General features: G+C 45.5%; 1 protein-coding gene across 3 annotated transcripts; it reads right to left on the bottom strand.

Moving 5' to 3' along the window:
* Positions 1-10,701: 10,701 nt before the first annotated feature.
* Positions 10,702-54,943, bottom strand: LOC132389203 (NACHT, LRR and PYD domains-containing protein 3-like). 3 transcript variants are annotated; one of them, XM_059961662.1, is made up of 23 exons: positions 54,882-54,943; positions 51,359-51,585; positions 34,476-34,568; positions 33,446-33,606; positions 32,366-32,537; positions 32,204-32,269; positions 25,259-26,996; positions 21,586-21,672; positions 21,263-21,433; positions 20,937-21,107; positions 20,609-20,779; positions 20,283-20,453; positions 19,670-19,840; positions 19,421-19,591; positions 19,098-19,268; positions 18,772-18,942; positions 14,735-14,905; positions 14,409-14,579; positions 14,081-14,251; positions 13,750-13,920; positions 13,450-13,620; positions 13,124-13,294; positions 10,702-11,381 (listed from the first exon to the last, which is right to left on the bottom strand). In XM_059961662.1, exons 3-23 carry the CDS (start codon positions 34,534-34,536, stop codon positions 11,369-11,371), a joined length of 4,692 nt encoding a protein of 1,563 aa, XP_059817645.1. In that variant the 5' UTR covers positions 34,537-34,568; positions 51,359-51,585; positions 54,882-54,943; the 3' UTR covers positions 10,702-11,368. The 3 variants fall into 3 exon arrangements, with proteins under 3 accessions (XP_059817645.1, XP_059817646.1, XP_059817647.1); XM_059961663.1 differs by lacking the exon at positions 21,586-21,672; XM_059961664.1 differs by lacking the exons at positions 10,702-11,381; positions 13,124-13,294 and having other exon boundaries at positions 13,524-13,620; positions 13,736-13,920.
* Positions 54,944-67,667: the final 12,724 nt, after the last annotated feature.

Genomic DNA, 67,667 nt, shown 5'->3' with positions numbered 1-67,667 from the left:
GAATGTGACCTATTGGGGTTGTAATTCCTTTCCGAACATTATTCTGTGCTCATACTTCACACTGTGACAAGACAAAGTCCACTGAAGCCTGTAAATAAGGTGACCAAAAACCATCCTTCTTTATTTTCTTTATCACTTCCCCCCTTGCACAACAGTCAATCCCATGCACTTCTGAAATCAGAATCATCAGTAGAGGGTTGGGCGCTACCAACAAACCATCTTTCATGCTCCACAAGCCTTCCGGGTTCTGCTTGACCCCCCTTTTTCTCCACATTGTCTGTTCTGCCAAAGTTGCCTTACCTTGTATTTCAATTAGGTCCTCTACCTCAGGTTCTGGAGTTAGGCTTACCTGGAGGGCAATGACAGTTGAAGTACATCCAGACGCTTTTCTGGCTACATCGTCCATTTGTTATTGCATCATTTCCCTTTTTATATGCCTGGCATTTTACTATAGCCAATGCTTCAGGTTTTATTGTGGCTTTTATTAAGTCTAGAATTTGCTGACAATGTTGTATGGGATCTCCATTACTTTTCTTAAAACCTCTCTGCTACCACACTGCCCCGAACAAATGGCATACTCCATGGGCATATGCCGAATCAGTATAGATGTCTACATTTTCACCTTCCATCATTTCACACGCAGCTGTCAGGGCTTTGATTTCCGCTAGTTAGGCGGAACACGGTTTGGGACAGGACTCTATCCTAATAATGTTATAGCTCGACTGATCATGCTGCACTTCTGAGAACCCTGCATGATATCCATCATAGTCCCTATAACAAGAGCCATCTACGAGCAGAACCTTTTAATCTGCATCCTCTAGTGGTTCTGACCGTAAATCTGCTCTCAATTTGGCAAATGTCATCATCTTCCCTACACAATCATGGGGTTCTCCTTCATAGCCCAAAGGGACAAAATCAGCTGTATTACTGGCAGTGCATCTCTGTATAGTTATATCTGGAAATGTCAATAGCATCTAATATGCTGCTATCCTGGCTGGTGTCAACCCAAATTTCCCTCTTTCCAGCAATTCTGCTACTTTGTGGTGTGTGTACAGAGTCACAGGATAGCCCAGGGTTACAGATGATGCCTTTCCATATGCGTAGTACAGCGCCTCGAATCCCTGATAACAGGGTGGATACCCCTGAACCACCTCATCTAGTCTCGTACTGTAGTATGCTATCGGCTGCTTTGCTTTTCCTGTGCCTATCTCTTGTGTTAGAACCGCTGTGACATAACCCTCCTTTTGGTTGGATACATACAAATGAAAAACCTTCTCGTAGTCAGGCAAAGCTAACGCTGGTGCTGACTGCAATTCCCGCTAAATAGTATTGAAAGCTATCTCCGCCTCTCCATTCAACTGTAAGCCGTTCTTCTATTTTGTATGTCCTGCTTCTTTCATTATCTTTCTCAAAGGTGCCACAATCTCAGCATATTCTCCTATCCAATCTGAGCTGTAACTTGCCATTCTCAAAAACGTCATCATCTGCCCTACAGTCTGGGGTTTTAGGGCCTTAGTTATTGCCTCAATCTGATCTGGTGCTATTGCCTTCTCTCCCTTAGATATTACCCTGCCTAAATATTCCACTTGCTGCGTGCAAAATTACAGTTTCTTTTTGGATACTTTATGTCCTCCGTGCAGCAGCTTCTCTAACAGAGATATAGTGTCCTGCTCACACTGTTCCTTGCTGTGGGAGCAAATGAACAGGTCATCCACATACTGTAACAATGTACTTTCCAATGGCATGCCCTCTAGGTCTGCCTTCAATACCTGATTAAAAACATGTGGTGAATGTTTAAACCCTTGTGGCATTCTGGTATAGGTATACTGAGTACCTCTGTAAGTAAGTGCAAACAGATCCTGACGCTGGTCGGCCAGAGGAATGCTGAAGAACACCGAACATGAATCAATTAGTCAAAAGCGTGTGTGGGTTGGGGACTACCGCTGGCCAGTCCTCTACCACATCATTTACCGCTTGCAAATCATACACCAATCTCCACTTAGATTTATCTGCGTTTAAGACCGGCAGCAACGGGGTATTGCATGGACTGTTTGTTCTTTTAAGCACTCCTATTTTAAGCAACCGCTGCACTGTCGATGCTATTCCCTCTTCTGCTTCTGGTCTTAGAGGGTATCGTGGAATTGCTCCCATATTCAGCCTTATTTCCACCGGACTAGCTGTTTTTATTTTCCCTACGTCCGTGTCATGCTGTGACCACAGAATAGATGGCAACTCATCTAACCTTCTATCTTTCTGCTGGCCTCTTTCCTTTCCCAGTAAGGGCAGGTGTGGTTGGGGAGTTATTTCGACCTCTCTCACTGTCCCTACCATATCTACACTTACCATTATTTTAATGCAATTGTTGTCTTCTGATATCCACACCTCTGGCGTGATTTTCCTCCACACTGTAACAGTTTCAGCACTCTTAACTAAGGGTCCTAAGTCTTTAGACTGATATCCCATGTTTACCAACAACGTTACGTGGGGCTCAGCCTCCAGTATCCTGTAAAAAGGTGTTCCACTTAACTTGTAAAGCTGCCCCTTGCTTTCCAAATATCACAGCTTCCCGTTCCAGGTGCTGTTGGGTACATGCCTCCAGGTGCCATCTCCTCTAATTCCCTGTTCTGAGTCTCGTCAAAAATCACTGTACAATGTAGCTCAGATTTGGGCATTACAGCCCTAGGTAATGTAGCCTGCACACCCTTTTTCCATTTTTCCCAGGTTTCCTGAATCTGATCTGCGACGTCTCCTATCCAAAAGACATTAGCCTTCTTGTCTTCTCGCACTATCAATTGAGCCCCTGCTCTTTCCACACTCAGCCCATTTCTGGTGCATTCTAATTTTAATTCCAGTTTCAATAAGGCATTTCTGCCTAACAAATTAATCGGAGTTCCTTTAAATACTATAACCAGCAAAACAATTCCTTTATTTCCCATTCTCAAACGCACTGGAGCCGTGCCCTGTGTCAACAGTGTTTTCCCCGAGAACCGTACCATCTTAATAAACTTTCCTGACACGGGAAGGTGAAGGGCATACTGTGGCTGTACACAAGTGTACGTGGCTCCAGTATCTATCATCATTGGTGTCAGTTGCCCTTCTAACATAACCTTAATGAGGAAGAGTGAACAGTAAATGGTTAATCTTACTGCAATCTTGTTTTCATTGACTGCGGTTTACCGATTTTAGTTTTACCCCCGAGCCCGGACTGTGGGCGGGGTTGCAGTGCCGAAGCTGTATGAAGGTGATTGATAAGTCCGTGACCTAAGGTTTTACAGCTCTTGTTAACTGCACATGCAGTTCAACTCTTTGAGTGATTATGCAGAAAGTTTGAAGTTAATAACTTTTGTGGCAATTCTATTTCAGATAATTGAAAATTGCTAGTTTTTCTAAAATTGACTCCTTCCATTTTAGGCCACAAACTTATCAATCACCCCGTGTAGGTGACCCCTAATTAGTGTACCTGCTGATTTCATGTACTGGGCAACTTCCTTGCCCCATTCATGTCATGAGCAGGTACACAAATTGGGTGTGCCATATATGAACAGGGCTTCTTATAATGTCAAAACACTAACACAAGATGAAAGAAATTCTGTATATGAATTCCAGAGCTCCACAGGACTATAGTGATAGTTAAGACATTAAAAAGATTCTAGCCTATCAGTTATCCGAACAGGGACACAAGCCTGACTTTCAGAACTGCGTTTGGACCCGGTTAGAAAATTTGACTTAGAGGCAGGCGAAACACAGCTTTTGTCACTTTCACCATGATCAGTCTCTTGTATGTTATTCTTGTTACACTCCTCATCTTAATTACAAACGAAAGAAGTTAACATTGTTTGGTTGTAGCCATAAGGTTGTTAGTGAGCAAATTTACTTATGTATTAGCGAGTCCTCCACGGACTACCACAGATGTGGCCTTACTAATCACAGCTGAGTCAGAGCAGACAGCAGTGCTTAGCAGTGTTCCTAAGCAGGTATAAATATATCAGAAATAAAACAAATAAGTTTTTTATACTTCTGGCCACCTAAACTGGAACCCGTTGGAATCAAGTATGAGAAAAGAATGTCTAATGAACTACTGCTAAAGCGACGAATATTGCTGAATATTAGTCTCAAAAGCGGAAGTTTGCCAAATCTCACATGCCGAGTATTACATGGTTAGACCTATACAGATCCTGTTTAGTCTTTAAATATATTAACAGTTAAAGGAACTTGAATCTTTACATAACTAATTATTGTATCGATACGAATAAAAAATATCGTATTTTGGAAGTGGCAAATGTTAACGGGAGGAGAGCAACCATTCAGGAGGTTTGGAAATGCGTTTTGTCTCGTTCATTGCCTCACTAAGTTACTCCTTTTCCTATCAACACAAAGCCTCTTTCCAATCAATTACAGTTGGTGGAACTAGGGCAAGGGATTGATCCGCTATTAATGATAGTTGAAATGACATAAAACTAGCCTAGAAATGCTTTTTTTTTCCATTTGGCTTGTAAAAAAAAATTCTCTTCATGTAGGTGTAGAAGAGGATTTTGGATAATTGCCTTGAATATTACATCAAAGTCAGGCCGAAGATAAGTGAGCAGTGAATTTTTCTTTCATTATTTTCGACTTTTAACCTTGGGTTTCAATGTTCCTTCCTTGCTTAATATAGCTCCAACCTGGAATCCAGTGGTACCCATTGGAAAGAGTGGAAAAATGCTCTCACTTGTGTACAGTCATTCCTCGGCTGGAGAGAGACTGAGGATCTGTGAAATGGCGGGAGGCTACAGCAGGGTATGCTGCGAAAACAACGGGTCGAGCAAGACGAATTTCACAAATAACTAAATAAAAAACACACAGCTCCAGGACTTCACCAAAACCAATCAAACATCCTATCCTAATGTTTTCCCCACCAGTCACCGAACCCTGCTTCCGTAATATGCAGCCGCTGTTAAATTCCCCGCTTGTTTATTTTGATTTTTTTTACACATTAGTGCTGGAGTGGTGCTCCGGTGAGCTCCGGAGGTGCTCTGCACCCCTGTTTAGATCCAAGTAAAATGGACCCGGGGATCAAGATGCCCCGGTTTATGAGCTGTTGAGCGAGTATTTCTGGTCTGGGATCTAGTGTTTTTTTACAGAGGTGCTGGAGTGGTGCTCCGGTGAGCTCCGGACCCCTGTTTAGATCCAAGTAAAATGGACCCGGGGATCAAGCGGCCCAGGTTTATGAGGTGTTGAGCGAGTATTTCTGGTCTGAGATATAATGTTTGTTTCTGGAGTTCCTTTAAAACAATGCTGCTAATCAGAGGAGAGAATGAGTTTGTATGACATCCCTCACAAGGGTAGGCTGGGAATAAATCGGCAGTTCTGTGTTTGCACCAGTTGAAGTAGACCTGGGTGGGTTCAGAGTTCGAACTGTGTCTGGAAATTTCTCCTTGCTGTCACCTGTCTGTCAGACAATGGAAATCAAACAGAAACTCAAGGTGCTGGAGATCTGCACTAAAAATGAAAAATTCTCAATCCATTCTGACAAAAGATTGTGAACCTGAATCGTTAAATTTGTTGCTCTCCCCACAGCAGTTCCTTACCTTTTGAACGATTCTGGTGATTCCAGTTTCTTTTTATTCCATTCACTCTGGAATGGTTTAAATTTCCTGATTGTCTGTTATACTTTGGAATGTGTTCAGTGCAGTTGTTACTAACAAGGTCCACATGAATAATCGCAGGAATGATCAGCTTTATGTACGAAGGGCATTTGATGGTTATGGTACTGTGCTCAATAGAGTTCAGACAGAGGTGAAAGGGGAGGGGGTGGTTAAGTAAACCTACCGAATGCTGAAAAAGCCTGGATACAGTGGACATGGAGAGGATGTTTCCATTAGACGGAGGGAGTGTGATCTGACAGCACAGTCTCAGAATAAAGATGTTTCCCTTGAAAACTGAAACAAGAAAAAATTTCTAAAGCCAAAGGATGTCTGATCTGTGGAATTTGTTGCCACAGATGTTGGTCGAGGCTGCCATTTGGGTATATTTATGACAGAGATTAATATACTCATGATTGCTAAGTAGTTTCAGGGTTACAAGAGGAAGGCAGGAATATGGCGTTGGAATAAATCTCAGCCATGGTGCAGTGGTGGAGCAGACTGGACGGATCAAATCACCTAATTCTGTCCCTGCATCTTATATCTGACCGTGACTGAATGATGACTCCTTCCTATACTATATTAGGATTTGTGACGTGCGAGGACAATTACAGATTTGTTCACTGAGATTGTTATATTTGTCTTCACTGTTTAGATTTCAGTGAGCAGGAATATTTTGTTATTTTGTTCTGCTTTGTAGTGTTAACATGCTTCATCATCTCTCATGGTAAAGTTAGACCTGTGGTAAGAGATTTATCTGAATAAAAGCCCACAACTGGAAGCAAACCGTGACTGAAGATGAGGGAACAGCAGCAAGTGAACCAGCCCAAGGTCTGAGAGCACCGACTGGAGAGAAACCCTTTTGACTCAGGATTTCCATTGATTTAGTCAGGAGCAAGTTTGGTGAGTCTCATTTACTCAAACACTGGTCCTTTAGACATTATATACTGTACAAAATAAAGTAGGGAATAGTTGAGGTGAGAATGCATGGATCAGTTAAGTCTGTCAGACCCAGTTGCAATCACTCCAGGCCTGTAATGTACTGTCAATATTCCAGCTCTTTAAAGTCACTCACATTCCCTTGGTGTTTGCTCATTTGAAGATCTTGCATCTTCTGAAGTAGCTTTTGGTCGGTTCAGAGTTTGGAGATGGAAAGAGGGGTGTTTATAACCATATAACAATCACAGCACAGAAACAGGCCATCTCGGCCCTCCTAGTCCATTCCAAACTCTTACCCTCACCTAGTCCCACCTACCCACACTCAGCCCATAACCCTCCACTCCTTTCCTGTCTATATACCTATCCAATTTTACCTTAAATGACACAACTGAACTGACCTCTACTACTTCTACAGGAAGCTCATTCCACACAGCTATCACTCTCTGAGTAAAGAAATACCCCCTCGTGTTTCCCTTAAACTTCTGCCCACTAACTCTCAAATAATGACCTCTCGTTTGAATCTCCCCTACTCTCAATGGAAACAGCCTATTCACGTCAACTCTATCTATCCCTCTCAAAATTTGAAATACCTCAATCAAATCCCCCCTCAACGTTCTACGCTCCAATGAATAGAGACCTAAATTGTTCAACCTTTCTCTGTAACTTAAGTGCTGAAACCCAGGTAACATCCTAGTAAATCGTCTCTGCACACTCTCTAATTTATTGATATCTTTCCTATAATTCGGTGACCAGAATTGTACACAATTTACTATCTTGCAAAAAGAAGTAATTACTTGCTGCAGACTCACGACCCATACCCTGTACATTATCAACCATATTATTGACATAGATGACGTAGCAATGGGTGTCACCCTGGGGAGCTCCAGGAGGCACGGGCCTTGACTCCAATAAACAGCCTCCCATCATCACCATCTGCTTCCTACCATCGAGCTGTTCCCAGACTCTGGGCTCTGTGACAATCACGATGTCAGCAGCAAAATTAGACTGATTAATATAAAGAAAGATTTGTTGTTTCATCAAAGCTGACTGAAGCAATGGACCAGATCCTCCTCTGCGTACAACTAAATCTGCCCTAGGACCCATCCTCCTGGGTCACACTGTGTCTGATAACCTACATCCCCAACCTCCTTCCACCCCGTCAGTATCCCCACAACTTTCCCACCATTTATCCCACACCGATACATGTAGACAGATCCTCATCACCGACATCCACTCTCACCGCTTGGGGAACCAGAACTAACTGATCCTACATTCCTGTCCCAGACTGTCCAGCCGTCTGGCTCGGTCCCGGCCCTTTCCCACTGAAGCCAACCTTCGACTTACACAAACCTGAAATCAGATCCTTCCTCATCGCTGCCCAACCAGGCTCAGTTAAGAAGCCTCGTGCGTGGCACCTTGTCAAAGGTCTGAAAATCCAAGTACACAACATCAACCAATTCTCCTTTGTCTACCCTGCTTATTATTTCTCAAAGCATTCCAACAAATTGATCAGGCAAGGTTTTCCCTTGAGGAAACAATGCTGACTCTGGCCTATTTTATCTTGTGCCTCCAAGTGTCCCAGATTCACATCCTTAACAATCGACTCCAACATCTTTCAAATCACTGTCAGACCTAGTGGCCTATAGTTTCCCTTCTTCTGCCTCTCTCCCTTCTTGAAGAGTGGAGTGACTTTTGTAATTTTCCAGTCTTCCAGAACCATTTCTGAATTGAGTGATTCTTGAAGGATAATTATTAATGCCTCCACAATCTCTCCGGCCATCTCATTCAGAACTGTGGGTGCAAACCATTTGGTCCAGGTGACTTATCTGCCTTCAGATTCCCAAGAACCTCCTCTTCTTGTGGTCCCTTCACTGGAAGAGAGCCATGGAACCAAAAACCCTATTCCCTCCCCCCTCCACAAACATGATGTCATGCATGGGTTTGCTACACCGGGGTCTGACATCACATGTGCGGTTCCTTACGTCTGCAGGTTTGTTTCTCGTGGTTGTGCAGTTTAATCTTTCTTCCGTTCGGACAAGGGAGTGAGATCCAGATCTGTCACGTCATCTCATTGTGGGTGGTCATCTTTTTCATTGACTCCATTCCACTGTTACAAATTGCCGAAGTGCAGCCAATGTTTCGAGGTATATACCCCGATTAATGCAAGAAGGAAGCCTTTTCTGTTTTTCCGGGCTTCTCAAACATTTGTACACTTCAGTGAAATCTCCCTCCAGAAATTCCAGTGGGGAAGCTCAGTCTGTCTAATATTTCCACACAGTTAAAGTGGGGAATTGTTTATTATTGTCATGTACTGAGGTTCAGTGAAAATCTTCTCTTGCATACCATCCTCTCAGATCAACACATTACAACAGTAGATGATGGTAAAACATTAACAGAGTGTAACAAAGCATTATGGTTACAGAGAAAATGCATTGCAGGTGGACATATGGTGCAAGGTCCCATCAAGTTACATTGTGAAGTCAAGAGTCCATCTTATAATGCTGAGGAATATTCAGTTTGCTTATAACAGTAGAATGGAAAATGTCCCTAGGCCTGGTGGTACATTTTCTGTTTATTGTTTTCTTTTATCTTGCACCCGATGGGTGATTGAGAATTGAGAATGTCCGGTCTGGATTTCCGGGAATCTTTCACTATGTTGCCTGATTTACTGAGGCAGCAGGAAGTATAAAGCGAGTCCATGGAGGGGAGGCTTGTTTCCATGATGTGCTCAGCGAAGTCCACAGTTCTCTGCTATTTCTTGAAGTCAACAAAAGAGAGTAGCCATACAAAGGTGTGATGTATCCGGATGGGATACTTTTTAATGGTGTAAACTTAAATTCACCGGACCAATAACCACATCACAAGCAGTTCTTTACTTTATCCTTACGACCAGTTTATTTGTTCGAACTCAGCCGGTGAGAAGCTCGGAGCCAAGCATCAGAGAGACAGAATTCCTCTCCCTCTGGCGGCTCGTGATGAACCTCTGTGTAACATGCAGAAGTGTTACAGTTTATAGAACTAGGAAACAAAGAGCACTTTAGTTCAACCGGTACTCCCAGCAAGTCTGTCGGAGCAAAACTTAATTTCTTAGATTAGAGAGTCCACTAAATCAGGGTTTTAATTAGAAGTGAATGTTCTGTCCAATCCTTAACAGATATTCTGCTTCGTTAGAGAAAGAAGTGAACTCAGTTCAATTCGTGTCTCATGAGAACTCAACTCCACATCACGTTCCCAAGAGACATCTCTGAGTCGTTAATCTAAACATGCTGCCTGTAGATTCCTCAGTAAGGGACAAATTTGCACACTATCCAGAACAGAGCACACATAATTTTGCACTTAATTTTAACCCATTATTTACAAGTCCAAGAATCATTTCCTATGTCCTCCAATACCCTTAAAACTTCATCATTCCTCCTTTTTATTATTACATGATAACCTTTCAGAACAGATTGTTGCTTCTACAACATGATACAAAACATGTCCAAGGGCTCAGTAGGATACAGACAATAATGAAAATTAATGTAATCAGACTTCTGAAATGCAAAAGCAATCACCAGAAGTCCCCGAATATATTGAAGGGCCAGGGCCACCCTCTCTGCCTTACTGGTCCCAAAATTGTGCAGCTTACTGCCAACATCTTGTATTTTCTGAATCTCTTGGATTATGTGTTTAGACAAGTCAGTAATATTGGAAGATCCATCAGGGAGATAAGTACAGCATTCCTTACCTTTGATAGCACAGGTCCCTCCTATTTCTGCTAACATAAAGTCTTGGGCATCCGATTCTGTTGCACCATTTGGCGAATTGCAATCATCTCAGTTACCTGTGCTTGAGTGACAGTCAGTGCTCCAACTGTATTATTGGCCAATTCTCCTAGAGCGGCTGCTAAATTAATTATTTCCCTGGAATTTCTGGCTACCCTATAGGAGGGAAAGGCAATCATCCAAAATCTCTCAGATTCCGTTATACCCCTTCATTGCCTATTGCAATGGGTGATCCTGAGGCTGAGCCAGGATCCTCAAGTGTGGCACAAGGTTGGCCAAGTAGCAACAACCACTCCGACCCTCATCCTTCCCTCGAAAACCCATCTGGTAGGGTGTGGTTCCATGCCACTGTCCTGTTCTTTCTCCCGGCAGCCAGGGATAGGACCTATTTCCACAAACCCTATAAGTTCCATTTAGTGATCCAGGGGTATCATAAGTTTGATTCTTGGTACAGATACTACATCCCACTTGATAGAGTGCACTCTCATTAAGTATTAATCAACAAGTATAGTCGGCCCTCCTTATCTGTGGATTCTGCATGCACAAATTCAACCAACCGCGCTCCGCGAAAACTGGTCAGTGCTCTTCCTGCACTTGTTGTTCGAGCATGTACAGACTTTTTTTCTTGTCATGATTCCCTAAACAATGCAGTATAACAACTATTTTACATAGCATTTACATTGTATTTGGTATTATAAGTAATCTAGAGATGATTTAAAGTATACATGTGCATGAGTTATTGTGCATCGGGATTGAAAAAAATCATAAGTTCTCTTACTAAGTAAGTCAGAACAGGTTCATACTTTATTATTTAGTGTCAATTAGTCAAACGTTTGTCTTAGTATATACTGTATATTTTCCTTTTCTATGCATATAAAACACTTAAGAACGTATGTTTCGGCACCGGGCTCGGGAAGTTCCCGAGTTCGATCTGGTGACAGATCGTTGTGGAGTGTGTTCTCCACCGTGCTGGGTTGATGTGGAGGATCAAATATTGGGGTCCCGTTTTTGCAAAATTATCGTCATCTTCGATTTCATCCTGGTCTACTTCTCGACCCTAGAAATCAAATGTGACTGTTAACCGCTAGGGTTCTAATAACCACCTGTACTCCCCTGCCCATTTGTGACCCCTTCCACGCTCGCCCACTCCCTGGACCCTGTATACGTCGCGGTCTCTTTGAACTCTTCTACAGACATTCAACTTTGTGTGTATGTGTCGGGGGGTGGGTCCTTGTGCTACAGCTTCAACCTGAGAATGTTCACTCTAATCCACTTCAACTCGAGTATTTAGCTGATATATCTTACCAGAGACTGTTTCTCCATGTCCGGGCACGAGAGGGCGTGATTGGATAGCGCATAGGAGGCTTCATTCTGTGCCTGGCCCTGTGTGTGTGTGATGGGATGGTATGAAGGAAGCTTCTCTCTGTGTCTCACTCTGGGAGTGTGTGATGGGACGATATCGAGGGAGTTTCAGTCTGTGTCTGACGTCAGGAGTGTTTGATGGGACAGTGTGGAGGGAACTTCACTCCGTGTTTAACGCCGGTATACCATCCCCAATCCCCTTTCGTAGTCGGGACCTTAGTGGACTCAGGTCAGATATTATAGTTGATTTTAACAGTCTGCGGGGTCGCAGGAGGGGGTCAGTTAGGCAGGATGTTAGTTGGGTTGGGCACCCAGACTCTGCCAGTCCGACCTCCCTCAACCTGGAGCTGAGACGCTGCTGACACTGTGAGGAGCTCCGTCCGACACCAAAATAGGAAGTTACTGCCATTTATTGATTTCATCAGGACATAAAAAATTAAACAATGTGTGAGATGCTGACGTGCGGGAATAAATAAGTTGCTTCTGGCTCACTCACAGTCACGCGCATTAGATTTCGGATGAGACAAGGTTGGACAGAGCAGAGCTGAAAAATGAGAAAAAGTCCACCACTGAGGAAGAGTTGTTAGTGCATAAATGTCGATGGGAGATAGTGGACGAGAACCACCTGAAGAAAAGGAAGAATCGCTGGAAGTCAGAAATGAAGGGGGGTCGGGGATGGAGATCCCACAGGAGGAAGTGGGATGGGAAAGAAAAATCCCACAGAAAGAAGGTGGATGGGGAAGAGAGATCATACAGGAGGAAGTGGGATGGGAAAGAAAAATCCCACAGGAAGAAGTTGGATGGGGAAGAGAGATCACACAGGAGGAAGTGGGATGGGAAAGAAAAATCCCACAGGAAGAAGGTGGGTGGGGAAGAGAGATCACACAGGAGGAAGGGGGATGGGTAGGGAATCCCATAGGAGGAAGGGGGTCGGGGATGGAGATCCCACAGGAGGAAGGGGGATGGGAAAGAAAAATCCCACAGGAAGAAGGTGGATGGGGAAGAGAGATCCCACAGATGGAAGGGGGATAGGGAAGAGAGATCCCACAGGAAGAAGGGGGATGGGGAAGAGAAATCACACAGGAGGAAGGGGGATGGGGAAGAGAGATCCCACAGGAGGAAGGGGGACAGGGAAGAGAGATCCCACAGGAGGAAGGGAGATGGGGAAGAGAGATCCCACAGGAGGAAGTGGGATGGGAAAGAAAAATCCCACAGGAAGAAGGTGGATGGGGAAGAGAGATCCCACAGGAGGAAGGGGACGGGGAAGAGTGATCCCACAGGAGGAAGGGGAATGCGAAAGAGAGATCACACAGGAGGAAGGGGGATGGGGAAGAGAAATCCCCAGTGTTGATCAGTAAGACAATTACTGATCACATTAATGTTCAGTGTCAGACACCCAGTAATTGTAAACACAATCTCCCACAGTCTGGTACTTACCACAGTTTCTGTATTTTACACTCCTGGTTCCTAAGAGCCGCAGACACCAGTTCTACTCCTGAATCTCCCAGTTTATTATTACTCAGGTCCAGCTCCGTCAGTGATGGGTTTGCACTGAGAGCGGAGACGAGCTCCTCGGCCCCAGAATCTGTGAGACCGACATCATACAGCCTGGATATGAGAAAGAGTGAGGGTGAAGGACACAGAGAGACGGGAGACGGTACAAATCCCCAGTGTTAAACAGTAACACAAATACTGATCATATTAATGTTCATTGTCAGACACCCAGTGACTGTCAACTCCATTTTCCACAGTCTGGTACTAACCACAGCTTCTGTATTTTACACCCCGAGTTCCTCAGAGCCGCAGACACCAGTTTCACTCCTGAATCTCCCAGTTTATTACCACCCAGGTTCAGTTCCATCAGTGATGGGTTTCTACGGAGAGTGGTGGCAAGATCCTTGGCACCAGAACTTGTGAGACCAACATTCCTCAGCCTGGAGATGAGAGTGAGTGAGGGTGAAGGACACAGAGAGACAGGAGATAGGACAATTACTGATTATATTAATGTTCATTGTCAGACACTCAGTGACTGTAAACACAATCTCTCACCGTCTGATACTGACCACAGTTTCTGTATTTTACACTTTGAGTTCTTTAGAGCCGCAGACACCAGTTTCACTCCTGAATCTCCCAGTTTATTATCATTCAGGTTCAGCTCTGTCAGTGATGGGTTCATGCTGAGAGCGGAGGCAAGATCCTTGGCACCAGAATCTGTGAGACCGACGTTCCACAGCCTGAAGTTAAGAGTGAGTGTGGTTGAAGGGCACAAAGAGACAGGAGACAATACATTTCCTATTTGTTTATCAGTAGCAGAATTACGGTACTGATCATATTAATATTCAGTTTCAGGCACCCAGTGAGTGTAAACACAATCTCCCAGAGTCTGGTACCTACCCCAATTCCTGTAATTTACACCCTGATTTCAACAGAGCCGCAGACACCAGTTTTACTCCTGCATCTCCCAACTTATTATCATTCAGACTGAGCACCATTAGTGAAGGGTTTCTACTGAGAGCAGAGGCAAGATCTCCGGCAGCAGAATCTGTGAGGCCGACATTCCATAGCCTGGCGATAAGAGAGAGTGAGGGTGAAGGACACAGAGAGACAGGAGACGGTACAAATCTCCAGCGTTTATCGGTCGCACAATTACTGATCACATTAATGTTCAGTGTGCCAGACACCCAATCACTGTAAACATAATCTCACGCAGTCTGGTACTTACCACAGTTTCTGTATTTTACACTCTGGGTTCCTCAGAGCCGCAGACACCAGTTTTACTCCTGAATCTCCCAGTTTATTACCTCCCAGGTTCAGCTCCGTCAGTGATGGGTTTGTATTGAGAGCGGAGGCGAGATCCTCGGCACCAGAATCTGTGAGACCGACATCCCTGAGCCTGGAGACGAGAGAGAGTAAGTTTGAAGGACACAGAGAGGCAGGAGATGGTACAAATCCCCAGTGTTTATCAGTAATGCAATTACTGATCACATTAATGTTCAGTGTCAGACACCCAGTGACTGTAAACACAATCTCCCACAGTCTAGTACTTACCACAGTTTCTGTATTTTACGCTTCGGGTTCCTTAGAGCCGCAGACACCAGCTTCACTCCTAAATCTCCCAGTTTATTATCATTCAGGTTCAGCTCCGTCAGTGATTTGTTTGTACTGAGAGCGGAGACAAGATCCTTCGCACCAGAATCTGTGAGACCAACATCCCTCAACCTGGAGATTAGATAGAGTGAGGGTGAAAGGCACAGAGAGACAGGAGATGGTACAAATGCACAGTGTTCAAATGCACAAATGCACTGCAATAAAGCGAAATGATATTGGCTCAAAAGATCAGGATAACGAAATAATTTGGGTAGAAATAAGAAATAGTAAAGGGAAAAAAGCAGTGGTGGGGGTAGTCTATAGGCCTCCAAACATCTGTAACTCAGTTGGTCAGAGCATAAATAAGGAAATAGTTGGGGCTTCTAATAAGGGAACAGCTATAATTATGGGGGATTTTAACTTTCATATTGACTGGACTAATCAAGTTGGCAGTCTTGAAGAAGTGTTTATTGAGTGTATTCGGGATGGGTTCCTTGAACAATACGTTACTGAGCCGACAAGGGGGCAAGCAGTCTTAGATCTGGTCCTGTGTAATGAGACAGGACTAATAAAAAATGTCCTAGTAAAGGATCCCCTTGGAATGAGTGACCATAACATGGTCGAATTCCATATTCAATTAGAGGATGAGAGGGTTGGATCTCAAACAAGCGTACTGAGCTTAAATAAAGGAGACTATGATGGTATGAGAGTGGAATTGCTTAAGATGGATTGGGAAAATAGATTAAAGGGTAGATCGGTACTTGATCAGTGGTGTATATTTAAGGAGTTATTTTACAATTATCAAGAAAAATATATTCCACTGAAGTGTAAAGGGGGTTTCTTTTTTTTTCTTTGTTACTGTTGGGAAAGGGTTTCTTCTTTTTGTTAACTAGCAAGAATGCTAATTTACCGATAATGAGAATGGTATTCCTTTGTAAACCAAATGGGGATTAATGTTCTTTCTTCTGAGTCTGTAAGCATTTGTTGACGGGCTTTTGGGCAGATCGGCGCGAGGGGGTCGAGAGAGAGGACACAATGCTGTAAATTCGGCAACGATCGGACCCCAAGCGGGGCTCTGAGGCCGGGAGGTATTCCAAGGAGGGGGGATGAAGCTAGATGTGCTTGGTTGACCACTTGGAGGGTCCTGAGCTGTTTGGAGAGTCGAGGAGTTCAGAGGGTCCTGAGCTGCAAGTCAAGGAGTTCAGAGGGTCCTGTGCTGCGAGTCGAGGAGTTCGGAGGGTCCTGAGCTGCGAGTCGAGGAGTTCGGAGGGTCCTGTGCTGCGAGTCGAGGAGTTCGGAGGGGATCGAATGGTGGCCAGAATACTTCAGAAATTGAGATCCAATGGTTGTGCACGAAGTGGTTTGGACTTTGATAATTTGGCGCCTTTTCTTTATTTTTTCTTCTTCATATATACTGTATCGTTATTAATCACTTAGTTATAGTAACCTTTATAAATTGTACTCATTTAATCGCATATGGTGTACTGTCTGTTTTTGGGCGTGGCAGGGACATCACACAGCATCCACACCAGCTGATTACCCAGTTTGGCAGGGGCGAAGGCTGCTCCCCCTAGATGAGAATAAGCTGAGCGAGCCTCAGGCGACCCAGGGGGTTACAGAAAAAAAAGGGTGTAAAAGAAAAAATAGTTATCCGTGGCTAAGTAAAGAAATAAAGCAAAGTATACGACTAAAAAGAAAGTTATATAAGGTAGCTAAATCTAGTGGGAAGATTGAAGATTGAGAAGCTTTTAAAGATCAGCAGCAAATAACAAAAAGATTGATTAAGAAGGGACAGATAGATTATGAAAGTAAATTGGCGAAAAACATAAAAGCAGATAGTAAGAGTTTTTATAGTTACATAAAAAGAAAAAGGGTGACTAAAGTAAATGTTGGTCCCCCAGAAGATGAGACCGGGAAATTAATGGTAGGGGACAAGGAGATGGCGGAAACGCTGAACAAATATTTTGTATCAGTTTTTACAGTAGAGGACACTCAAAATATCCCAACACTGGATAAACGGGGGTTCTAGGGGGAGAGAAGCTAACTACGATTCAAATCACCAAGGAAATGGTACTTGATAAATTAATGGGACTGAAGGTGGATAAATCCCCTGGACCGGATGGCTTGCATCCTAGGGTCTTAAGGGAAGTGGCGGTCGGGATTGTGGATGCATTAGTGATAATTTTTCAAAACTCGCTGGACTCGGCAATGGTCCCGGCAGATTGGAGAAATGCTAATGTAACTCCTTTATTTGAAAAGGGCAATAGACAGTAGGCTGGGAATTATAGGCCAGTTAGCCTAACATCTGTGGTTGGCAAAATGTTGGAGACGATAATTAAGGAAACAGTAACAGGGCATTTGGATAAACATAGCTTAATAGGACAAAGTCAGCGTGGCTTTACAAAAGGGAAGTCATGTTTGACAAATTTGTTGGAGTTCTTTGAGGACATAACATATAGGGGAGATAAAGGGGAACCAGTGGATGTGGTGTATTTGGACTTCCAAAAGGCATTTGACAAGGTGCCACATCAAAGATAATTACTTAAAGTAAAAAATCATGGGATTGGGGATAATATTCTGGCATGAATGGAGGATTGGCTTTCTAACAGAAAACAGAGAGTTGGGATAAATGGTTTATTCTCAGACTGACAATTGGTGACTAGTGGTATTCCGCAGGGGTCGGTGTTGGGACCCCAACTCTTTACAATCTATATTAATGATTTGGAGAAAGGGACTAAGTGCAACGTATCGAAGTTTGCTGATGACACAAAGATGGGAGGGAGTGTAACGAGTGCGGAGGACATTGAAACCCTGCAGGGGGACATAGATAAGCTGAGTAATTGGGCAGACATTTGGCAGATGAAGTATAATACTGACAAGTGTGAGGTCTTGCACTTTGGCAGGAAAAATAATAGAGCAAGTTATTATCTAAATGGAGAGAAACTGGAATGTGTTTCTGTGCAAAGGGATCTGGGGGTCCTGGTGCAGGAAACACAAAATGTTAGTATGCAAGTGCAGCAGGTGGTCAAGAAGGCCAATGGAATGCTGACTTTTATTGCTAGGGGGATGGAGTATAAGAACAGGGAGGTCTTACTGCAGTTGTACTGGGTATTGGTGAGACCACACCTGGAGTACTGCATGCAGTTCTGGTATCCATATTTAAGAAAGGACATACTGGCTCTCGAGGCAGTGCAGAGAAGGTTCACTCAGTTAATTCTGGGGATAGGTGGGTTGATGTATGATGAGAGGTTGAGTAGATTGGGACTCTACGCATTGGAGTTCCGAAGAATGAGATGCGATCTTATTGAAACATATAAGATTGTGAAGGGGCTTGATCGGATGGATGCGGGGATAATGTTCCCAATCATGGGTGAAACTAGGACTAGGGGGCATAATCTTAAAATAATGGGATGCTGTTCCAGGACTGAGATGCGGTGAAATTTCTTCACTCAGAGGGCAGTGGGGCTGTGGAATTTACTGCCCCAGAGAGCTGTGGAAGCTGCTACACTCAATAAATTCAAAACGGAGATAGACATTTTCCTGGATAAAAATGGCATTAGGGGATACGTTGAGCGAGTAGGTAAGTGGACATGAGGCTAGGTTTAGATCAGCCATGTGATCTCCTGGACCAGTTTTCAATAGACTGGATGGGTCGGAGAGGAATTTTCCAGATATTTTCTCCTTAATTGGCAAATCATTTTTTTTTCCCCCGGGTGATCACATGGGTTTGGGCGGGATGAATAATAAAATAAAATGGGCGGCATGGTGCCCTGTTGGTTGGCACTGTTGCCTTGTGGGATTCGGTGAAAACTAGAGTTAAGATTGGTTCAGCCACAATCTTGCTGAATGGCGGAGCAGGCTTGAGGGGCCGATTGGCCTACTCCTGCTCCTATCTCTTATGTTCTTATGTTCACCAGTAACACAATTACTGATCATTTTAATGTTCAGTGTCAGACACCCAGTGATGTAAACACAATCTCCCAGAGTCTGGTACTTACCCCAATTCCTGTAATTTACATCCTGATTTCATCAGAGCCGCAGACACCAGTTTCACTCCTGCATCTCCCAGCTTATTATTATTCAGACTGAGCACCATTAGTGAAGCGTTTCTACCGAAGACGGAGGCAAGATCTCCGGCAGCTGAATCTGTGAGGCCGACATTCCACATCCTGATGATGAGAAAGAGTGAAGGTGAAGGACAGAGAGAGTCAGCAGACAGTACAAATCCCCAGTGTTTATGAGTAACATAATTACTGATCACATTAATGTTCAGAGTCAGACACCCAGTAACTGTAAACACAATCTCACACAGTCTGGTACTTACCACAGTTTCTGTATTTTACACTCCGGGTTCCTCAGAGCCGCAGACACCAGTTTTACTCCTGAATCTCCCAGTTTATTACCTCCCAGGTTCAGCTCCGTCAGTGATGGGTTTCTACGGAGAGTGCTGGCGAGATCCTCGGCACCAGAATCTGTGAGACCGACATCCCTGAGCCTGGTGATGAGAGAGAGTGAGGGTGAAGGACACAGAGAGACATGAGGCAATACAAATCCCCAGTGTTTACCAGTAACACAATTAATCATAACCTTAATGCTCAATGTCAGACACCCAGTGTCTGTAAACATAATCAACAATCTGGTACTTACCACAGTTTCTGTATTTTACACTTTGAGTTCTTTAGAGCCACAGACACTAGTTTCACTCCTGAATCTCCCAGTTTATTATCATTCAAACTCAGCTCTGTCAGTGATGGTTTTGTACTGAGAGCAGAGCCGAGATCCTTCGCACCAGAATCTGTGAGACCAACATCCCTCAACCTGGAGACGAGAGAGAGTGATGTTCAGTGTCAGACATCCAGTGACTGTAAACACAATGTTCCACAATCTGGTTCTTACCACAGTTTCTGTATTTTACACTCCGAATTCCTTATAGCCCCAGATACCAGATTCACTCCTGGATCTCCCAGTGTATTAGCACCTAGGTTCAGCTCCATCAGTGATCGGTTTTTACCAAGAGCAAAGGCGAGATCCTCGGCACCACGATCTGTGAGACCGACATCCCTCAGCCTGGAAATGAGAGAGCGTGAGGGTGAAGGATACAGAGAGACACGAGTCTGTACATACCCATAGTGTTAATCAGTAGCATAATTACTCATCACTTTATTGTTCAGTCTCAGACACCCAGTGACAATTTCTCAGAGTCTGGTATTTACTACAGCTTCTGTATTTTACACTCTGAGTTCCTCAGAGTTTCACTCCTGAATCTCCTAGCTTAGTATCATTCATGTTCAGCTCCGTCAGTTAACTGTTTGTACTGAGAGCAGAGGCAAGATCGTCGGCACCTGAATGTGTAAGACCAACGTTACAGAGCCTTGAGGTGAGAGAGATTAAGGATCAGAAGATGGTGCAAATTCCCAGTGTTTGTCAGTAACACAATTACTGATCACATTAATGTTCAGTGTCAGACACCCAGTGATGTAAAAACAATCTCCCACAGTCAGGTACTTACCCCAGTTCCTGTAATTTACATCCTGATTTCATCAGAGCCGCAGACACCAGTTTCACTCCTGCATCTCCCAGCTTATTATTATTCAGACTGAGTACCATTAGCGAAGGTTTTCTACCAAGTGCGGAAGCAAGATCTCCGGCAGCTGAATCTGTGAGGCCGACATTCCACAGCCTGGCAATGAGAGAGAGTGAGGGTGAAGGACAGAGAGAGTCAGGAGACAGTACAAATCCTCAGTGTTTATCAGTTACACAATTTCCGATCACGTTAATGTTCAGTATCAGACACCCAGTGACTATAAAGACAATCTACCACAGTCTGATACTTACCACAGTTTCTGTATTTTACACTCTGAGACCCGAAGCGCAGCCGACACCAGTTTTATTCCTGAATCTCCCAGTTTATTGTCATTCAAACTCAGCTCTGTCAGTGATTGGTTTACATTTAGAATGGAGCTGAGGTCCTTGGCACCATTAGCAGTGAGACCGACATCCCTGAGCCTGGAGATGAGAGAGAGAGTGAGTGTGAAGGACACAGGGAGACAGGAGATGGTACAAATCCCCAGTGTTCATCAGTAACACAGTTACTGATCACATTAATGTTCAGTGTCCAACATCCAGTGACTGTAAACACAATATCCGACAGTTTGGTACTTGCCACAGTTTCTGTATTTTACACTTTGCGTTCCGTAAAGCCGCAGACAACAGTTTTACTCCTGAATCTCTTAATTTATTACCACCCAAGTCCAGCTCTGTCAGTGCTGGGTTTGTACTGAGAGTGGAGGCGAGATCCTCGGCACCAGAATCTGTGAGACCGACATCCCTCAGCCTGGTGATGAGAGAGAGTGAGGGGGAAGAACATAGAGAGTCATGAGACAATGCAAATCCCCCTTTTTAATCAGAAACACAATTAGTGATCACATTAGTGTTCTGTGTCAGACACTCAGTGACTGTAAAGACAATTTCTCACAGTCTGGTACTTACCACAGTTTCTGTAATTTACACTCCGAGACCCTCAGAGCGGCCGACACCAGTTTTACTCCCGAATCTCCCAGTTTATTGTCATTCAAACTCAGCTCTGTCAGTAATTGGTTCGTACCTAGAGTGGAGATGAGGTCCTTGGCACCATTAGCAGTGAGACCGACACCGAAGAGCCTGGAGTTGAGAGAGAATGTGGGAGTTAAAGACACAGAGAGACAGGAGATGCTATAAATCCCTGGTGTTCATCAGTAATACTATAACTGATCACATTAATGTTCAGTGTCATCAGTGACTGTAAACACAATCTCCCACAGTCTGGTACTTACCACAGTTTCTGTATTTTACACTCCGGGTTCCTCAGACCCGCAGACACCAGTTTCACTCCTGAATCTCCCAGGTCATTCAACCCAAGGCTAAACACAAACAGACAAATTGATGAACAAATTGATTCAAACAGGTGATCTCAACAAATTTCTCTCTCTTCGAATATTTCAGGAAACCTTAAACCGTACAGTAAATCACTGATCGGAGTTCCCATCACTGTCAATGTCCCTCACTGACCAACTCCAAGGTATTCACCGAATGTCAGTAATTTAATCTGCCGTTGTGATCCTGTAACCTCCCCATTTTTTGTTCTTTCCACAATGGTCAGAAAAGTATTTTGGATGAGACAAGGTATGACGGAGCAGAGCTGAAAAATGAGAAAAAGTCCACCACTGAGGAAGAGTTGTTAGTGCATAAATTTCGATGGGAGATAGTGGACGTGAACCACCTGAAGAAAAGGAAGAATCGCTGGAAGTCAGAAATGAAGGGGAGTCGGGGATGGAGATCCCACAGGAGGAAGTGGGATGGGAAAGAAAAATCCCACAGGAAGAAGGTGGATGGGGAAGAGAGATCACACAGGAGGAAGGGGGATGGGTAGGGAATCCCACAAGAGGAAGGGGGTCGGGGATGGAGATCCCACAGGAGGAAGTGGGATGGGAAAGAAAAATCCCACAGGAAGAAGGTGGTTGGAGAAGAGAGATCCCACAGGAGGAAGGGGGATGGGGAAGAGAGATCACACAGGAGGAAGGGGGACGGGGAAGAGAGATCACACAGGAGGAAGGGGGATGGGGAAGAGAGATCACACAGGAGGAAGTGGGATGGGGAAGAGAGATCACACAGGAGGAAGGGGGATTGGGAACAGAGATCCCACAGGAGGAAGGGGATGGGGAAGAGTGATCCCACAGGAGGAAGAGGAAAGGGGAAAAGAGATCCCACAGGAGGAAGTGGGATGGGGAAGAGAAATCACACAGGAGGAAGGGGGATGTGGAAGAGAGATCCCACAGGAGGAAGTGGGATGGGGAAGAAAAATTCCACAGGAGGAAGGGGGATGTGGAAGGGAGATCCCACAGGAGGAAGGGGGATGGGGAAGAGAGATCCCACAGGAGGAAGGGGGTGGGGAAGAGAGATCCCACAGGAGGAAGGGGAATGGGGAAGAGAGATCCCACAGGAAGAAGGGGGATGGGGAAGAGAGATCCCACAGGAGGAAGGGGACGGGGAAGAGAGATCCCACAGGAGGAAGGGGAATGGGGAAGAGAGATCCCACAGGAGGAAGGGGATGGGGAAGAGAGATCCCAGAGGAGGAAGGGATATGGGTAAGAGAGATCCCACAAAAGGAAGGGGGTTGGGTTGGGAATCCCACAGGAGGAAGCGGGATGGGGAAGAGAGATCCCACAGGAGGAAGGGGATGGGGAAGAGTGATCCCACAGGAAGAAGGTTGATGGGGAAGAGAGATCCCACAGGAGAAAGGGGGATGGGGAAGAGAGATCCCACAGGAGGAAGAGGAAAGGGGAAAAGAGATCCCACAGGAGGAAGTGGGATGGGGAAGAGAAATCACTCAGGAGGAAGGGGGATGTGGAAGAGAGATCCCACAGGAGGAAGTGGGATGGGGAAGAGAAATCCCACAGGAGGAAGGGGGATGTGGAAGAGAGATCCCACAGGAGGAAGGGGGATGGGGAAGAGAGATCCCACAGGAGGAAGGGGGATGGGGAAGAGAGATCCCACAGGAGGAAGGGGGTGGGGAAGAGAGATCCCACAGGAGGAAGGGGGTGGGGAAGAGAGATCCCACAGGAGGAAGTGGGATGGGGAAGAGAAATCCCACAGGAGGAAGGGGGATGTGGAAGAGAGATCCCACAGGAGGAAGGGGGTGGGGAAGAGAGATCCCACAGGAGGAAGGGGGTGGGGAAGAGAGATCCCACAGGAGGAAGGGGAATGGGGAAGAGAGATCCCACAGGAAGAAGGGGGATGGGGAAGAGAGATCCCACGGGAGGAAGGGGACGGGGAAGAGAGATCCCACAGGAGGAAGGGGAATGGGGAAGAGAGATCCCACAGGAGGAAGGGGATGGGGAAGAGAGATCCCAGAGGAGGAAGGGATATGGGTAAGAGAGATCCCACAAAAGGAAGGGGGTTGGGTTGGGAATCCCACAGGAGGAAGCAGGATGGGGAAGAGAGATCCAACAGGAAGAACGGGGATGGGGAAGAGAGATCCCACAGGAGGAAGGGGGTGGGGAAGAGAGATCCCACAGGAGGAAGGGGGTGGGGAAGAGAGATTCCACAGGAGGAAGTGGGATGGAGAAGAGAGATCCCACAGGAGGAAGGTGGATGTGGAAGAGAGATCCCACAGGAGGAAGGGGGATGGGGAAGAGAGATCCAACAGGAAGAACGGGGATGGGGAAGAGAGATCCCACAGGAGGAAGGGGACGGGGAAGAGAGATCCCACAGGAATAAGGGGGATGGGGAAGAGAGATCCCACAGAAGGAATGGGGCGGGGAAGAGAGATCCCACAGGAGGAAGGGGAATGGGGAAGAGAGATCCCACAGGAGGAAGGGATATGGATAAGAGAGATCCCACAGGAGGAAGGGGATGGGGAAGAGTGGTTCCACAGGAGGAAGGGAGATGGGGAAGAGAGATCCCAGAGGAGGAAGGGATATGGGTAAGAGAGATCCCACAAAAGGAAGGGGGTTGGGTTGGGAATCCCACAGGAGGAAGCGGGATGGGGAAGAGAGATCCCACAGGAAGAATGGGGATGGGGAAGAGAGATCCCACAGGAGGATGGGGGATGAGGTAGGGCGACCTTCAAGGGGAAGGGGGATGGGGAATGGAGATCCCACAGTAGGAAGGGGAATTGAGAAGAAAGATCCAACAGGAGGAAGGTGGATGGGGAAGAGAGTTTGGACAGGAGGAACGGAGATGGGGAACAGAGATCCACAAGGCGAAAGGGCGATGAAGAGAGAACCCCAAGAAAGGAATGGATAAGTTTATTAGAGAGGCCACAGGAGGAATGCGGAAGGGGAAGAGATCCCCAAGAAAGGAAAGGCAATGTGGAGGAGAGGACCTACAGCAAGGTCCGAGGGGAAACGATAATCCTACAAGATGAGATGATGCAGTATTAGATTGTACTGGAGGAGTGGTTCTAAACTGAGGATCATATTCGAGAGCAGACATTTGCCCATAGGGTCTGGGTATCTGGTAGTGAGCACAGTCACACAGGTGGACTGATGGTGATTGTCACACACGAGGAAGGGCAGAGAGGACAATCTCAAAATGGTATTTATTTCATTTTCACTCAGACCGCCTTCTGACTGTCTCTTGTCCCTCACCGAAAAGTGGGTGTGAGGCTCTGACCCACCTGCTGCAGTCAGGGTTGGTCTGGTTGTCAGTAACAGTGAGAAGGAACATTGTCAATGGACGTGTCACAGGCAGCGAGAAACACGGCCATTCCTGTGATTTATTACCAATAAACCAATCGCCATTGTTCACTGAACTGATGAAGTCTCCAATATCCCTTCACAAGGAATCATGCAACCCTCCCAGCCATGGGGAATTATTGACGATTCCCTGAGCATTTGTCACAATTTTTCACAATTTGATTTAATACAGATTTACCCTAATTCCTTTGCATTGAAACAAGACAATGGAACGGTTTCACAGTTCAGAGTGAGAAATAAATCGAGTTACCTCAACTCTTGGCACTTATGTAGCCCGGGTTCCAGCCTCTGGATTCCTTCACACTGAATGTGGCAGTTGTCCAGGTCGAGGTGTTTTATTGTTTCACAGTGTCTGATGACATGAGACAGGACCGCGCAGTCAATCGGGGTCAGTGTCATTCCACTGAATGAAAGTTTTTTCACTGACTGCAGTGTGGCCTGAGCCAGTTCATGATTCTGAGACTCAAACAGGTAGTGCAATGTGATCAGGAGGCTCCTTTTACCAGCTTCACTCCTCATGTTTCCACTCTTACGTTTAACCTCCTCCTTCACCCAGTTAATCACCCGGCAGGTTGTTTGACGAGGAAATGGACGGAGGAACTCCTCCAGGCCCCGAGCTGTCATTGGGTTGGAAAGACCAGCAACAAAACGGAGAAGTAGCTCAAATCGTCCATCTGTTTTGTTGTGGGCTTCAGTGAGGAATTTCTGGATATCCCCGGGATGTGGATTCAGGAATTGTGCGACTGCAGCTACAAACTCTTGGATAGTGAGGTGTGGGAATGTGTACACCACACACCGGCCAGAATCCTCCCTCTCCAAAAGCTCCATCAGGAACCCGGACAGGAACTGGGAAGGCTGCAGATTGTAGTTGATCAAATCCCCATCTGTAAAAACAATCTTCTTCTCGGACACTCCTCTGAAGGCCATCTGACCAATTCTGAATAACACATCACGAGGGTTCTCAACTTCACGGCCGTGGCTTTTCAAGATGTTATAAATATAATAGGAATAGAGTTGGGTGATGGTCTTGGGAATTCGCTGAGGGTCCCTGTCTCTTCTTGTGAAGAAGGGGCCCAGTGCCAGAGCGAGAATACAGCAGTAGGAGGGGTTGTAGCTCATGGTGTACAGGATCTCGTTCTCCTTCACATGTTTGAAAACAGCTTCCGCCACCGTCTGATCTTCAAAATGTCTGATGAAATATTCCTTCCGTTCCTCACTAGAAAATCCCAGGATTTCAGCCCAGACACTGATCTTAGCCTTTTCCAATATATGTAGCCCAGCGGGACGTGTGGTCACCAACACTGAACACCCTGGGAGCAGCTTGTGCTGGATTAAACTGTACACAATGTCGGACACCTTGCACTTGGAGCCAGGATCTGTGCATGTGTACTGAGGTTCTGTGTCTCTCTGACTGTCATCAAAATCAATTTTCTCATTGAATTCATCCAAACCATCGAATATAAACAGCAATCCCTCTGGCTTCTTCCAGACCTCTCCCAGAATATTCCCAAAATTAGGATACTGATCCAGAATCAGTTCTGTCAGGCTTATTTGACAGTTAATGGTGCTTAATTTGCGGAATTGGAAGCTGAACACAAACTGGAACTGTTGGTATATTTTTCCCATGGCCCAGTCCTGAACGATCTTGTGTATCATTGTTGTTTTCCCGATCCCTGAGACTCCAGCCACTGCTGCCGAGCTGCCAGATTTGGATTTACACCCTGAAAAGTTGCCCTGGAACAACTGATCAGACTGGATTTTTTCCAGCTCTCCGTGGAGATGCTTCTCTCTCCACTCCTCGTGGTCTCTGCCTCTTGACAGCAGCTCATGTTCCACCAGTCTCTGATCTCGAACAGTAGAAATGACCATGAGCTCAGCGTATCGATCAACCAGTTGGAAAACCTTCACCTTCTCCCTCATCAGGATCGTGTTCACTCTCAGTGTTTCAGTTTGTGCCCGCAGAGTCTCCTTGTGTTTCTGTTGAACTTCTTCCATGGGAACATACAGTGAACAAACTGTTAGATGCTTCAACTCAGAATTCAGTATTTAAGTAAACAATAGATAGCTCAAGGCTATTGCATTAATTGAATTTCTCAAATGATGTACGTACAGTGAAGTAAATTCGACTACCAAACCCTCAAACTGGATAGAGAGGCTCGGGCAAGGTAAACCCCGGATCATCAGAATTTCCGTATTAATATGTGCTGTGAAGGTGAGAATTTTCCTGGCAGTTTACTGACCCCGACTGTCCTGTACTGGACACCCTCCGACTGCTAGCACAGCTATCATTGTTTCTGTGGAAGAACTTTCAAAGCAGTGTTCATATGACATATGGAGACAGAGAAAAGGGTAAAGGGCATTCTGTCAAAGGAACTGGTCGGAGAATCACAGCTCCCCTCTCTCCTTTCACCATCACTGATTTAAAATGTCTTGCTCAGGAGATTGAGACAGTCAGCATTTTGACACACAACACAGACAATCCCCGCCCCCTTCCATCATCACAGATGAGGCTCAGCTCTCTGAGTTCCTCCGGAAAATGATCTGAGACGGCAGATCTACAGTTCCTTGTCTCTTGAAGAGTATGTGCTGCAAATACTCAACAGATGCAAGATAAACAAATGTAAAGGAGAAGGAAATAATTGTTATTCCGTTTCTGATGTAGCACAAAAAAAAACTCAGATAAAGAACGCAATGAAAAACACAATAAATATTAATATATACAATACAGGAGTCACTCTGACCTCAGGTGGTTGTGACAGACTGCTTGAGGAAATAACTGATTATTAGTCTAGTGGGCCTGCTGCGGCTGCTATGTAGCTTCCTCCCTCATGAGAGAGGGAGACCCTTTCCGGAACCTTTCTGTACATATGACCCTGATGGAAGGTAGGCTGGGTGTGCCGGTGATGTGTTGGGAAGTTTTGACAAACCGCACTATCTTCTAGTCTGCCACAGTTATGCACCATGTTAGCATACCCTCTGCAACGCAGCTGTAGAAGGACAGGAGTGTAGATGTGAGTACAGGTCAGCCAACATCTGTGGAAAGTGGAGAAAGGGTAGTTACTTCTGGTCTATAATTTGATACAAGTTTGAAACCATGCTGATTACAGGTCGGGTGCTGAAGAAGAGAGCAGAGATTGAGGAATTTCGGTAGCAGCTGGTGCAGAATTGTATCGCTCACTGGACCTACATCGAATATAGAACAGCACAGGAATAGGCCCTTCGGCCCACAACGTTGGTGCCAGCATAATGCCACATTATACTCGGATGTTTAAACATTCTGCCCATTTAGATAACAGTCTGCACTATTGTCCCTTTTACCACAATTCATTACCATACATTTTCCAACACTGTGTTCCATCTGCCATATTTTGCCCACTCTTCCAATTTGACTAAGTCCTGCTGCAATCGCATTACTTCTGTAGCAATAACTACTCCTTCACCTATCTTTGTATCATCCGTAAACTTTGTCACAATGCCATCAATTCAATTATCTAAATCATTGACGAACAATGTGAAAACTCGTCCCAATAATGACCCCTGGAAAAAAAAACACCAGTCACCGGCAGTCAAACAGAACATGTTCCTTTTATTTCCACACCCTGACTCCCGATTGTCGGCCATTCCGCTATTCAGGCCAGTATCTTTCCTGTAACACCATCAGATTTTATCTTGTTAAGCAGCCTTGTGTCTGGCAACATACCAAACGCCTTCTGAAAATCCAAGTAAGTGACATCCACTACCTCTCCTTTTTCAGGCTGCTTGGTACTTACTCAATGAACTCTAGCAAATTTGTTAAGCAAGATTTCCCTTCATGCAAACTAGGCTGACTCTGACTTATTTTATCATTAGGCTCCAAATGCCTCGAAACCTGAACATTACTAATTGAATTGAGTTTATTTTTTACATCCTTCACGTAAACGAGGAGGAAAAATCTTTACATTATATCTGCATCTAAAAGTGCAATGTGAAATCCCAGTAATTTAAAATAATTTATAGACTCCAACAGCTTCCCAATCACTTAGGTTAGGCTAATTAGCGTATAATTTCACAAACATGAGAAAATCTGCAGATGCTGGAAATCCAAGCAACACACACAAAATACTGGAGGAACTCAGCAGGCCAGGCAGCATCTATGGATCAGTTGACGCTTCGGTCCGAGATCCTTTGGCAGGACTGGAGGCAAAAGGCTGATGAGTAGATTTGAAAGGTGGGGTGGGGGGGGGGGGGGGCGGAGAGAAATGCCAGGCGACAGGTGAAACTTGGAGGAGAAGGGATGAAACAAAGAGCTAGGAAGTTGATTCTTGATAGATACAGAAGGCCCTGGAAGAAAGAAAAAGGTTAGGGGTGGGGAGGAGGGTTGCACCAGAAGGAGGCAATAGACAGGCAAGGAGACAACATGAGAGAAGTAAGAGGGTATTAGGAAGGGTGAAGGGGGAGCGGAAGCTTTACTGGAAGATTCAGAAATCGATATTCATCTCATCAGGTTTGGAGGCTACTCAGACGCAACATAAGGAATTGTTCCTCCAACCTGAGAGTGGCCTTACCCCGACAGTGGAGGATGTCATGGACTGAAGTATCAGAATGGGAATGGTAAGTGGCAATAAAATGGGTGGTCACTGGGAGATCCCGCTTGTTCTGGCGGACACAGTGCAGATGCTTGGTGAAACGTCGTGTCTCACCGATGAACAAGTGATCATACAGAGATCATCTACGCCTCCCTCTGGTGCTCTCTCAATCCCCTTTTTGCTTTCGTACATGGCCTTCTGTGTCTTTCACTAACCAGCTTCCTAGCTCTTTGCTCATCCCTCCCCCTCCAAGTTTCACCTATCACCTGGCGTTTCTCCCTTCTCTCCCGGTCCCGCCCTCCACCTTTCAAACCTACTCTTCAGTGTTTTTGCTCCAGTCCCACCGAATGTTGTCGGCCTGAAAAGTTGACTGTACTTTCTCCATAGATGCCGCCTGGTCTGCCGAGTTTCTCCATCATTTTCTGTTTGTTAACCTATAATTCCAATTCTTTTGCCTTCATCCCTTCTTTATGTTTGTTTTTTGCCTTTTGTTAGATTTTAAAAGCTTACCAATCAAATAACTTCCCACTCACTTTTGCTACATCATATTGCGTTTCCTTTTCTTTTATGCAATCCCCAGCTGCCTCCAAGGATTTGTTTACATTAATTTCCCTGATAAGATCTGATCTCACAGTGTGTCAGGACCCTGTCAGTCTTCATTCAATGTGTTTGGCTGTGATAGGGAGCGTAGGAAAACATTAATAGTGGACATATTTACTTTGGAGAACATGACGGTGGTAGAAATGATGTTTTTCAATAATCAGGGAGTGTATCTGTTGCATATTCAGAAATGGGTGTGGGAATTCCACTGTAGTGTCTGTTCCCCTCAGCAAACAAATGAGGAATAGTGAAGAACAAGCTTGTAGTGATTTACCAAATCCATGGTTTAGGGGAAGTGAAGGGGTTTCATTGACCAGATGTGGACTGGAACAGCATTAACAGAGGTGACAGAGCCGTGAGTAGTTTCTAAATGTCCTGATTCATTTATCTCTGGTCCATTGTTTAAATTATCATCTTTGGGAATTGTTCTTGTAAATGAGAGAGACTGAACCAGGGTTCCGGCCAAGATTCCTTATATTTCTGTTAGGAGCTTCGAATAATCAGATAAAACGTGCTGATGCAATATTAATAAGTTTTCTGATATTTGTCTTTCCTATGCTCTTTCCTCTGTTAAATGTGCAGTCAGAGATCCAACTCAGTCTGCGATGATGAAGCCTCACAATCACTTGAGCCCATGCACTGCCCCGGGCTCCATTTCCACAGACATGATGGACATATGGATGTTGTAAGCTTCCCATCCAGACGGTCATAATTTAACTGATTGCAATATTGTTTATATATATTTTCAGTCCTTTGAACCTTCCTTACCGCGGTCCCACGACCCTCGGTTTCCCTGTCCTAATTCCCATCTCTCACCCTTCCACACAACACCGGCAGACAGGAATTTCAGCTTCCGTGGACTGTGCTTATGAAAATGTCCCCCAATCTCACCCTCACTAACACTGTAGCAGTGTTTGCACTAGCGAGTGCAGATGTGAACACAGTGTTATTGATATGCTGCTCTGTGGTTGTACACACCAGTTGGGATGTTAACTGATTTTCTAATTAAAGTGACGCTATTATTACTATTTTGTGACTGGAACTTCAGCGGATGCCCAATTCTAAGAAAAGATAATTTGCAGAATCTGGTGGGGGGGTTTAGAAAATGGTTAAGGAGGAGGCTGTTCAGGAGGTGACAGTGGCTGGCAAAAGAAAGTTTTGACGTTTTGGTGTGAAGAAATATAAGTTGTTTTTTTTCATTCTCTGGATTGCCCCGTTCTCCACTCAGACTTTGGTGGAAGGATCTGTGGTTGCAGGCCCCAGAGCAGTGTCACCACTTTCCTCAAACTCACCAGCTCTGTGCCTTGTTCCTCAAAATGTCCTTTGAAAATTCTCCCTCTAGCAAACATGCTCCCCTGTGTCTCAGTGTGTTCTCTATCACAGTGCAAACATGTACCTGGTCAGATCCTCGTGGCTCAACTACTTAGCGGCTCTGCACAAATTACAACCGTTGCTGGAAACAGAGGTCAAGTTTCAACTTGATGAACTCTGCTTCGGCCTCATTAGGGCTATTGCGCACCGCTCCAATCGCCCCACTACTGGAGGGGTGTTGAGGCTTTAGACAGGGAGCAGAAGAGGTTTACCAGGATGCTGGCTGTTTCAGAGGGCATGTGCCATCATGACAGGCCAGATAAAATTAGTTTGTTTTCTCTGGATCATCGGAGGCCGAGGGGAGCTCTGACACAGGTTGACAAGGTTATGAGAGGGTTAGATAGAGTGGACAGAAATAATTGGTTTGTCGCGGTTAAGAAGTCTATTACCAGAGGGAACATATTGAAGGTGAGACTGTGTAGAATGAAGTGCGATGTGAGGGATAGCTTTATTTTTTTTTAATCAGAGATCCGTGGCTGCCTGGAACACACTGCCCTGTAAGGTGGTAGAGGCAAATTATTAGAAGCTTTTAGGTGTAGGAAGGAGAGAGTAGAGTTTGGGTATGTTTGATTTACTTCTCAGCTGGTTCCATAAAATATTATATGACAATGGCTTATTCCTGTATTATAATCTTCAATGTTCAATTCACTTTCACTTACCTTTCAGCTCACTGAGAACCTTTAGTAAATGTCGAGCAGGAATTGGTTGTTGGGAGGGATCACGACCTGTTTGAATTTAAATAAATTGAGGGAATGATGTGTAAAATGTTAAAGTGTACTGCATTCAATCCAAATTTGAATTAATCTCTGATATTTTCTCACCATATATCTGTATTTCCTTCAGTATTTTGTCCAACATTGGAACATCTTTCCGCATTTTCACAAAGGTTTCCCACATCACCCTCTGGGCGCAGAAGCCTTTCTCCATCACCAGGCTCAGGAGGAATTTAGAACTGTCCGCCCGCTCTCCCTTATCAGCGAGATCAGAGATTTTCTGTGAAGAGTAACAGTGAACATATTGGGGACTGACAGATTCACACAGAGAATGAGAAGTAAATGATGTGCTGTGTAACGGGATCACACTGAGCAGTCACCCGGACGGGTGCTGAACCTGTCTGGACATGGACTGTACATTCTGAGTACAGAGCACACGGAAGGACATTCACCGTGAACTTGGTCCACCAGTCAATGAGATCCTGGCTGGTCTGTGACCGCTTCATTGACGTGGCTCCAAATCCATAAATAATTCCTCACTGGATTTGACAAACTAAAACAGAACTCAGAAAATAATAATCACAGAGGAAGAAATAAAACAGGAGGGTTTTTTTGTATATAACAGACTGAACAGTCTAAGAGAAGTTGCAGAAAAGATGATATGATTCATCTCAGTCCGCCAGTGTGCAACATGATAACGGATTACTCACTGACATTTGACACCTTTCCTTTGCCTTTTCCAGCGGAGGTTTATTCAGTGATTACACATTACAACATGGCAGTATTCCTCGATCCTAAACGTTTGTAGTTACGGATTGTAACAGAATCACATCCACCCAGAAGAGAGCACACTTGAGCTCCTGTGGCATTCACTTATGATGTCCCGGTTCTCAGTGACATCCTCCCATCACTCTGTACATTCTTCATAGACTGAAACTTCCTGTCATATTTGCATTTAATGCTGTAAGCCCACAGAACTTACACTGAACTTTGAGCAGCTCCCCATCAGTCCGCGGGGTCTTTTCACCTCTTTTTATCGCTGGTTCAGATTTGCATGTTTGAGATTGCATGTAGAGTATTTATTTCCCAGTTGTTATTTATCTAATTTAAAATCCGATGAGTCAAGAGTTTCAACACCCATTAGTCATGTGATGTGCAAAAATTCAACACATTCTCCCTCCGACTCACCCGATGTTCCTCTCCGCTGAACTGATTCTCGGCCGTTAACGCCAGGCTCACTCCGTGAACCCCTCCTTCCATCGCCTGCTCCAGCCTGTCCCGGTAGAAGTCCGTCAGCAGCTGGAAATCGTCCCAGCTTGCCAGGAGCTCGCTGATCACTGAGCTCGGCCCTGTGAAGGAAAATGAGGAGCGTTAAAGAAATTACTGACCTCATACTGGACAGTTACATTTTCTCTGGAACCTAAAGATTACCAATCACAGTCTGAAATACATATACTGGGACGGGTGGAGGGGTGGGGAGGAATGGTCTTGGGCCAGGAGTTGGGGGACGCCGGCGGTGTAAGAGGGGGTATAGTTCCATCTGTTGAAGGCTGCTCTTTCGTGTCTCTGGGAATACACCTCTCTGTTTGGAAAGGACTCTGCTTATTCCTGAGAATATAGTAATTCAGCACTGTCACTCTCTTGGTGCTGACCATCACCACTGGGTTTCTGTCTGCCTGCCTGGTCAAATCCTTTCCTCAGCAAATCTCTGGGATATCTCACAAAATGCTGGAGGTATTCAGCATATCAGGTAGCATCTAGGGAGAAGAATAAGCAATCAATGTGTTGGGCCAAGACCCTTCCTCAGACTGGAAATGAGGGAACCAAAATTCTAGATTTTGCCACATTACTTTCTATTCATCGTGGTCCTGATCCGAAATGTCAAATGTTTATTCCTCTCCATGGATGCTGTCTGACCGGCTGAATTCTGCTAATATTTTGTGTGTCTTTTTATTGCCCAAAACTTTCAGCATCTGCAGAATGTCTTGTCTTCTGGAGTAACCCGCTATTTTAATGGGCATCACAATCTGTTAGAGGACCAGGAGCAGATGGAAACTGTACTCCTTCCACGAGTGACTGTGTTCTCCCAGAAATGTTGATTCTCTCTCTCATCTCTCTGCTCAGTTTTCACAAACACTTTGTGAATTACCGGTATTGAGTTAAACCCAGACGTAGATTCAGCTGAGTATTTATAAATTAAAATAATTCGCTGACATACCTGCGTCCTTTCCTGATGTTGACATCACTGGAACTCCTTCACTGCTCGCACCTTCAGCCATTTTGAGGACAGCTGTGCCCAGTTTATGCTGCTCTGTAACAAAACATATAACATGAGGGTCAAACATTATTCGGGATTTAAAGGGGAACACTTGTTTTTCAACTTAGGCAAACATTTACAAATATCTTGGGCCTGTCCACTAAATCCTTGACATGGCTTGGTTCACCTGCGCCCATCCACCTACAGTCACGCAATGTCCATTTCCGATCTCTCCATGGATTGTACACTGGGCCAGGATTCTCCAGGGTATATACTGGCTATGTTGCAGGCAATTCCCTTTTAGGAACCAATCTTGTGTCCTGGACCAGGAGTGATCTGTAAACGGTAAGGCAAGACAGGTTGAGCAGACAGCGCCCAATACTTTGGCCCTCCTACCACTGGTGGCGCTATGGTGAGTAATGGACAGCTGTTACAGCAGTGTTGGTTGAACACATTTCTGCTGACCAATGGGGCATCCATTCCTCTCGTCACTGAATTATACAGATTTCAAAGTCACACCTGATTCTCACCGTCTCCTTTCAGTTTTACATCTCCTGGCGTTGACACCTATGGCAATATATGTTTTGAGTCTATATAGAATCACTCTAACATCCTGAACAATGCAATCTCACCCATAGCATCACCACACCTTGTCCTGAACCACTACAATTTCTCCGCCAGGACGTTAAGACCATTATTATCCACTAAACTCGGTCAATATTTCTTTGGACATATCACCTGTCTATTATCAGATAGTTACATGGTACCTTGTTAAGCACAACGTAGACCCGCCATACATCCGAAACAGCAAGTTGGGAAAATAATCTCTGACATAAATAAAACAAAATGCTGGAATTATTCAACAAGACAAAGAGTATGTTATTATATCAGTTGGAAGAACCTGTATCAGAGCTGAGCCTGTGTGTAAGGGTCATGTATCTGTTCTTTAAATGCACTGTTTTCTCTGTTGCGTATTAATGATGATGTTTTGTTCCTCAATTTGTTCCACAACACTCCGTACCCTGCTATTCACTATCCTATCCATGTCTGACTGTCCAAATGCACCAACTCTCACTTATTCAAGTTGAAAACCATTCACCATTTCTCAGTTCATTTTCATAACTAACCAAGATGTCTTTGAAATTCATTGTAACCTGTTGCAATATCAATCACAGTCCCGAATTTAGTATCAAACTTTCTAACCTTGCCACATACATTCATATACAGATAATTGGCATGAATAACGAATTAACGAGTTCTCGACACTGACATGCAGGCTGGGATACAGGCTGGACAGAGGTTGAACAAGATGTTTGATATATATCATTGTGGTGATTGGATGCAGGCTGGACAAAAATTGAACATCATGGTTAAGATATATAATTCAGGTGGTGGGATACAGGCTGGCCAGAGATTGTACAGGACGATTGATATATATAGGAATCAACAGCACTGGTGGCGCTATGTAAACTCTCTGATGGTTATTCAGTAATACTCAGATATTGAAATAATAGTACGCATTACTAGATAACATATTCCAATATAACAAAGCCAAAACAAACAATAGGCATTTCAGTATGTGCCCTTTTCCACTCTACAAGCTTCAAAAATGCTCCGCACAAAGTATCCCATCCCAATACTTCATATCTTCATACGGCTACTGCTCTTCCTTTAACTGAGTGAAATAGCGGAGAACTGTGGACACAGCTGAGTACATCATAGAAACCAACCTCCTCTCCATGGACTCTGTCGATACTTCCCACTGCCTCAGTAAAGCAGCCAGCATAATGAAAGATCCCCATAATCCTAAACATTCTCACTCTAATGTTCCCATAGGGGCGAATATAAAATAAGACAGAAACATGCCCCCGGGTCAAGGACGGTGTCCATTCTGCTGTTATAAGCAAACAGCGTGATGAGTGGACTCCTGACCTCACAATCTAAATCGATGTGACTTTGCACCACATATCTACCTGCACTGGACTTTCTCTGTAACCAGAATGATTTGTTTTACCTCAGTGTATTGCTGCAATGTATTTATCTGTGTGACAAATACCGAAACACGATTTTCACTCTACCTCTGTACGTGGAAAACAAAATAATTCAATTTCAATCGTGTGGAAATATTAGACAGCCTGGGTTGCTCCTTTGGAAATTCTGGAGGGAGTGTACACATTTCCGAGAAACCCAGATAAGTGAAAAGGACTTAATTGTCGCATTTATAGGGCCAGATATCGGGAAACACTGTCAGCATTTCGGCCAGTCGTAGCAATGGAGAGAAGATGGAAATAAACTTCGCAGTCCTCCGAGAGGACGTGAGAGATCTGGATCTCACTGTCCTGTCTGAACGGGGAAAGATGAAACTACTCATACACGTGGAGCAGTCTTCCGAGGGTGTGATTACTCTGTTTAACCCTCTCTGTCTGCAAGAACACAACAGGCCGAATGGCCGCTTCCAGTGTGTTGGAAACATGTAAAACAATTATCGACCCCAGGCATCGATCCAGGTGAAGTTTGGATCCGCTACCGGGCCGGCTGATGGAGGTAAAGTTCCCCAGGTACATCTTAATGAATGGGTTCAGTCTCGGCATCACCACCTCATCCCGCTCCTGGGACCAGAACACCAGGGGCTGAGCGGCGGCTCATCTCAGGCGGTTCAGTGTGAAGGACTGACCCCGGCGGGTTGTGTCCTGGAAGTGGAATGAGGCCGACAGTTCGAGGAAGTTAATGGGACTCTCTGCCCAACATCTCCACCCCAGGATCGGCCACAGTACTCATCGATGGGAAATGGTCGGTCGTGTTCACCTCAAGTAACCGGCCTCAATTCTAACCGATCAGAACATAATCAATTTGTCACGCAGACAGCGATCGGTCCCCAGGCTCCCCACAGACAATTCACTTCAACAGAGAAAGGAAAGGAAACCACTGCCCATCGGGGCTTCGGAAGCGAAAGCCGCAGATGCAGCAGACCTGCTTTTGAAATGGGAGCGAGGAACTGGATCACGTGACTGGTGGAGGGACTCCCACCTGAACTGCTGACTCCATTCCTCACCCCACCTACCTGCCGCATTTTACACCTTATTTCGTATTTACACCAGCTACATTGTTAATTTTTCCCTCTGCATCTTCCCACCACCTGGTTCTCAGAGTTACGGGATCAATTGCCATCGCGATCTGATACACAATTCCTACTCAAACAGAAATTATGCAGGTTTCATTGAAAGGACTTCTATGTTTATAAACACTAATTTTTATACACATTCCTCCGGAGCCTCACTGGACAGGAATACTGAAACATCAAGTGAGAAACAGGAGGGGGTGGCCATTCAGCCCCTCAAACCATCAACAAGATGAAGGCAGCTCTTCAATCTCAGCCACGTTTCTGCCCAATCCCCATTTCCTGTATCCCTTTCGTCTCCACACATCTGCCGCTCTCTGTTTTTATGTAAGGATGATCACTGAAACTTCCTCGTCCTGCAGGAAATAGTCTGGTGAATCTCTAAAACAAACACTCTCTAACTTCTTAGATCATCCTCCGTGGAATTAAATTCCATTTCTGCAGCCCCCTGTTGCCCCCACCACTCACCTCCCAACCCCGTCACTATTTCCACCTTCCCACCTCCCCTCACCTGGATCCACCTCTCACTCCCCAGCTCTTGCCCCATCCCCACCCTTCACCTCTTTTCTCCGACTACTTCCCGTCCACTCTCAGTCCAGAGGGAGGGTGTCGGCCCGAAATGTTGACGGTCAATTTCCCTCCACAGATGCTGCCGGACCCACTGAGTTCCTCCAGCAGTTTGTTCTTTGGTCTGTCTAACCCGAGTTAGTATGGGGAATAGGATTTTATACCATATTCCACGTACAATCTCAACAAAGCCAAAATAATTGTTATGGTAATTACCACGCTCGAAGACGAGAAAGCTTGCAAATGCTGGAAATCCAAAGCAACACACAAAATGCTGGAATTCAGCACAACAGGCAGTATCTATGGGAAAGAATAAACAGTACACATTTTGGGCCACGAGTCTTTTTCATTACTGAGGAGGAGGGGGAAGTGATCTGAATAAAAAGGTGGGGAAGTAGAAAGAGTGGAGGTGGAAGGTGATAGCTGAAGTCAAGTGATGGGCTGTTCAGGAGCTGGAGATGAAAGAATCGGTGCGTTGTCAATGGGAGAAAGAGAAAGGGGGCACAGGAGGAAGTATTAGGCTGGTGAGCAGAAATGAAAGCTCTGGGTGGGGAGTGTGGAACAGAGAAGTGGGTGGGGGGTATTTGTTTACTGGAAGGAAAATTCAATATTCATACAATAAGGTTGGAGAGCACTCAGATAGAATATAAGGTTTTGCTCCTCCACCCTGAGGGTGGGTTTATCTTGGCACAAGAGGAGGCCATTGATCGAGAATGGGAATGGGAATCGTCAGAATGGGAATGTCTGGCCACTGCAAAGTCCCCCCCCTTGTGGCAGATGATACAGAAATGCTTGACAAAACGGTCTCAGAATTTAGGGCGGGTCTCACCAATGTAAAGGAGGCCCCATCGGGAGCACACGACCCCAGCAGATTCGCAGGTGCAGTGTTCCTGGACGGAATGTTTTACGTCTTAATGGAGATGAGGGAGGAGGTGTATGGGTAGGTGTAGCATTTACGCCACTTGTACAGATAAGTGCCTGGAGGGATATTAGTGAGGAGGGATGAAATAAACAGGGAATTATGGAGGGAGTGATCCCTGTTGAAAGAAGAGGATGACAAACGTAAAATATGTATAGTTGTAAGATCTCTTTGGCAATGGTGCAAGTTGCAGAGGCTAATGGGATGGTAGGAAAGGACAAGAGGAACTCTATCAATATTACGGTGGTAGGAAGTTGGGTGAGCTCGGACGTATGGTAAATGTGAGCATCAATAGCGGAGGGAGGACAGCCACATCCTGGGAACAGATGCAGCGGAAGCAAAGAAACTGAGAAAAGGGTAGAGCATTTTACAAGTGATAGGTTGGGAAGAGGTATGGTCGAGATTACCAAGGGTATCAGTAGGTTTGTAAAAGACACAAAGTACACTTTGAGCAGCATCAGATGCTGCCCGACCTGCTGAGCTCCTCCAGCTTGTTTGTACGTGTTGGTTTATAAAAGAAGTCGGTTGACAACCTGTCTCTGGAGATGAGGACAGAGAGAGATCTGGAAAGGACTCGAGGTTAGAATCAAACTTTCTAACCGTACCATGCTCATTCATATAAAAGCCAAAAGCATGAATAATGAATTACAGAAGTCTCGATAACTTCATGCGCGTCCCACTCGTCACAGGCCTCCATTCGCTACATCCATCTTCACTCATCTCCCTCTGCTTCTTGTCATTGAGCCCGAAGTGAATCCACTTCACATGCTTCCCGTGAATCCCATGTGACCGAGCTTTCCAGATCAGCTACAATGCAGGATCTTGTTAGAGGCTTTACCAACATCCATATGGACAGCATCACTGCACAACCTCATCTATCTCCATAGTTATCTCTTCAAAAATCTCCAGAATCCTTGACAGATATGATGTCCCACTGGGTGGTGAAGACGGAAATTTCTCCATAACCAATGTTGAACCACCGAGACTTCAGCCTTACTGCAGACAGAAAAAAATCCAATCCCTGCTGTAAAATTACCAGCCTGGATTGAAGCCCGTAAACTGTCAGTTCTATATTCTGAGAGACTCCATTTATATTATCAGCCACACACAGACAACTTGTTGCCGGCTATCTGCCGTTGTGTTCCTGCCATTTTCGATACACAGACCGAGGTGGGACGGGAACCTAACCTAAGGGTCTTCTGCCTGTGCTGTTGCTCAGGATGGTTCACCGGTCTGTAGATTGTGAGAGGATGCGGATACACTTCAGCTTGTCTCCAGCAGCTAAACTGAGCACATTTGATCACTATCTTCTTGCTGTGTGTGATCTTGCACAGCACAGTTGGCTGTGCTGTTTCCCTCAGGGTAGCAGAAACTCAATGTAAAATTAAAAAAATAGAAAATGCTGGGAACGCAGTACATCAGGGTACATCCGTGAAGGAGAAATGGTGAAGACACAGTTACAGATCTCGGGCTATCCAAGATGCTGCAGATCTGCTGTAAGTTTCCAGAATTCTCTCTTTTCTACATTAAATTACCTGTAAGAGCAGTTTTTGTTTATTTTTAATGGACAGATATTAACTGATTAGAGGTTCGCGGATGTTGCTCCCTTATTCAAGAAAGTGAATTGAGAGTGCCCAGGAAATTATACACCAACAATATTTACTTCACTGGTTGGGAAGTTGATCGGGAAGATCCTGATTTATGAGCAGTTGTGGAAGTGTAATATGATTAGGAATAGTCGGCATGGGTTTGTCAAAGGAAGATCGTGACTTACATGTAGTGTATATGGATTTTAGCAAGGCATTTGATAAGGTACCCCATGCAAGGCTTATTGAGAAATTAAGGAGGCATGGAATCCAAGGAGACCTTGTGTTGTGTATCCAGAATTGGCTTATCCACAGAAGGCAAACAGTGGTTGTAGACGGGTAATATTCTGCATGCAAGTCGAAGATTAATGCTGCGACTCAGTGATCTGTTCTGGGACCTCTTCTCTTAGCAATTTTTAGAAATGGCCTGGATGAGGAAGTGGAGGGATAGGTTAGTAAATTTGCTAATGACGCCTAGGTTGGAGGTATTGTGGATACTGTGGAGGATCTGTCAGAGGTTACAGCGGGACATCGATAGGATGCAAAGCTGGGCTGAGAAGTGACAGATGCAGTTCAGCCCAGATAAGTGTTAGGTAGTTCATTTTGCTAGGTCAAATATGATGGTAGAATATAGTATTAATGGTCAGACTCTTGGCAGTGTGGAGCATCACAGTGATCCTGGGGTCCGAGTACATAAGCCACTCAAAGCTGCTGCGTAGGTTGGCTCTGTGGTTCGGAAGGCTTACGGTGCATTGGCCTTCATTAACCATGGGATTGAGTTTAAGAGCCGAGCGCTAACGTTACAGCTATATAGGCCCCTGGTTAGATCCATCACAGTACCATTGAGTACTGTGCTCAGTTCTGGTCACCTCACTAACCGAAGGATGTGAAAACTATAGAAAGGGTGCAGAGGGGATATACAAGGGTGTTACCTGGATTGGGGAGTAAGCCTTCTGAGTATAGGTTGAGTGAACTTGGTCATTTCTCCTTGGAGAGATGGAAGAGGAGAGGTGACCTGATAGAGGGGTATAAAAAGTTTTGAAGCAATGATCTTATGGATAAGCAGTAGCTTTTTCTCAGGGCTGAAATGGCTAACACGAGAGGGCACAGATATAAGGTGCTTGGAATTAGGTGCCGAGGTGATGCAAGGGCTATGTTTTTTTCCTTTTACACAGAAGTGGTGCGTACGTGGAATGGGCTGCCGGCGACAGTGGTGGAGGCGGATAGAATAGGGTATTTCTTAGAAAAATAACGGGGAATGGGTAACCAGAGGGAATTTCTGAAGGAAGTACATGTTTCGGACAGCAGGGTTGGCGGAAGGGTTTGCAGGTTTTCTTTGTTCATTCGACACAGCCAATGCTCACAACATCCTGTCCTCCCACTATTACTCTGTTGCATTTGCTCCCGAGGTTACTGACTTTACGCTGACAGGAAGTGAACATGGAACGATAAAATTGTGCAACACTTCTTGCAGTTCTCGTGGTTTGTTACCGTGGAAACTGAGGAAGTGGCTCAACAAAAGTAACTGAAAAAGGAAATAAAAAACTCAACATCATAAACTATGAGATACATTGTGACAGAGGTTAACACTGCAGCCATTCTGAAATGATGAATCTAAAATTGTAAAGGCTGCTTTTAGCCATGCCTCATGCTGTATTGAATTAATCGTATAGTAGTTCTGGCTAACAAAACATGATTCCTACTCTATCGATCAATAATATATTGCCATTTTTATACCAAATGACAGCCTCAACCACCATCTGTTGCAACAAACTCCACAGGCCGACCACTCTTTTGCTGATGCAGTTTCACTCATCTCAGGTTTAAAGGGAAATTTCTTCATTCTGAGGCTCTCCTCTCAGATAACAGACTCTCCGTCTGAAGGAATCATCCTCTCCATGTCCACTGTTTCCAGGCTGTTCAGCATTCAGTAGGTTTAAATAAGATCCCGTCCACCTCTACAGTTCTGAACTCCATAGAGTGCAGGCCCAGAGTCACCAAATGCTTGTCAGACCTAAACCCTCTCATTCCTGAGATTACTCTTGTGAACTATGAGAGCAACAGTTGTACTGAACACATTTCCTGGAATAAAAAAGAACTCCAGAAGCAAACATCTGAGCTTAGGAAATAAATACTGGCTCAACACTTTATAAACCTGCTCAGCTTGATCCCGGGTCCATTGCACTTGCATCTAAAACTGGTGTATCCCAGGACTCTGTGATATCCCAGGCCAACAATTCTGTGCCGAAACTCTACTTCCTTTAGAAATTACTTAGGGTTACCCATAGCCGTCTATTTGTCTAAGGTCCATGTCCCTATCCAAGAGTCTCTTCGAAGACCCTATCGTATCTGCCTCCACCACCATCGCTGGCAGCCCTTTCCATGCACTCACCACTCTCTGCATAAAAAACTTACCCTTGACATCTCCTGTGTACCCACTTCCCAGCACTTTAAAACTGTGCCCTCTCATGTTAGCCATTTCAGCCCTGGGAAAAATCGTCTGACTCTCCACACAATCAATGTCTCTCATCATCTTATAAACCTCTCATCCTCTGGTGCTCCAAAGAGAAAAGGTCGAGTTCGCTTAACAAATTCCCATAAGGCATTCTCCCGAGTCCAGGCAACATCCTTGTAAGTCTCCTCTGCACCCTTTCTATGGTTTCCACGTCCTTCCTGCAGTGAGGTAACCAAAACTGAACACAGTACTCCAGGTGAGGTCTGACTGTCCTATATCGCTGCAACGCTACCTCTCAGCACCGAAACTCAATCCCACAGTTGTTGAAGGCTAATGCACAGTATGATCGCTTAACCACAGAGTAAAGCTTTGAGCATCTGTGTAGCAGCTTTAAGTGTCCTATGGACTCGGACACGAAGATCCCTCTGTTCTTCCACTCTGCCAAGAGTCTTACCATTAATTCTATATTCTGCTATCATATTTGAACTACCGAAATAACCTCTCACACTTATCTGGGTTGAACTCCATCTGCCACCTCTCAGCCCGGATTAGCATCCTATCTATGTCCCACTGTAACGTCTGAGGACCCTCCACACTATCCACAACACCCCCAACATTTGTGTCATCAGCAAATATACCAACCTATCACTCCCCTCCACTTTCTCATCCACATCGTTTATAAAAATCATGAAGGGAAAGGGTCTCAGAACAGATCACTGAGACACACAGCTGGTCACTGACCTTCGTGCAAAATATGACCCGTCTACAACCACTCTTTGCCTTTTCTGGGCAAGCTAATTCTTGGATCTACAAATCAATATCCCCTTGGATCCCATGTCTCCTTACTTTCTCAACAATCTTTGCATGAGATACGTTATCAAAAGCCTTGCTGAAATCCACACACACTACATCGACTGCTCTGCCTAAATCAATGTGTTTTGTCACATTGTGAAACAATTCATTTGGGCTCGTAAAACGCGACTTGCTTTTGACAAAGCCATGTTGACTATTCATAATCATATTATGCCTCGCCAAATGTTTATAAATCCTGCCTCTCAGGATGTTTTTAATCAACTTACCAATCACTGGTCTATATTTTCCTGGGCTATTTCTACTTCCTTTCTTGAATAAGGGAACGACATCCGCAACACTCCCATCCTCAGGAAACTCTTCCGTCCCCACTGATCATACAAGTTTCATCGCCAGAGGCTCCGCAATCACCTTCCTCGCCTCCCACAGTAGCCTTGGTACATCTCGTCCGATCCCGATGTTTTATCCAACTTGGTGCTTCCCTAAAGTTCCAGCAGATCTTCTATCTTAATAGCCACAGTTGAAGTCAGAAGTTTATATACACCTTAGCCAAATACATTTAAACTCAGTTTTTCACAATTCCTGACAACTAAAAAAGCTGGTGTGAGCAAGGAGACCTACAAACCTGACTCAGTTACATAAGTTCTGTCTGGAGGAATGGAACAAAATTCCAGCAACGTACTGTGAGAAGCTTGTGGAAGGCTACCCAAAACATTTGACCCAAGTTAACAATTTAAATGCAATGTTACCAAATACTAACAAAGTGTTTGTAAACTTCTGACCCATTGGGAAAGTGATGAAAGAAATAAAAGCTGAAATAAATCATTCTCTCTATTATTATTCTGACATTTCACATTCTTAAAATAAAGTAGTGATCCTCGCTGACCTAAGACAGGGAATGTTTTCTAGGATTAAATGACAGGATTTTTGAAATACTGAGTTTAAATGGATTTGACTAATGTGTATGTAAACTTATGACTTCAACTGTAATTTTAAAGTAAGGAAATGTTTAGTACAGCATTGTGGGCCTAAGGGCCTGTATTGTGCTGTAGGTTTTCTATGTCTAATACTATAACACCTTCAGTTCTATATTCACCAATGTCGATTATTTTCCAAATTTTTTATTGCAAATCACCCTGTTGACTGCAAATTTGATCTGTATGTGTAGTTAGCGGTTATGGGTGGACGTGTGGGTGGGTGTAGGGTGAGTGGTGGGAAGGATGTGGGTCCGCAGACGGTGGGGACTACACCTAAACTTGCTCTTAACTTGCTCTTAACATTGCCCCAGGGTCTGGGGACAGCTGTTAGCAGCATGGACGGCGAGTGTAGAATGGAAAGTGCAGCTTCGAAGAATGAACGACAGCGGCGATATTTCATTAGAAGTCTGATGAGATTTGAAATGTCACCAAAGACTTGCAGATTTCTATATATGTATTGTGCACAGCATTCTACATGGCTGCATTATCTTCTACTATGGTTGGTGACTACATGGTAGGAGTGACTGCACCTGCTGGATAAAGACTGCAGAAAGCTGAGAATTCTGTCAGCTCCATCATGGGCAGCAGCCTTTGTAGCAGCCAGGACATCTACATGTAGTGATGACTCAAAAAGGTGGCATCAATCATTAAAGACCACATTAGCAGAATATGCCCTCTCCCATTTGATACCATCAGGAAGGAGGCACAGGAGTTTGAAGTTACACATCCAACGATCCAGGAACAGCTCTGTTCCTTCTGCCATCCGATTTCTGTATGGACATGGAAACCATAAACCTACCTCATTAAGTTCATTTTTCACAATGCTTATTACATTTAAATTTTAGTAATATATGCTTACTGTAATACAGTTTTTTTTCTTGGTTATTATGTTTTTCATTACGGTGCTGCCGCAAAGTCAACAATATTTATGACATTTTTTCTGTAATATGACACCTAGTACACTGGCTCTTCAGGATGACTTTTGATTTTGTCCATCGTGCGAAGAGCCACTTCCTGTGTTTTTCTTTGTGTTCCCCAATAAGAAACTGCGTAGATAGGCAGACAAAGATCAATCCCCATCCCCGGACCCAATAACAGCTGTCGTGGTGCAGTAATGCCACGGTTATGCTCGTCAGTGATGGGGACCACCTCTTTTGTTGCACTTTCCACGGAGCCGGACTTTGGGCACTGCCGACTTGTGTCTCTGCTCACAGGGACATCCGAGCCTTTTGGAAACAGTCTCGATCCCAGTGCACTCAGAGGACACTTGCGGTTTGGACGGTGCTCCAGCAGCCCCAGGGTCATCAGCTCCCGGACTCCGACACTGGGCATTGTGCAGCAGCAATTTCTTCCCCCATTCCATAACTTTCATGGATAGTTTCTCCCCAGAGCAGTGAAAGTAAAACATTCCTTGCTGGTCTACTTCTTTTCCAAATATTTTTCCATATAATTTAAGATGTTAGCAACCTGCTCGCAGATCAGACGGAGAAGCTCCGGAGATTACCCTCACAGCAACTTCCAAGAGCAACTGGGACATAAACAAGCTGAATTCATCGAACTACATCCCTTACCCACATCCCGGGAATTCCTTGACCACTGGCAGTGCCCAGCCTCTAGCCAGTGCCCCAGTGCTTAAACACCCACACTGAGAGGAATGCTGTCCGATCTCAGGTGTGGGGCTTTATAATGGACTCTTCCCCTTTAGTGCCCATGGACCAGAGGTATCCAACTAAGCTGAGGGACCTCCCGCACCCAACAGCATACAGGCATTCACAATATTTCACAGAAATTCTTCTTTGTTACACAGAAAGAAGCACACGCAAACAACGTTTTTCCTGGTAGGTTTGTCATAGACAGCTTAATAGGTAATGTTCCAGAGTCTATAACTTTGTGATAGCTTTTGCAATTGCTCATCTGCCAATATGAAGATGCACACCTACAAATGCTATTTACCTTTGTCCGATCGACACTGTTTCCATAACAACCACAAAATGCTGGAGCAAATTAGGAAGTTAGGCAGTATCTATGGAGAGGAATAAACATTCGATGTTTCGCGTCGAGATATTCTTCTCCATAGACGGTGTCTGACCTTTTGGGTTTTTCCAACAAATAGTTCTGCCGCCTCTCTTGCATTTACTATTCCCATTGTCAGATTTAAAAATCACACACATTCTGCATTACTGCTACATCTGTATCAACAATGAAGAATATTCGGGTTTCTCACTTAACATCTTCGCTGCCTCTTGTCCTTTGACCTGCTGTAATAATGAGCACCCAACCCGGTCACCTTTCAGCCATATCTCTGTAACCACTATCACGCCGGACTCGAAGAGGATGCTTTCAGAATAGTAAAGTAAACTATTAAGGCTACCATTTGCCTAGGTAAGACCTCATTAAATTGATTAGAATCTTGCAGTAGTCACAGCTTTTCTAGTAAACATACCGGGAAAAAATTTGCCTCTCGCCCACCAAGTTTTCTGCCCTAAACAGTGAAATCATGGCTTTCGTTCCACTATGCCGTTTGCCGCTTTCAGTAACTGGTCACCCCAACCATTTGCGATGTATCGAAGCCATGAACAGAATCAAACTCTTTGCTTCAACAAGACTTTCAGGAGATCAGCCCAGAAAAACCCACAATAAACACAGTCTCAAAGAGAAAACAACATACGTTCATCTGAAACAGTAAATTTCTAAAAGGGAACTCATGTTGCCAAAACAGCTCTTTACACGCTTGCTTTGCAATTGTAACACTGGGTTAGAGAAATGTTCCTAATCTCAACCATCTTTTGCAGACTCTCTAGAGTTCATTCTTTTCGTAGCATGATTTCCCTGCTAACATTGATTTACAATCGCGCCCACTTCGCATCACTTCTATCTTTATATCAACATTGAAAACACTCGGAAACCTCACTTAACGTCAATGTCGCCTCTTTGCTTTTGAGCTGCTGTTCTTTCAGAGCATTCGTGTGATCTGCAACAATGACCACCCAGACCCAGGCATTTTACAGCTATATCTCCATAATGCTAGGAGCATTGTAAGAAAGGTGGATGAGCTTAGAGCATGGATGGATACCTGGAAATATGATGTAGTAGCTATGAGTGAAACATGGTTGCAGGAGGGCTGTGATTGGCAACTAAATATTCCTGGATTTCATTGCTTCAGATGTGATAGAATCGGAGGGACAAGAGGAGGAGACGTTGCATTACTTGTCCGAGAAAATATTACAGCAGTTCTATCTGGCAGGATAGATTAGAGGGCTCGTCTAGTGAGACTATTTGGGTGGAATTGAGGAATGGGAAAGGTGTAGTAACACTTATAGAGGTGTATTATAGACCACCTAATGAGGAGCGAGAAATGAAGGAGCAAATTAGTAACGAGACAGCATATATTTGTCGTAAGCACAGGGTTGTGATTATGGAAGATTTTAATTTTCCACACATGGAAACCTATAATGTAAAAGGGCTGGATGGTTTGAAGTTGGTAAAATGTGTGCAGGATAGTTTTAGATAGCAATAGATAGAGGTAACAACTGGAGAATGGGCCGTGTTGGATCTCTTGTTAGGGAATGAGATAGATCAGGTGATGGGGGTACGTGCTGGGGAGCACTTCGGGTCCAGTGATCACAATACCATTAGTTTCAATATAATTATGGAGAAGGATAGGACTGGACACAGTGTTGAGATTTTTGATTGGAGAAAGGCTAATTTTGAGGAGATGTGAAAGGATTTAAAAGGAGTGGATTGGGACAATTTGCTTTATGGGAAGGATGTAATAGAAAAATGGAGGTAATTTAAAGGAGAAATTTTAAGAGTACAGAATCTTTATGTTTCTGTTAGATTGAAAGGAAAGGTTAAAAGTTTGAGAGAGCCATCGTTTTCAAGGGATATTGAAAACTTCGTTCGGATAAAGAGGGATATCTACAATAAATATAGACAGCACCAAGTAAATGAGGTGCTCGAGGAATATAAAGAACGTAAAAAGAATCTGAAGAAAGAAATTAGGAAATCTAAAAGAAGATACGAAGTTGTTTTGGTAAGGAAGGTGAAAATGAATCCAAAGGGTTTCCATAGTTAAATTAATAGCAAAAGGATAGTGAGGGATAGTGAGGTCCCTCAGAGAATCAGAGTGGACCATTATGTCTGGAGCCAAAAAGAGAGGGGGGAGATTTTGAACAATTTCTTTTCTTCAGTATTCACTAAGGAGAAGGATATTGAATTGTGTAAGGTAAGGGAAACAAGTAGGGAAGTTATGGAAAAAAAGATGATTGCAGAAGAGGAAGTACTGGCACTTTTATGGAATATAAAAGTGGATAAGTCTCCAGGCTCTGACTGGATTTTCCCTAGGACCTTGAAGGAAGTTAGTGTAGAAACAGCAGGGGCGGTGACAGAAATATTTCAAATGTCATTAGAAACAGGGATGGTGCCGGAGTATTGACATATCGCTCATGTGGTTCTATTGTTTAAAAATGGTTCTAAGAGTAAACCTTGCAATTATCAACCTGCAGGTTTGATGTCAGTGGTGGGTAAATTAATGGAAAGTATACTTAGAGATGATATATATAATTATCTGGATAGACAGGGTCTGATTAGGAACAGTCAACATGGATTTGTGCGTGTCAGGTCATGTTTGACAAATCATTGAATGTTTTAAGACGTTACTAGGACAGTTGACGAAGGTAAAGCAGTGAATGTTGTCTATATGAACTTCAGTAAGGCCTTTGACAAATGGAAGTTTAGTTAGGAAGGATCAATCGTTAAGAGATAATATGGAAATAGTAGAATGGATTCAACAGTGGCTGGATGGGAGATGCCAGACAGTAGTGTTGGATAACTGTTTGTCAGGTTGGAGGCCGGTGACTAGCGGTGTGCCTCAGGGAACTGTACTGGGTCCAATGTTGTTTGTCATATACATTAATGATCTGGATGATGGGCTGGTAAATTGGATTAGTTAGTATGCAGATGATACTAAGATAGGTGGCGTTGTGGATAATAAAGTAGGTTTTTAAAGCTTGCAGAGAGATTTAGGCCAGTTAGAAGAGTGGGCTGAAAGATGGCAGATGGAGTTTAATGCTGTTAAGTGTGAGTTGCTACATTTCGGTAGGGCTAATCAAAATAGGACATACATGTTAAATGGTACGGCATTGAGGAATGCAGTAGAACAGAGTGATCTAGTAATAATGGTGCATAGTTCCCTGAAGGTAGAATTTCATGTGGATTTGGTGGTGAAGAAAGCTTATGCTGTGCTGGCCTTTATAAATCAGAGCATTGAGTTGAGGAGCTGGGATGTAATGTTAAAATTGTACAAGGCATTGGTGAGGCCAAATTTAGGAGTATTCTGAACAGTTCTGTTCACCAAATTGCAGAAAATATGTCAACAAAATAAAGAGAGTACAGAGGAGATTTACTAGAATGTTACCTGGGTTTCAGCACCTAAGTTACAGAGAAAGGTTGAACAAGTTAGGTCTTTATTCTTCGGAGTGCAGAAGATTGAGAGGGGACTTGATAGAGGTATTTAAAATTATGAGGGATATATAGAGTTGACATGGATAGGCTTTTTCCATTGAGTGTATGGGAGATTCAAACAAGAGGACGCGAGTTGAGAGTTAGACGGCAAAAGTTTAGGGGTAACACAAGGGGGAGTTTCTTTACCCAGAGAGTGGTAGCTGTGTAGAACGATTTTCCAGTAGAAGTGGTAGAGTCACGTTCGATATTGTCATTTAAAGTAAAATTGGACAAGTATATGGACAGAAAAGGAATGGAGGGATATGGGCTGAGTGCAGGTCGTGGGACGAGGTGAGATTAAGCGTTCGGCACAGACTAAAAGGGCCGAGATGGCCTGTTTCCGTGCTGTAACTGATATATGTATATATGGTTATAATGTCCGTTTTTGGTTCAGCGACGGGTAACTAACGTGTGTGATGTTCCGTAATTTTTAATTTGCTTCACAGCAACTCTGGAGCTCAGACATTTACCGTAAATATACCATGCAGAAATCGGCCACTCCGCAATGCCACCTGTCTCTTTCTGTAACCGTTCACCCCCCGACTTTTCCCACCACCGCCCACACACCCTCTGTATACTGTGTGCTGTGACTTTGAACAGAATCAAAATCTATGTTTATACAGGATGTCGAGCATATTAGTTCGAACCACCCAGAAAAAACAGTCTCAAAGAAAAACAACACACATTCAACTGAAATTACAAGTTTTGCAACGTGTTGTCTGAACAGTTTTTTTGTACACTTGTTTTTAAATCGTAACCCCTTGTTTCAGAACTGTTTTTAAATTTGACATAATCTGTGGAAGGGGATTAAAATGAAGCGAACGAGTCATTGATTACTGATCCAAAACACAGATATGGATCGATTTGAAATAAAGAACGGGAATCAAAATCGAAGCTGAATGATTCTCACCTTAGTTTACCAAGAATGTACAGTCTCCGTGTGGATATGTTTTCAAGTCGTTTTCTTCCAAATTCATCTCAGACAGTCAGACGAAGATTAGTTACCAGAAGCTGGGGAAGGGCCGGGTTGCTGTTCTGTGAGACTCACAGCGCAGTTTTCTGTGCGCAAGCTGCTGTCTGTCCACAGTGCGGATTCCAACATGCAGACATTCCTCAGAGCGGGGTGCGGCTTCACGGCTGGAAGCAAACAAACCCATTGGACATTCCGCCCTCACATACAAATGTGAACAAAGCTAATTTAATACAGTATTTAAACATTTTTGTTAACGAAGAAAACTGTCAAAGCAGGATGTTATAGGAAAAAAAATGTTCCCCAGTGTCTGCAGTCTGAAGGTTAACTTGTTAAAATTGCATTCAGGCTTTGTGAATTTCCAGTATTTTAATTTACCTCGACATCCGATCATCTGTGGCTTTAGTATTATTATTTAAATTTAATTGTATAAGCCGATCTGCGGCATTCTGAACTGAGACAATCCGAACAGTAAAAGTTCACGGATCTCTGTAATTTCAGAAATAATATAAATAACGCAAGGATCCAAAACCCGGATCCTGTACGTTATTATTCCAACCATCGTGGAGAGAGGAGAATACAGACACCAGGAATTGTGTGTGGTAATATTCCCGGTGTCGATACAGAGATCCAACACCGTGCGCGGTAATGCTCTTGGCGTGGAGACAGAGATCGGGAACCGTGCCTGGCAAAATTCCCGGTTTGGGATATGGAAACCGGGAACTGTGCCTTGTAATAACATACTGTGTGCTGTGTAGACACCCAGAACCAGGAACAATCAATCACCTGCCGTGGGGACACGGAAACATAATTCTCCCTCCCCCACCACCCTCAGGAAGGTGTGCCGAAGTTCCTTCAGTCCGGTCACATCCACCGTCTCCGCCAGCAGATGAGCATTAAAAGTTTAAAAAAGTCGTCAACATCCACACCCTGGACTTTATTTGTAACTAATTAATCCGTCGGCGTTCTCGTCAAATTTCCTAAACGCAGCCCTGAGTTCTGTCAAACGAGGAATTTAGGCGTTCCCACCAACTTACAGGATCCCAGCCCCTTTGGGATACTGGAAGAGTTCCATTGGGAAGCAGACGGTGGGAGTGAATGGGAAGAGCTGAGTCCCGTTGAAAGTGCAGAAGATGAGAGTGAAGGGAAGGGTTGGGGCCCACTGAGGTTTGGGACGAGGGAGTAAATGGGAAACGGTATGGACGGTGGGATTGAATGGGAAGGGGTGAGTTCCATTGGGAGTGCGGACGGCAGGGATGAAGGGAAAGGGTGGAGTATAATAGGGAGCGCAGCCCGTGCGATTCGACGGGATGAACTCCTGTTGGTAGGCTGGATGCTGGGACATGCCGAGAAAAGTTGGGGTCTCGTGTTTGCAAAATTGTCCTCATCTTCGATTTCTTCCTAGGCTACCTCCCAACCCTAGAAATCAAATGTGATTGTTATTCGCTAGGGTTCTAATATCCACCTATATTCCCCTGACCGTATTCACATACCCTCGTTGAGAGGTATACACCCCTTTCAACTCCCGCGGGTGAGGAACCCTAGACTGAGGTCCTTCCTCACCGGGCTCTTGCGGTGGCTGCACCAAGTTTGAGTGTGTCCCTCAGCACGTACTCCTGCAGCCGGGAATGTGCCAGTCAGCAGCATTCTCACACGTGCCGGTAGACCATCGTTTCGGGCCGACCAAAGTGCGTCTTTCACCGAACTGATGATCTGCCAACAGCACTGAATGCTGGTGTCCGTTTTCGACCCCGGGAACAGCCCGTAGATCAGACAGTCCTTTGTTACTTAGTTGCTGGGGATGAATCTTGACACTGTCCCTTCCATCCTCCTCCACACCTGCTCTGTGAACTCACAGTGTGCAATGTGGTGGGTCACCAACTCCTCCTCACGGCAGCCCTCCCCTGGGCAGCAGGGTGTGGAGACGACGTTCCGGGCATACAGGAGGGATCTGACTGGGAGGGCCCCTCCCGCCATCAGCCAGGCGGGGTCTTGGTGCCTGTTGGTGAGGTCTGGCAATGAGGCATTTTGCCAGATGAACTGGGAACCACCCCACTGTGTCCATCACGTCCTTCTCCTGCAGGACCAGCAGGACGTTACGTGCCGACCACTGTCTGATCGCCCTGTGGTCAAAGGCGTTGACCTGGAAGAACTTCTCCATGAAGGACAGGAAGCGCGGCAACGACCAACTGACTGTGGCGTTGCGGGGTAATGGGATCAGGCCCGCCCTTTGTAGCCAGGGTGACTAGTACCTGGACACTTATTAGTAGTTAGTGCCCAGGTATCTGGGATCCACACATAACCTGATGCAGCCACACACGAAGCAGGATGAGGGTGACATTGGGAATGTTTTTGCCCCCATTGTCCAGAAAATTCTGCATGGCTGCCCGCCTGATCTGCTCCATCCTTGATCCCCAAACAAATCTGAAGACATCTCGAGTGACTTCCGAGCTTTAGGAGCGGGGGATGGGGCACACTTGCGCCAAGTATAGCAGCCCTGAGAGCACCTCACACCTGATGACCAGGTTCTTGCCCATTGTCGAAAGGGAGCGCCTTCCACACAGTCCCACAGAAACCGGCATAATCACCGGCCTGATGAGCCTATATGGCTCGGGACAGACTTTAACTTTTTAACTAACTAACCAATAGTACACTGGGTACGGATGGTGATGGTAAAGAGAGGTTTCATGTCGCTGCGGAGTTCCACACACTACAACAGGGGAATAATGTAACCTGCCCTTTGAAAAGGATTCACGCTGTCGTCAAGTGTCATGAAAACACTTGTGGGTTCAGTACAAATGAGAATTGTTTATTGTCTATTCTGTCTGTGAATAATTAAGTCCTTTTTGCCATATGCATTGGTGGGACATGCATATTGCATATCAAAAGCAGGCTCGAGTCTTCCAAGGGCTGGAAACGGTGTACTCTGAAGTAAATTTTACGTGTGTCTGTATATAATGTGACCGTTCACACCTGGGTGTCCATGTGTAGTCAAACAGAATGAGTGAAGGATAGTGAATCTGAGATTAACGTCCTTGTATGAAGAGGAGGGAGACGTTGGCCAGACGGAACTACAAGAGTAAACCCTACATCAGACTGCTTTTTTGACGATTACAGCTTCACGTTCAACACAAACATTCACTCAGTTCTAATCGACAAGCTGCAAAAACCTGATCTCTTGTTCCTCTCTCTGAAACTGGATGATTGACTTCCTCACTGGGAGACCACTGTTCGTGCCGATTGGAAATAGCTTCTCCTCCTACCGGACGGTCCACACAGATCTGTCGGATCTGTGCCTCATTGCCTTGCCGAAACGGCCCAAGGCAGAAACTCCTACAAGTGGAACTGCGCCCGGAAAGTACAATTTCTCCGTTTTAAAGTGCTCTTTCCGTTCGGTGAATTGAACTGGGGACACTGCCCGATATCAGACCAGCAACACTCCGCGACAGTCGCAAATACTCACCGGTGAGCCGGGAGCCTCTCTCGACTGGTGAAAACTTTCCCCAAACTCCGGACGGAAGGAAACTCCGCCCACCGGCGATAAGCGCATGCGCAGCATGAAACCTGCGATAATCTGCTTCTCGGCGCAACAGATGCGGTTTCACTGGCTCTTCACTCAACCGTGGAGCATCTGGACAGCAAAGGTACAAACATCAGGATGCTCTTTATCGACGGCAGCTCAGCATTCAATGCTACCATCCCCTCAAACCTAATCAATAGACAATAGGTGCGGGAGTAGGCCATTCGGCTCTTCTAGCCAGCACCGCCATTCACTGCGATCATGGCTGATCATACACAATCAGTACCCCGTTCCTGCCCTCTCCCCATATCCCTTGATCCCGCTATCTATAAGAGCTCTATCTAACTCTCTCTTGAATGCCTCCAGAGACTTGTACTCCACAATACGTTTCAAACTTGGTCTCAATATCCCCTTCAGCAACTGGACACTCCGGCTGTTGCGTTGCAGACGCCAGTCAGTTTTATATCGATTGTTATTGCTATTAGTTAATCATTGCACGATTTCAGTTATCGAAAAGTAACTGATCATGTAGGGGTCCTTTAGAACATATGTTCTGAGATGGTTTCAGTAGTGAGAGAGACATTTTAAAATTAAGGGGCAAATCAGTTAAAATCGAGGTGTGCAGAAGTCTCTTCTCTCAAAGGAGTCCTGAATCTCTGGAATCCTCTGCTCCTACTTGTGGTGGGGACCCGCTCATTATGGTGCAGATCCACAAAAGTTTGTTCCCAGTCAGTTCAGATTGGCAACAACATCTCCTCCACAACCTCATCAGCACAGGTCACTATGAGACTGTGTGTTTAACCCCCTGCTTTACACCTCTAACTGTGTGGCTAAGCGGAGCTCCAATTAAATATTCAAGTTTGCTGACAACAGCACTGCTGTAGGTGACACATCTGCATTTAGGAAGGAAATTGAAAACCTGTCCAAGTGTTGCTACAATAACAACTTCTCACTCAACGTCGGCAAGACCAGGAGCTGATTATTGACTTCAGAAGGAGGAACCCAGACGTCCATGAGCCAGTCCTCATCGGGGGATCAGAGGTGGAGAGGGTCAGGCACTTTTAAATTCTTATTATTTCAGAGGACCTGGCATGGGCCCAGCAAGTGCGTGCAATTATGAAGAAGTGCACCCTGAGGTGTTTGTGAAGATTCTTCGGCATGTAAAACTTTGACAAATTTCTATAGATGTGTGGTGGAGAGTATATAGACTGGCTGAATCATGGGCTGAGAGGGAAACACCAATGCCCTTTAAGGGAAAGTCTTACAAAGAATTGTGGATACAACCCAGTCCATTACGAGTAAAACCTTCCCCACTATTGAGCTCTCTACACAGACAGATGTCACAGGAAAGCAGCATCCAACATCATGGACCCCACAACCCAGCTCATGTTCTCCTCTCTCTCCTGCTATCAGGAAAAAGGTACAAGACCCTCATGACTCACACCACCAGGTTCAGGAACAGTTATTGCCTCTCACCCATCAGGATAATGAATCAAAGGAGATAACTTCATGAGTTTCACTCATGCCATCACTGAAATGTTACCAGAATCTATTGACTCACTTTCAAGAACTCTTTATCTGATGATATTTTTGCTCATTTTTGTCTTTATTATTATCATCATTATTAATATTTTATTTTCACATTTTTATTTGCACAATTGTCTTTAGCACAGTGTTTGCTTCTCCACCTTGTTGGGGACGGTCCTTCATTGATTCTATTCTGGCTCTTCAATTTAATGTGTATGCCCACAAGGAAACAACTCTCAGCGTTGTATATTGTGACCTGTGTGTCATTTCATTTCATACTTCAAAGTAAATTTGCTTACTGATCTCCCGGACACAATCACTACCTCCACCCTTCTCTTCTCCATCTTTCCTCACGCTCCACACCCGGATCTATCTCACACTTCCCTAAATCTTCCCAGCTTTGCCCCCACCCCTTCCCCTCACTGTACTTATCACCGTCCCCTGACTCTCAGTCTCAGCCTGAAATGCCAGCTGTTCATTTCGCTCCACAGATGCCGCGTGAGATTTTTGCCTGATCCTCAATTTTGTGCTTCCTGCAGACTCTGCAGATGTGCTGACCTATGCTTAATGTGAGGAGGCTGACTGAGTCTTCACTGCCATTTGAGTCTCGTGATTCACTATGCTCTGACGGAAGACATTTTTCCTCCTCCCAGTCATGAACAGTCCACCCCTTTTTCTGAGACTCTGGCCCCTGTTTCAACCATTCATGATGTTGTGCATTCAATCCTTTCACCTTTCAGTCCTCGATTCTCTAAAAGGAACAGTTCTCACATTTCATCTTTCATCTGGGATGACCACAACACTCTGAGATCACTGTGCAGAGTCTTCATTCTGCACTCTATAACAAATATTATCTAACCTGTTTTTAAACTACTGTGTAATTAATTTCCATCTGTGCCAGCCCTGTGTGACTCTGTGTGTCACCTACATTACCCTGCCACTACTTCCAACTTCTCACTTCCCCTCTACTGGACCCAGCTATCGCTCTATTGTTCATTTCAAATGCCCAAACCTCAGCCCTTTTTCTCTGGTCATCTCCACTCCGCTTACAGTCCAGAGCGAGGTCATCGATCCAAAACCTGGACTGGCCATTTCTGTCACTAGATGCTGCCTTTGTGACTGAGGTCCAGTCCTGATGAAGGGCCTCAGCCCAGAATGTTGACTCCTTATCCTTATCTGTAGATTCTGCCTGGCCCTGCTGATTTCCTCCAGTGCTTTGCACGTGTTGCCTGAGGTGCTCCAGTAGTTCATTCTTTGCACAAATAACCTCTGTGAGTAAAGAGAGCAGGATTTTACACAGTACTGTAGGTGCAATCCCAACAAAGCTCACAGAATGTGAGGATATTTTCACTTATGAGGGGTGATTAATAAGTTTGTGGCCTAGGTAGAAGGAGTTAATTTCAGAAAACCAATCTCATTTATTTTTCAACAGAGTCCCCTCCTACATTTGCACACTTAGTCCAGCGGTCGTGGAGCGTACAGATCTTGGACCTCCAGAAAGTGTCCACAGATGGGTGATTGATAAGTTTGTGGCCTAAGGTAGAAGGAGATATATAGCTCTTGTTACAAGCTCATGCAGGTCAACTCGTTGAGTGTTAGGCAGAGAGTTTGAAGTTAATAACTCTTCTCATTCTACCCTGGGCCATGAACTTATCAATCACCCATCTGTGGACACTTTCTGGAGGTCCAAGATCCGTATGCTCCAAGACCACTGGACTAAGGGTGTAAATGTAGGTTGGGGACAATGTTGAAAAATAATTGTAATAGGTTTTCAAAAATTGACTCCTTCTGCCTTAGGCCATAAACTTATCAATCACCCCTTGTATACCCAGTAACTCCTCCAGTAAATAACTTTGACCTCCCTCCCAACCACTGCACACCAGTCCCTCACCATTTAAACACACTCAGTGTTTCTGTGCCTCCTGCAAGGTGACCTCTCCTTGCCAGCTGACCTGTCCCCATTCACTCCGTTTCCCTTTGTCACCCTGAAGCCTCTTGACGATATAATCACTACTCAAACCTCAGGGGGTTTTCTCACTTTCAGGAGAGTTTAATTGCCAAGTGCACAAGTACAGGGTGGCACAGGCACAGTGAAACACTCACTTGCAGCAGCACCACAGACTTGTTATTGCCCCCAAACCATCGGACACGAAGCAAAGGAGATAACTTCACTCACCCCATCACTGACCCGTTTCCACAATCCATGGAGCCACCTTCAAAGACACTTCACCTGATGTTTCTGGCATTTTTGCTGAATTATTTATATATTATTATTATTTTCTTTCTTTTTTTTATTTCAACAGTGTGTTCTCTCTTCTGCATTGTGTCAGTCCTGTTGTGTGTTGTCTTTCTATTGTGTCTCTTGGTTTGACTGTGCATGCCCGCAAGACGATGAATTTCAGCTTTGTATAAGGCAGCGGATACGTACTCTGATAATAAATTTACTTTGAACTTGTACTTCAAAATGTAAACTAGATAAATTGTACAGATCTGTGTCGCACAAAATGAAAAAAATGTATTTTCCATCATTTTGCCATATAAATATGAATTGTCAACAACAGACTCAGAAATGTACTGGTACAGAGGAGTTGTCAGGGGTAAGTTTTTTACGCAGAGAGTGGTGAGTGCGTGGAATGGTCTTCCGGCAATGATGTTGGAGTCTTTTAAGAGACTCCAAGATAGCTATATGGAGCTTAGAATAATAGAGGCCCATGGGTAATGCTGCGTAATGCTAGGTAATTTCTAAGGTAGGGACATGTTTGGCACAACTTTGTGGGCCGAAGGGCCTGTATTGTACTGTAGATTTTATATGTTTCTCTGTATTTCAGCCAAATGGTTGATTCAGTTTGGGAAACTGTGGGCTCCAAGCCCCGGTCCTGACAATACCGACTTGGTCATCCTGCAGGCCTGGGAAGGATCTGGTTATTCCTTCTCGGTAAACACACAGACACCAGGAACAAGTACAGGCGCCACTGGGCCCCTCCAGCCCGTCCTGTCATTCAATAGGAATCCGGGCCTGTCCATCGTTGACCCCCAACATCCCTCTTATCCCCACTTTGCCATGACCATTGCAGCAGGTCAACAGTCTGCTGGTGTTTGCCCCACAATGTTGTAAATCCCTCTGCTCGCCATCAGACACTTCCAGAGATGTGACCCTCCTGTCCCGACCGGGACACACATTCTGTCCGCCCCCTCTCATGCCATCTTTGTGCTTTCAATAAAATCCCTCTTTTCCCTCTTTCGTCTGCCGGGATCCCTCCGTCCCCGGGGAGCCAGAATCAAGCAGATGGGCCGAGTGGTCTGTCCCACCTCTCTGTGATACATCAGAATCTGATCACAGGAGACACTTCTCAAACGCCCCCAACTTTCCTCAGAGGAAAATGGAAATAAATCGGACATTTACCTTCGGATTTTTTTTCGGGTTTGTGGAGCTTTTAGCTCGTGGGGCAGAAGAACAATCAACGGAGATAACGCCCTCTCGGCTGGTCTGGCTCAGTTATTGGATGTAACCAGTGACTGACATCGCCTCGGGCCAATGGGAATAGCGTAGATCCGAAATCCTCTGGTGACCCCCGGGAGTGTCAGGTGATCGTTTGCTCAGCCGTTAAACCTTCTCAGCGCGTGTGTGGCGCATGTGACGGCGGCAGACGTGACAGATCCCGATTATGGGAGCCCGTGTGCATGACGTCAGGCGCGTGTGGGTGCCGGTGTGACGTCACGAGGGGGAAGAGCTTGTGTTTTAATACACCTTAATAAATATCCCTTATAATTTCAGCGGTATAACACAATTAATCATGGTTTTCATTCTGAATCCAAATGTATAACAGAATTGCTAGCGGGGTGTATACACAGTCTATTCTTCAACAGAATACCTCTCGACCCTGCAGACTATAAATTAACAATGTTGAGGCGACCTTTCCCTTAGCAGCCGGAACCATTCAGTCAGTTGATCGCTGAGAAGAATTATGTTTGTTTGTCTTTAAAGACGGCTGGACGAAGTTGATGTGAAGGTCAGGGTGTCCCAGTTAAAGGGCAGGACTGCTAAACCTGCGTTTTCGCTCCGACCTCCGACCACCGACCACCGACCACGGTAGCGCCGTGGCGACCTCCGGGCATTGGCGGCGCTGCGGCGAACTCCCCCAGTCGTGTTCGGTGGTGTTCCGGTTCGGGCAGAGGTGAGGAAGGGTCTGATCTTGGCTTTGTGTAATTCGAGGGTCAATCGCAGTGGGAACGGGTCGGGACGGAGATCTGCTGGACGGCTGCAGGCTCTCCAGGGCCGCGGCTCTGATTTTAGTTTTACCCCCGAGCCCGGACTGTGGGCGGGGTTGCAGTGCCGAAGCTGTACGACGGGTGATTGATAAGTTTGTGGCCTAAGGTTACACAGCTCTCGTAAACTGCACATGCAATTCAACTCTTTGAGTGATTATGCAGAAAGTTTGAAGTTAATATCTTTTGTGGCACTTCTATTTCAGATCATTGAAAATTGCAAGTTTTTTCTAAAATTGACTCCTTCCATTTAAAGCCACGAACTTATCAATCACCCCTCGTATGTGACATCCAATTAGTGTACCTGCTTATTTCATGTACTGGGAAACTTCCTTGCCCCATTCATGTGATGAGCAGGTACACAAATTGGGTGTGACATATATGAACAGGACTTCCTATGATGTCAAAACACTAACACAAGATGAAAGAAATTCTGTATATGAATTCCAGAGCTCCACAGAACTATAGTGACAGTTAAGACATTAAAAAGATTCTAGCCTATCAGTTATCTGAACAGGGACACAAGCCTGACTTTCAGAACTGCATTTGGACCCGGTTAGAAAATTTGACTTAGAGGCAGGTGAAACACAGCTTTTGTTTGTTATTCTTGTTACACTCCTCATCTTAATTACAAATGAAAGGAGTTAACATTGTTTGGTTGAAGCCATAAGTTTGTTAGAGAGCAAATTTACTTCTGTATTAGCGAGTAATCCACGGACCACCACAGATGTAGCCTTACTAATCACAGCTGAGTCAGAGCAGACAGCAGTGCTTAGCAGTGTTCCCAAGCAGGTATAAAAATAACAGAAATAAAACAAATAAGTTTTTTATACTTCTGGCCACCTAAACTGGAATCAGTTGGAATCAAGTATGAGAAAAGAATGTCTAATGAACTACTGCTAAAGCCACGAATATTGCTGAATATAAACAGTTAAAGAAGCTTGAATCTTTACATAACTAATTATTGTATCGATACGAATAAAAAATATCGTATTTTGGAAGTGGCAAATGTTAACGGGAGGAGAGCAACCATTCAGGAGGTATGGAAATGTGTTTCATCTCGTTCATTGCCTCACTAAATTACTCCTTTTCCTATCAACACAAAGAGAAAAGAAAGCCTCTTTCCAATCAATTACAGTTGGTGGAACTAGGGCAAGGGATTGATCCGCTATTAATGATAGTTGAAATGACATAAAACTAGCCTACAAATGTTTTTTTTTTCCATTTGGCTTGTAAAAAAAAATTCTCTTCATGTAGGTGTAGAAGAGGATTTTGGATAATTGCCTTGAATATTACATCAAAGTCAGGCCGAAGATAAGTGAGCAGTGAATTTTTCTTTCATTATTTTCGACTTTTAACCTTGGGTTTCAATGTTCCTTCCTTGCTTAATATAGCTCCAACCTGGAATCCAGTGGTACCCATTGGAAAGAGTGGAAAAATGCTCTCACTTGTGTACAGTCATTCCTCGGCTGCAGAGAGACTGAGGATCTGTGAAATGGCGGGAGGCTACAGCAGGGTATGCTGCGAAAACAACGGGTCGAGCAAGACGAATTTCACAAATAACTAAATAAAAAACTCACAGCTCCAGGACTTCACCAAAACCAATCAAACATCCTATCCTAATGTTTTCCCCACCAGTCACCAAACCCCGCTTCTGTAAAATTCCCTCTATTTAATATGCAGCCGCTGTTAAATTCCCCGCTTGTTTATTTTGATTTTTGTTTTTTTACACAGAAGTGCTGGAGTGGTGCTCCGGTGAGGTCCAGAGGTGCTCTGCACCCCTGTTTAGATCCAAGTAAAATGGACCCGGGGATCGAGCTGCCCCGGTTTATGAGCTGTTGAGCAAGTATTTCTGGTCTGGGTGATGCACCATCAATAACTCACACTGAGACGTAAGGCGAGATATCGGCTTTTATTGACTGGAAGAAGGAACCAGGAGTGAGTGTCCATCATACTATGTCCTGGAGACTGATGCCGAGCGTCTGGCCTCAGATCGCCTTTATACAGGGGCCTGTGGGAGGAGCCACAGGAGCAGTCAGCAGGGGGCGTGTCCAGACAGGCAGTTCACCACATTCACCCCCCCCTTTGTTTAAAAGTGTCCTAATGTGGCGAAGTTTCTTACAAGTCAAGTCTATCAGGTGGTCGAATCTGTCGCTGCGATCTACATAGCACCGGCTGTGATCGCATGGATGCCGGCGACATTGGTGATTGCACAGGGGACGGAGGTTGCGCTTGTTCCTGCCCACTAGGCACTGGTGATACCTCTCGCATGTGTGAGGCGCCTGGTATAAATGCGTACGAAACGCCCGGTATATAAGTGTCGTGAGGAGTCTGTGTAGGGCCTGGTGAGCACGGTGTCACCTCTGGTGCAGGGTTCATAGTTACCGGAGAGCCTTCAGGGTAGTGGTCTGCTGCACCTGCGGGTGCCAGGTCGCGGATGGAGACCGTGTCCTCCCGCCCATCAGGTAAGACCACGTAAGCATACTGGGGGTTCGCATGTAGAAGGTGAACCCTCTCTACCAGCGGGGAGTATTTATTGCTCCTCACACGTTTCCGGAGCAGCACTGGCCCCGGGGACGTCAGCCAAACTGGTAGGGTGGTCCCAGTGACAGACTTCCTGGGAAAAGAGAATAGGCGTTCGTGAGGGGTGGCATTGGTGGACGTACATAACAGAGAGCGGATAGAGTGCAGTGCCTCAGGGAGGACCTCCTGCCATCGAGAGACCGGCAACCCTTTTGACTTAAGGGCTAAAAGTGTGGCCTTCCACACTGTGGCATTCTCCCGCTCCACCTGGCCATTACCCCGCGGATTATAACTCGTGGTCCGACTGGTAGCAATGCCCCCAGCTAGCAGGTACTGGCACAGCTCGTCACTCATAAAGGAGGACCCTCTATCGTTGTGGATATAGCAGGGATACCCGAACAGAGTGAAGAGCTGGCGCAGGGCTTTTATGACGGACGTGGCAGTGGTGTCGGGGCAGGGGATGGCAAAGGGGAACCGTGAGTACTCATCGATAACACTGAGAAAATAGACATTGCGGTCAGTGGAGGGAAGGGGGCCCTTAAAGTCAACACTCAGTCGTTCAAAAGGGCGGGTGGCCTTGACATGTTGTGCCGTGTCAGGACGGTAGAAGTGCAGTTTGCACTCAGCGCAAATTTGGCAGTCCCTGGTCATCGTCCTGATGTCCTCCAGGGAGTATGGCAGGTTCTGAGCTTTCACAAAATGGTAAAATCGGGTGACCCCCGGATGGCAAAGTTGTGCATGAAGGGTGTACAGCTGGTCGAGCTGTGTGCTAGCACATTTTCCCCGGGATATGGCATCAGGGGGCTCATTGAGTCTGCCAGGCCGGTACAGGATAGCATAGGTGTAGGTGGAGAGTTCTATTCTCCACCGCAAAATCTTATCATTTTTGATATGGCCCCGCTGTTGGCTGCTGAACAGGAACACAACCGAGCGCTGGTCGGTCAGAAAGGTGAACCTTTTGCCAGCAAGGTAATGCCTCCAGTGCCTAACAACCTCCACTATGGCCTGGGCTTCTTTCTCCACCGCGGAGTGCCGAATTTCGGAGCCTTGGAGGGTGCGAGAAAAGAATGCTACTGGTCTGCCTTCCTGATTGAGGGTAGCAGCCAGAGCAAAATCGGAGGCGTCACACTCCACTTGGAAGGGAATGGTCTCGTCCACCGCATGCATCGTAGCTTTAGCAATGTCCTCTTTAATGCAGCTGAAAGCCGCCCGGGCCTCAGCAGAGAGGGAAATGTGGTAGACTTGACCAGGGGGCGGGCCTTGTCTGCGTAATGGGGGACCCATTGGGCGTAATAGGAAAAAAAACCCAGGCACCGTCTGAGGGCCTTGAGAGTGGTGGGAAGAGGGAGTTCTAACGGGGCGCATACGGTCGGAATCAGGGCCAATAACCCCGTTTTCCACGACATACCCAAGGATAGCAAGGCGGGTGGTTCCGAACACACACTTGTCCCTGTTATAAGTAATGTTCAGAGCTGCGGCCACTTGGAGAAATCGTTGGAGGTTGGTGCCGTGATCTGGCCTGTCGTGACCACAGATGGTGAAGTTATCCAGATAGGGAAATGTGGCCTGCAGTTTGTACTGGTCCACCATCCAGTACATTTCCCTCTGGAAGACAGAGACACAATTCGTGACACCGAAAGGGATGCGCAGGAAGTGATCGAGCCTGCCACCCGCCTCGAAGGCGGTGTAGGGGCGGTCCTCTGGGCAGATGGGAAGCTGGTGGTAAGCGGATTTCAGATCTATTGTCGAGTACACCTTGTACTGAGCAATCTGGTTGACCATATCCGCGATGCGGGGTAGGGGGTACGCGTCAAGTTGCGTGAACCTATTGATGGTTTGACTATAGTCCACCACCATCCTATTTTTCTGCACAGTCCGAACAACAACCACCTGGGCCCTCCAAGGGCTTGAGCTTGGCTCAATGATCCCCTCCCTGAGCAGCCGCTGCACCTCCGACTGAATGAAGGCCCTGTCCCCCGCGCTGTACCTCCTGCTTTTAGTTGCCACAGGCTTACAGTCAAGGGTCAGGTTGGCGAACAGCGGTGGGGGAGGGACCTTGAGTGTGGAGAGGCTGCAAGTGGTGTAGGTAGCGCAGCTGTCGGCATGGTTCTGGATGGGATGTGTGCGCCCGTGTGTGTGTGTGGTCAGTAGCGGGGTATGTGAAGAAGTCGCACAAAACTGAAGATTCCGGACAGTGAGTGGTGGGAGGGGCCCGTCATATACCATAACATTTTCGAGATGGCTCTGGAAGTCCAGCCCCAATAGCACAGGTGCGCACAGATTAGGCATGACCAGTAGCTCAAAGTCCCGATATTCTGTGCCTTGCACCATCAATGTCGCAACACACCCCGCCCGGATGTCTGCGGACTGTGACCCAGAAGCCAAATGGAACCTCCGACTTACCGGCCGTGTCGCGAGTCCGCAGCGTTGCACTGTGTCCGGGTGAATAAAACTCCCAGTGCTGCCCGGGTCAAACAGGCATCTAGTCCTATGCCCCTCCACCCGGATGTCCATCATGGACCTTGCAAGCTGGTGTGGGGCGCTTTGGTCGAGAGTTACAGTGGCCAGAGTTGAGTCGCTGTCGGGGTACCCGGTAAGCATCGGAGGGCCGGGGGCGGGGCATGCTGACGTCGACAAAGATGGCTGCTCACATCCGGGGTACCCGGTAAGCATCGGCGGGTCGGGGGCGGGGCGTGCTGACGCCGACAAAGATGGCTGCTCACATCCGGGCATGCAAGATGGCGGCCCCCACGTTTCACCCGCAGCGCTGCACTCCGCTCGAGGTTGAGACTTACAGACCTTGGCGAAATGGCCCCGCTTTCCACAGCTGGAGCAGGTCGCTTCTCGCGCTGGACAGCGTTGTCGAGGGTGTTTTTTATGGCCACAGAAATAACAAAGCACAGGCTTCTGACGGGCTGCCGCTTTGGTCGGGTTGGGGAGCTCGTGAAATCGTGACTGGCAGCGGCGTTGGCGAATTCGCACCCGGGAGCCGGCGGTGGGGTCTGATGTGTCCACGGAACCGGCGGGGAATCGCACGACTGGACAGCGTCAGCAATATGCAAAGCAGCTTCCAGAGCGTTGGCCGTCTCGATCGCCGAGCTTAAGGTAAGGTCGGCATTTTCCAGCAGTCGCTGGCGCACGTACACTGACCTCAGTCCCGTCACAAAAGCGTCTCACACCAGCAGCTCCGCATGCTGTTCTGCCGTGAGCGTCTTGCAGTCACAAGCTCGGACGAGTGTCTGTAGTGCTCGGAGAAACCCAGCGCACGATTCGCCAGGCCGCTGTTGCCGGGTAGCTAAACGATGTCTTGCGTAGACGGTGTTCACCGGCCGCAGGTACTGTCTTTTGAGGGCGTCCAGTGCCCCATCATAGGTCGGCAGGTCCCGGATAATGGAGTAAACTTTGGGGGTGACCCTCGAGAGTAGAATTCTGTGCATAACGGCGGGTTCAGTTGCACGAACCTCCTCCAAGTACGATTGGAAGCATGCAAGCCAGTGCTCAAAAGCGAGAGCTGCGTCAGGGTCTTGAGGGTCCAAATCCAACCTTTCCGGACGCAAAACGGTTTCCATGTTTTAATACTTCCAGTCAATAAAATTGATGCACCATCAATAACTCACACTGAGACGTAAGGCGAGATATCAGCTTTTATTGACTGGAAGAAGGAACCAGGAGTGAGTGACCATCATACTATGTCCTGGAGACTGAGGCCGAGCGTCAGGCCTCAGATCGCCTTTATACAGGGGCCTGTGGGAGGAGCCACAGGAGCAGTCAGCAGGGGCATGTCCAGACAGGCAGACGTAATTCACCACAACTTTATCCTCATTCATCCAAAATAGGTCAAAGGCAAACTTCATCCAATCCCACTGACTGCAATTTTAACCTATCACATGCCTAAATTCCAGTACTATGTTTGTTTTGCAACCAGTCATGAAAATCCACTGAACCTGGCTTCTACTAACATACCAACTGCAAATCCAGCAGTTCCTCTGCCCCACATTGGGCTCCCAGATCACTTATCTGTTATGCTAATTGAGCATTCAAACCACTGATCAAACTGGACAAACCAGTTCTGAGGGAGTGATCTCAGCATTGCAGGATGGCTTTGAAAACAGGAACTGGAGTATGCTCAGAAAGGCTGCTACCCAGGGCAACCACATTCACATCGAGGAATATGTGGATTCTGTGACCAGTAAACACAGGCACATGTACTGAGAAATGTACCATCACAAAACACATCTATGTGAGAACAAATCAGAAGCCATGGCTTACTGCAGATATACGTGCATGGATGAGGGTTTGTGATTCTGCTTTTAGATCTGGAGACGTGACACTTCTCAGGGAAATAAGAGCTGTGCTTACCCACTCCATTAGGAAGGTGAAACAGGAGCATTCTCAGAGTACATAGAACCGCTT

Source organism: Hypanus sabinus, unplaced genomic scaffold (assembly GCF_030144855.1).
Source record: "Hypanus sabinus isolate sHypSab1 unplaced genomic scaffold, sHypSab1.hap1 scaffold_498, whole genome shotgun sequence".
Classification (NCBI taxonomy): Eukaryota; Metazoa; Chordata; class Chondrichthyes; order Myliobatiformes; family Dasyatidae; genus Hypanus; species Hypanus sabinus.
The sequence above is the reverse complement of the archived record's forward strand: the minus strand, read 5'-3'. Positions and strand labels throughout refer to the sequence as shown.

Excerpts from the sequence above, each read along its gene's own strand:
- LOC132389203 (XM_059961662.1), bottom strand. The coding sequence starts at position 34,536 with ATGGCTGAAGGTGCGAGCAGTGAAGGAGTTCCAGTGATGTCAACATCA. Across the intron at positions 21,108-21,262 it reads TGTAAATTACAGAAACTGTG|GCTGAGGGATGTCGGTCTCA; the intron begins GTAAGTACCAGA and ends TCTCATCACCAG. Across the intron at positions 19,841-20,282 it reads TGTAAATTACAGGAACTGGG|GCTGAGGGATGTCGGTCTCA; the intron begins GTAAGTACCTGA and ends TCTCATTTCCAG.